The sequence below is a fragment of the Porites lutea genome, chromosome 6 (assembly GCF_958299795.1).
Source record: "Porites lutea chromosome 6, jaPorLute2.1, whole genome shotgun sequence".
NCBI classification, from domain to species: Eukaryota; Metazoa; Cnidaria; class Anthozoa; order Scleractinia; family Poritidae; genus Porites; species Porites lutea.
Genome location: NC_133206.1, coordinates 32,593,818 through 32,665,906, shown reverse-complemented (window position 1 = coordinate 32,665,906; position 72,089 = coordinate 32,593,818). Strand labels below are relative to the sequence as shown.

General features: G+C 38.2%; 1 long non-coding RNA gene across 1 annotated transcript; it reads left to right on the top strand.

The window, feature by feature from the left end:
• The first annotated feature begins 51,517 nt into the window (after positions 1–51,517).
• LOC140940535 (uncharacterized) lies at positions 51,518–53,154 on the top strand. Its single transcript, XR_012166357.1, has 2 exons — positions 51,518–51,722; positions 52,262–53,154. It is a non-coding gene; the product is annotated as an uncharacterized lncRNA (long non-coding RNA).
• The last annotated feature ends 18,935 nt before the right edge of the window (positions 53,155–72,089 follow it).

Here is a 72,089-nt window from a genome sequence, read left to right as displayed (position 1 = left end):
GACTAGGATGACTAGGGATGACTAGGGGTGACTGGGAGGACTGTGGTGACTATTGAGGACTAGGATGACTGGGATAACTATGATGCCTCGGATGACGAGGGATGATTGGGAGGACTATGGATGATTTGGAGGACTAGGGATGACTAGAGATAACTGGGATGACTTGGAAAAATGAGATAACTAGGGATGGTTGAAATGACTAGGATGACTGGGATGACTGGAATTACTAGGTTGACTGGGATGGCTAGGGATGCCTGGGATAGCTGTGATGACTCATTAAGCAGGCTTTAAGGATGGTTTTGAATAGCAATCTTGACTATGAAACTTTACTTAAAAAATAGGCTCTGTGAATCTTGAATCTTCTTGTGTTAAGAACATGCTAGTCACTACGAACAAGACTCTTTATGGAATTGCTCCACCATATCTCAGATCACTAATGGAACAACAAACAACAGCATACAACCTCAGAGGTACCCTAAAATTTGATCTACCAAGAGTTACTACAACCACCTATGGATTACAGTCATTCAGATACGCTGCTCCTCAAGTATGGAACACGTTGCCTGATAACATAAGAACTTCTGAATCTCTCATTGCTCTTAAATGCACTATTCAAAATATTATTGTGTAGATTTTTTTAAAGACAAGACTAATAATATGCCTATGTGTAGCAATTTTATACATTCATACTACATCAATTTTGTTGCATTTCTTAACTATTATTATACTCGGAGATACTAGCCCTCTTGAGCTATTCTAAATCCAAGTTTAAAATAATAATTAACAATTATTCTTTGAAATCGAGGTGAACAGTGGCTAAATATTTACCAAGCCGCGAAAGCGGCAAGGTAAATATTTCCAAAGCCACTATTCACCGAGATTGAAAAGAATAATTGTTTTAGTATATACACACAAAGTGATCTCAACAAAATCAGAGAGGAAACCATTAAAAGTACGATTTGATTGACAAATCAAATCACGCTCAAGTTTAAAAATAGATCTTTGCAGAATTTTCAAACATGCAATGGCACTTCACAAGTTTATCATTTCGCAAACAACAGCGTAATGGCTTAAATGGAACCGCTAAAAGTTTTAACTCTTTCCTTACCTGAGAAGAAAAGTAGAGTTTTGTTGTTTTCTGTTGACTTGCTAAGTTCACAGCCAAAAGAGTTTGTTGTGTCATTCTTCCCATGAAGTGCTGAGAAAAATGGCGGCTCAGTTGCTCGAGGTAAGACGTCATCTTCCTGTATCATTCTTTTTCCTGTTTACTTGAAACGTAGAATTTCTGCAAACATTTCCTTTTAAATTTGTTTTTTATAGATAAACTTCGATTTTTGAGCCAAACTTTTCTTGTTAGAAAACGCTGAGTTCACGAAACGGCTGCTTCTACGCGAATACACTAGAGTTGTAAATCGAGCACAAAACTCAGCTACAGTAAATTGAAAAATGCTGTATTGAATCCTTCCAAGTCTTTTCTTGCCTTAAAAAAAGTCAGCCCTAGGATTTTGTCGACTTTTAAAAGATCATTCTCTAAAAAAATGGGAAAAACAGCAAGCTCATACATTATCCACTCGCTAGGAGGTGAATATTGTTGAATAGTCCGAGATAGCAAACCAATCAGATTGTTTAAATCACCAAGATCACTGAGTGTGTATATACTAAAGTTATATGTACGTATGTATGTATGACTGGGATAATTAAGATGCCTGGGATGACTAGGGATGATTGGGATGACTAAAATAATTTTATTACGAGGTTGACTGGGATGACTAGGGATGCCCGGGATGGCTGTGATGACTAGGGATGATAAAGTTATATGTACATATTTATGGATAATTGGGATAATTAGGATGCCTGGGATGACTAGGGATGATTGGGAGGACTAGGGATGACTGGAGATAACTGGGATAACTTGGAAAAATGAGATAACTAGGGATGACTGAAATGACTGGAGAGACTAGGGATAACTGGGATGACTAGAATGACTGGGAATGAATAGGATGACTGGAAAACTAGAAATTATTGGGATGACTGGGATGAATGGCACGTCTGGTATGACTAGGAATGACTAGAATGAGAGAGATGACTGGGATGACTAACCAAGGGATGACTAGGAATAAGTAGGAATAACTGGAATGTCTGGGATGACTAGGGATAACCAAGATGACTAGGGATGACTAGATGCCTGGGATGACTAGAGATAACTGGGATGACTGAGAATGGATGGAATGACTAGAAATGCCTGAGATGACTACAGTAACTGGGATGGCTAGAAATAACTGAGATGACTGGTGTACCTTTGATGACTGGGATGACTAGACTAGGGATGACTAAGATGACTAGGGATCACTGGGATGACTGGGCAGGACTGGGATGACTAGAATGACTATAGATGACTGGGGTGACTGGGATGACTGGAATGACTATGATGCCGAGAGTACTCAGGCCACTTAAGGCATGAATAATCATATTTTGTAAAATGCTATTTAAACCAGTTTGCTTCCATCAGTGATCCTGAAAAGTGAACTACAAATGTGGCTCAATGAAAAAAGCATGTAAAATGAGATTAAATATTGCTGTCGAAAATGAGTAACAAACTTAAGGTTTTGTTGTCCTGAATACCTATCCCTCATTTTTGACTTATTTCAGTACGACAAAAAGAAAGTATCTTTTAGTGGAAGAAAAAGAATTTTTCTGTTCATGGAAATTCTCTACAGGCGACTTCATTTGCAAACGCGAGGAAAGTTGATGTAAGCAAATTTCAGGTTAAAAATTAAGGCAGTCTGAGACTACAACATCGAAAACCAATCTTCTAATTTTTGTCACAAAGAAAAGGCTTTTGGCGGGAACAATCTACATTAGATTTCTTATCTACCTAAAAGCTATCTATGGACAAAAATGAAAGAAATAATTGATTTTTCAACTCTTGCCACGAAATTAAGATTTTGGTCGATTTTCCTGACTGTCGCTCTTAAAACTTTTACAATGACAATAGAACATTTATGCGATAAAAATAACCATAATTAAAATCATACAAAATTCTGAAACTTAATTTTGAACAAAACAAACAAAACTGCAACTGTTATACATGTAGTATCTTAATGCTGTCCTCACTCATATTTAACATACATTGTCACACAAAGTCATTGCTCCTTTCATGAGTATCTAACAATTAACATTCTGACCAGATGGTGGAATTTCATATTGTACTCACTTTAATTTAGGGACAATTTATATTAAGCGACACTAAGTTTTGGTGCATTTTAATGTGGCGAGTTTTAGAAGAAATTCACTGACTTAACCAGAATTTCATGTAATAAGGTACATTTTTGACACTTTCAGCAAATTCAAATTAAAGGCAACATGGTTTGAAAAAAGAGGAACTATTTTTAAAAGTGAAGTCAAGTTGTTTCTGTCCATGTTGTCAATGTTAAAGCTCCCTAGTACCTGACAAGAGGGTAAGTTGGAGAAGGTCTTTGAACAGAGGCCACAGAAATCATACAATTAATAAACTTTATACTTACAGTCATTTTGGTCTTGTTTTCTGTTTTTTCTTTTTGTGGCTACTGCATGTTGCCTGTTGTACACTTGACTGTAAAATAAACATTAAAATGAATTCATTAGCTAACCAAGACTACCTAAAGCACTCCATCATCAGTTTTCTCGACAAGATACAGCTTTTAGGACAATAAAGACTAAAGGGACTTGATTTGAATGCTGGCAATAAGGAAGTCATGTCTGGGGTCAAACGGCAGCAGAGCTTATTCTAGGAATTGCCCACTTAGGTCATTTGGGTTATTTTTGTAGAGGGCCTTTTTTCTTTTCAAAAAAGAAGGCCCAAGGCCTTTGAACAATTTTGTACCATTTGCTTTAAAATTTATTATTATTACTGAGTTTTTTTTTTAATTAGGAAGGTGGAAAAAAACACTGATAGAAGCAGTTAGATCACAAAAGGGACTGTAGGGACTTTGGACCATAATTATCTCCTGGTCTCACGATTAAAGTATGAAATCTCCCAGATAATCACTGAAGTTGCCATTCCCTCAGTATACTTGACTTTCCCACAATGAAATTTTCACTCTTTTGCATTGTTTGAGCTATTTTAATGTTAAAATAGAACATCTCCTTATAAACCCCAGTATACCATCGTAATATTATAAACAATTATAGGCACATTAAATTATCAGTGTACATGTACGGTGCGAGCCCAGATAGCATGGTCTGGTTTTGATCCTATCTGGAAGAGCAACGACAGTTTGTGAAACTCGGGCATATAACATCTGCGCCAAAACCTGTCAGGCAAGGGGTACCGCAGGGATCAATCCTCGGTCCAGTTTTATTTCTCTTATTAGAGAATGATATGCCTTTACATTTGAACAACTCAACCACTGATATATATGCTGACGATACCACCCTGTCCTTGAGTGCAAACTGAAATAATATCACTTCTTTAACTCAGGCTCTTTCTAATGACTTGGAGAATATCGAGAAATGGTCAACTGAAAACAAAATGTACATTAATACCAAGAAGACTAAAGCGTTACTTGTTACGGGGAAAAGGTTACAACATAAGCTTTGTGAGGAAACAGTCACCTTAAAACTACAAATTGATGCCACAAATATCGACCAGTTGTCACATCACAAGTTACTGCGTTTAATCACTGATAAAGATCTTAGCTTTGAAGCACACATAGATGAATTATCGGTATGTAAGAAACTGTCAAAACGACTTGGACTTTTGAGGCATATTAGTCCTTATCTCAAGCAAAGACACAAGTTAACTTTCTATCTTGCCACTATAAAGCCAGTTATGCTGTACCTGAGTCCAAACTGGTCATCGCATAATAAAGAATTGCTGGAAAGAGTCTTACGGATGCAGAAGAGAGCTGCATGCACTATATTGGACACCGAAAGAACAACACGCACATTAACTATGTTTAATGAACTTAACTGTATTTTATTTTTTATCGAGGCATATATAAGTAGATGTTCTATAGCCTTTAAGAGAATAGAGGGTACCACTCCAGATTATATTAATTCTATATTAAAGACAAATTCTGAGATTCATAATCGATCCACATGTTTTGCAAATTTGAATTTTCACTGTCCTGTTTTTTAGAAAACACAGAGGGAGGCCAGACCTTTAGCGTGCGAACTATAAGAAATTGGAACAAACTGTCAATGGACGTAAAAAAGATGAAAAATGTGAAATCTTTTAAAAAGAAATTGTATACAAATTTGATCGCTAAGCAAAAAGAGACAGGTAATTTTGAATATCTTTTAAATACTTGTTACCGGTAAATAGTTTTGAATATATTTAAATATTAAGTCTGTAAAATAACTTGTTTTAGATAGCTAATAGTTTTTAAATAGTTAAAATTTCTGAACAAGACTCTAGATAGTTTTCTGAATACTATTTTTGCTTGTTTTTAAATTGCGTCTATTAATGTTAATTTTTATCTTTTTATAGTGATAGTGTAAAATTATTTTAAAATAAATTTTGTTTTTAGGTTTTATAGAGAGCCACAAGTTTATCAGTTTTTTCATAACTGTCACGTGTTTACCCTCCTTAAATAAAGGTGTTACCTTACCTTACCATACCTTACGTTTAACGTGCATGAGCTATTTTGAATGCTTCCGTGTGACTGTACCAAAAATGATGAATCTACCTTTTTCATCCTAAATATAGACTGCTTTTTTGTGCGAAATTGGGTATTGCTGTACATGAATGGAAATGCCAAACACTCAGCTGAGTCGATCCTCATGCTACACATTCACTTTCCGCTGTCTTTCACTAAGACATCTGGTGCAAGTTAAACAATTTTTTTACGTACAATAAATATCAACTCACCAAACGTTGATTAGAAGGAAAACTTGAAGGTTTCTTCAGAGTTTGTAAAGAAAATTTGGCTCATCAAATACTGAATAGTTACAAAATATCAGGATTTTTTCCAAAATGAAAGAGGTCTTCATACGTTCAAGTTACTCTCATTACTGTGAAAAGCCAATCTGCATAAGATGTACAGTCACACAGCTGGCACGTGAAAGTGTTGGACTTTGCCCCTTTTCGTGGTTGGTACATGAGGGAATTCGAGTTATCACACAGTAAGCTAACAAACTGGAGAGCGTGCAAAGAATGCAGTGTCCGATAGCCCGGGGCTAGTGGATTTTGCTATCGGGCTAGTGAATTCTGTTTTTAATTTGCCCGACGGGCAAGTGATGTTTTTTGAGGAATTCGAATAAAAGAAGAACTGTGAAATCAATTCTGCTAGTCAAAAAGTTTTTGGGGCTAGTTAAAATGACGTCTGGGCTAGTAAATGCTAGCTTCAGCTTGCCCGAATGGCAAGCTGTAAAAATGATGTTCTTTGCACCCTGCAGGATTATAAAAATAACTCGTGGACACAATTTGCACGTGAAGATGTTAGACTTTGCCCCTTTTACAATTTGTACGTGAAAGGACACATTTAAGAGATTACTTTGCTTAAACAATATTTTAACAAATCACTTCCTTTTCTAACATCTGCAATAAAAATATGCATCATTCAATGTTAAGAGTGATACCCTAACATCATTACTTTACTTCCAACAGAATTCATGTCAAATTGCCGGTCAATTGCCGAAATACTAATTTCTACTCATCTTATGTTATCAACTCAATTAAACAATCTCTAATTATTTCGGCAACTAGCTTCTTCCAAGTTTATTCGCTTATGCAAAAGTTAAGCATCTTAACTCAGCCACTGGGTAAATTAAATACTATGCTTTAATTACTTTTATGACAGCAAACATGTATCAGATATGGTTGCACTTAAGTTGCCAGAGTGTGAATTTAAAGGTCTGTTGAACTTTGTACGAGAGAGAATAAAGCATTTACTCGCTACAGCTTTAAAAAATCAGCTCATGTTCAAACTTCTAAAAACACAATTACACCTTATACTTCCAAGTTAAAGTCAATATCTAAAAACCAATTATTAACATTTCATTTGTAGACCTTTGAAAACTAAGATTATTTTTTTACACTTCACTTTGAAGCTGGTAAAACATAATTCACGTACGTTGTGCCATTCGCGATAGCCGAATAAGGTAATAAAATAAATGTCCTGAACAGCCATAATAAAAGACAACAAAATTGTGAAGAACCAAAATGGCGGTCTCAAAGTGTCCAAGTTGTTTGACCTTTAGTGCAGCAATGTCATGTTTAGATGCCAAAATCTCATTGGTTCTTAGCATCAACTCATATTACCTTCAACCTAATTGGCACCTGCAACACACATCCAAAGCCACAAAGCCACAAAGATACATATCCTTAGACCACTGACATGCGAGCTATTTTTTCAAAATAGCTTGATAATGGGATCGTTGGGAAGTAAATCAATCAAGTGAAATGTTACAAAGCCAACAACATTGCTTTTACACATATTGTGTCATCCCAAATTTGTGATAATTAATCTTGTGCCCAGATCTCTTGTTTTGCATAACAGACATCATGTACCATGCATTATGACATCATCTATCATCCCTTTCCTATCAATTCTCAATATATGAAGACATCGGGGATTGACAGCCCTTGAGGAGCAGGGGACAACACAGTGGTGAGAGTGCTTGCCTCCAACCAATGTGGCCCAGGTTCATATCCTGGCATCAATAGCATATGTGGGTTGAGTTTGTTGCTGGTTCCCTCTTTTGCTATGATAGGTTTTTCTCCGGTACCCGGGTACTCCAGTTTTCCGCTCTCCTCAAAAACCAACATTCTCAAATTCCAATTCGACCAGGAATCAGGTAGATGAAGAACCACTTTGTGGATGTGCTACCTCCAAATCATTATTTATTAATTTATTTATGTATTTACACTCAGGGCTGTCGACTGTCCCAAAATTAATTATCCAGGAGACTCCAGATTTTGGACCGTATATATACATACATACATACATTAATATTGTTCGGGGTTGTCAAAAGTAGCCAGCTGCCGGTGAAAATCACCGCGTACTTGGTTAGTATCGGCCAGCTACTCTGCTTGGCATTTCTTTACGGATGGCGTTTTTTAAATAAAATATCCCTAGACTGGCCGCTTACTTTGATAACTTAGCCTTCTACTTCAAAACTTTCTGACAACCCTGATTGTTGCTCCCTAACAAGGGCTTTTCAGCACCAATAATACGAGTAAAAAAGGGGAAAAAATCGTAAATATATAAATCATAAATGTATAATAATTAAAACTGTTTAAAAGTGGCTAGCGTTTCTCGCGGTCTCCAGATTAGAGTCTGAAATCTCAAGGCTAATTTCCAAAGTTTGTCATTTCTTTTAGGCTTGAATTTCCAACAATAAAATTTCAAATATTTTGCATTGTTTGAGCTGTTTAACTGTTAACATTAAACGTTTCCTCATAAACTCTGGTATCCCATTGTAATACAAGAGGCTCTAATTAGCCTATACTCATGTGCATCCTCGAAATTCCTTTGCCACCAATAAAATAAACAGAATGTAGACCAATGCATGCCTGTATTATTGTAAATTATTCCAAATTTTCACTTCCTTATACGTCTTACTGACAATAATAGTATTGCTAAGAACAGCTCAGATTGCTAGAAATTGTTTCAGTTTTCAAAGTTGCTTCAAGGTTCTCAAAGATCACTAGGGAGATGATGGGCTTGTTAATCGAGATCAGTTTGCCAGACGTTTGTGTCTATTCGATTCTACAACGAGTTTGTTTGTCTGCCCTTTGTGTTGATCCCTGCTCTCATGCAATGTGTTTGTTTGTAAAACAAATTGGATAAAAATATATTCATGTCTTTAAATGTCAACAACTGATCTTTGGCTCCACAATCGAAAGGAATTTTTTCTTATAATAACCCCGACATTTTGATGGATCAACATTCGACACGTGCAGTCAAGAGGTGATGATTAGGGGGTGACCATGCACATCTAAAGGGGCTTGAAACATGGGACGGATGGTTGATTTCTTCAAACACGCACTGTTTCTGTTTTTAGACAAAATAGACTGATATTCCATGCATATATACATTTTAAGACTCTAATATTTCTTTTCAAATCTTTCCATGAATTCTTCTGCCACAACAATACACTTTTCAGCAGCTATAATTTTTTTGGAATAATCGCCTATCTCCCACCCCACATAAAGTTACAGTCATGTGTGTAAATGTATGCAAGCACAAATTTACACGTACTAATATGACACCCCCCAAAAAAAAGAAATGGAGGGCGTTTTGTAATAAGCAATAATGTAAATGGTGGGAGGTAAACCAGTCAGGTCCAATGTCATAAGCCAACAACATCTTTTTCATGACTTTTGTGTCATTACAAATTCCTGATGATTGGAGTCAAGTATGTTATGCACGAATTATGTCATTTGTCGAACGTTATGACCTCATCTATCATCCCTTCCCTGTCAATTCTCAATATTTAAAGACGTTGGGGGTTGACAGCCCTACATGTATATACTGTATTTTCAAAACATCATTATTCCCTTTCATTAACTCCGATATTCAATATTTTGACCTTAGTGAATAGGAAAAACATGAAATACAGACGCACTATAAAATCAACGGCCTAAATAAAAACGATTTTATATTAGGATGGAATGGACCACATGTCTTCCACAAAACATCTGAGGGAAATATACCATTTTCGGCCGAAATTTGAGTGGTCGGCTATCGGGAGGTAGTCTCTTACATTAATCTATAAAATAACTGCGTTACAGTACTACATACCTTCAAGATATCGCTGAAACCACTGAAAAAACAACCATGCCTGAGGAAACCTTCGGTCGCCATGTTGTAAAATATTATTTGTTCCCAGGACCTCGTGTTTGCGTGGCACTCGCTCATTCACGACTGGGAAGGAGTGGAAAACTTGGGATCAAGGAAGGAGCCATAGGGAAAAAACTGTCCGAAATAGCAATTTATCTCAGGGAAGCCTGCGATCACCCCTTTCCTTTTTTAATGTTTGTTTCGTTCAGTCGGTTGTCCGTCCACCAAATTTCGCGCTCCCCCGAAAAAGGAAGAAAAAGAATGCCTGATTGTAAGTTAGATATCTACTCAATTACAAGGAGTTATTCTCACATTAGAATGGTACTCCGAGCAATCTGAGCTCATTCTTTCTTGGAGCACTCAACTTTTGCTCAAGGAACCTGTCAGTTCCCAACAAACAATATGAATTTTGCAGACGGAGATTTTCCCTGAATTCGCACAAGTAAGCCTGTGCGCAGGCTATAAACTATCTTGGGCCTAGGCCAAACGTCGAACATTTCACGAGACAAACCAAACTCTAATTTGGGTCAACCTAAATTAAGTTAAAATCGTCTGTTGGGTCAGATGTCGAACCCCCCGGGGGGGGGGAATCCGCATATGAAAGGCGTGGGGATGCTCGTCGAAAATTTTGATTTAAACCCCTAAAGGAGACCGATTTGGGCGTGGCCCAAGCTTTTTTTGATCCCTAAAAGAGATCATGTTAAAACACAGACAATATATATTTTTTCATATTTTTTCGCGATGCTCGTCGTCTCGCTTAGGGGTGTAAATTTCGGATTTTGGTCTCACTTTGGGTGTTCTGGGCAAAACGCTGTCATATTTAGCCGTGAAGGTCTCGTTTAGAGTTGCACGCGAAAAAATATGAAAAAATATATATTGTCTGTGTTTTAACATGGTCTCCTTTAGGGGTCAAAAAAAGCTTGGACCACGCCCAAATCGGTCTCCTTTAGGGGTTTAATTCAAAATTTCCGACGAGAATCCCCACTCCTTTCATATGCGGAGTCCCTCCCCCCCGGGTGTCGAACTTAGGACGCGTAGAACTAATCAACTGAATCAGATCAGTAACAAATTTTCTCCCGCACAAAGAAATACAAACTTTTAATTGGTCAGATTAGTTCGCCGTATTTGACGTCATGGGTCATGTGCAGATCGACGTTTGTTCTGGAGACCATCTTCAGACGTTCTATCCGTCTGAAGCAGACGGACTAAACGTGTTGGACGATCCAACATCATTCAGACGAACTTAACTGAGCCAGAGGTCGAACGTAACTTACTAAGTTTGGTCCGTCTAATGAAACGTTCGACGTTTGTCCTGGGCCTTAATTTAGAAATCATTTCTCTCGACTTCCCAGTTCCTCTCTCGGCTTTTTTTTTTTTTAAATTCTAGCTTCTGATGTCAAGATCATGATCTAAGCACTAACTAGGCTGATAAATTGAATTGAACGAAGGTAACTACTTAAGTTATGTTTAATACACTTTATTGCCAGTAGTTTGAACTTTTTTTCGGGCAGTTAAGTATGTGTTTCATCCTTCGCTATTGTAGAACATGATTTACACTAACGATAGCTAAAACTGATACTAAACCTAATTGTGGTGGTTAGTTCTGATAAGAATTCACTGATGTCAGAGATATTTCAAACTTTTCATCAAAAGGAATTTTAGCTTGCCGGTGTGTATTCACACAAGTTGGTAGGTACAGGAGCCCTGATAGGTACTGAAGTATCCGGACTAGGAAGCTAAATGACCTATTTTCCCGTGAATATGGTTTAACAGACATCTACAAACGTTTCCATTGGTATTTTCTTTAACAAGTCAATTTCTATATTCTCAAGAAACTGACATCCGAACCGACAACTGAACCTACAAAAGTGTGATCATCCGGAGATAAAAAACAAGTGACAGTGACAGAGGCCCACTGGTTTTATCGGGTTTGTTCCGATCTCTCTTTACTTTTTTGCCCTTTTGAGATGAAACATTTTTAAAAGGCTCTTACCGTAACTTCAAGTATACGATAAAGAAACTTAAAGCGAACTTGAGAAAGTCACCAGTATTGCCGCTTGGCTAAACTAGTTGAAAGAAATGTGTCAACTCAGTGAATCAAAGTCAGAAAACACTTCTTGCTTCCCGGACGCAAATTTTGCTTCCGAACTGAAATCATGTTTCCTGCCACATTCTGAGAAGTTAAGTTTCCGCAAGAGCGTTTTTTAGAAACAAGCGCTGATAGGAACTTATAGCAGGCAACGAAGAATCGTTTAAGCAGGGATCGGAATTCAGATAACATAGTGTGATAGTGACGTCATCTGATGGAATTGTCGGGAATCATTGTATCGCTCACTATTACAAGAAACTTCATCCTAGAATTATCAGAGACAACAAAATACTAAAATTCTGTGTTCATGCTAATATAAAAAATAATTTAGTAAATAAACAGCTAACAGGAGTATTTTGTGAAAATTCGGAGGCGCCAGCCGAGGTTGTCTTTGATGAAACAGGACAGCGTAAGCGTTATCAACAGCGACCATCCATTTTATTTGTCAACTTAAAAAAAAGTTTACAGAAAAAAAGAACAGAATGAATTAAAACAGATCAGGCAAAAAACTAGCTAGGTAGCAAAAAACTAAACGAGCTGAGTAAAAGAGTTTGTAGTATAAGCTAGTATTGAACGGCTTTAGGCGCTTAGACCTGACGATTTTTACAATCAAACTGAAATGATTCTTTCAGCTGGATCACAGCTATGAAATTATTTTTAAGGGCATGTACAACTCACGCACGTAAAATGCCACTGTTTTAAAAGCAACCCGGGGAGATATGGCTTATACCTGCTTTTCTTACTCTAAATTTAACTGCAACTTTTATTACTGACGACCCCACGTCCACCAAACTGGGTAAAAATTCAAAGTTCGTTATCACTGCAACCCCTCACACTGGTCCGCTTCCGTATTCAAATGACGTACTTTAAAGTGAAATACATGTAACAGCAATTAAGGCGTACCTTTAAGCCTGCTATTTATAAACACTGTGTTAAAACACTTCCGCAATTGTGACCTTCAAATTACGCGTATTAAGAATGCGCTTATTAATGCTTAACAATACCGACTGTAACTTTTTTTTATGTAACACCCAGCAGCTTAAACACATATGATCTCAGAAGAAGAATACCTTACGAATGTTATCAACGACAGCTGAATACACCGTCTCACCGAAGACAGGCTGAGGGTCGATTTAAAGTGACCTTCAAATTAAAAAAAACAAATCTTTCAGTTAACTATTGTTTATTCACGTATTCTTGAGTGAATGAAAACAGTGTTAAGTATATCTGGAATGATGTACATTGTTACTGAAATCAAAGCTTAAGCTTCCTTTGATAGATGCTTGAATGCATGGAACTATTGAATAGAATGACATAAGGGATTTATCTTGTCGTTTGTAAGCGTTCTTTAATTTTTTTGTAGCAGGGTTAACTTTTGTCTGTAGCAGAGATCACAGTGATCACAGGTCGGTGATCATTCCGTGGCTGTTCAGTCACGATTATGAAAACGTAACTTTCGTCTGGGTACCAAAGAGATCGAGGAAAGCCCCCTCGGCTTTCCTCCCACTCGCACGCGATTTTCCCCTACCCTCCTATACCTCCAAGCACCTGACACCCGGCCACAACCTTTAGAAGGGAAAACTGGAATGATCTGGAAGTAGGTAAAGACCTAGCCAACGAACCGCAGACGTATTTCCGGTCGTCGGTTCTCTCCCTCCGGTTTTTCTCGGCGGCTGAAACTAGATCCGAAAAAACCGGATGGTCTCGCAGGCTAGTAAAGACCGCTCGTCTTGAAATTTATTTTCATGTACACATCAGCTCTTAAAAGGTATAAAGAATAAATAATCTGATAAAGATTTTGCTGAGCTTCAGCAACATTGTTGAATCTGTGTAAAGGATACTTTAATGAAAAGTGTTACATCGGCTTAAATAAATAATTCCTTGCTTTGCTTTGCTTTACCCTTCAAAAATGAAATAATTGAAGAAAAAACATAAAAGTTGAAAAGACGAGACACTGAAAAAGAGCTTAATTTACAAGTTGTAATAATCGCCGGTAGGAACTGGTTATTTTTGAGGCATATGATATACCTTGACAGAAGGTTTTTTTTTGCTGTTGCGCGCTGATGCTGCTACAAACGTAAAAGGACGGAAAACAAAAATAAACTATGAAGAATTTTTGCAAAGTTTACAAAGGAAAATCCCTAGATTCAAAATGCCTTATATATATATAGCTATACCAGGGCTTCAAGACACTTTATTTTTGCAAAGAGAATCCAAAGAACGAAGAATTTCTAGAAGAATTGCGAGGGCTCAAGCAAAACAAAAATGACAGTAAGTTTTTAAGGTCATAACGCAACTTTAACTTTAAGGTATAGGATTATATTTCCCATTAATTAACGATTGACATTATTAATAGTGGTTCAAACTAAACGTCACTTTTTGCCGCTTTGGGTGGGCACCTTTTAAAAGAAGTGTTACTTCTGGTCGAGTCGGCTGTGTTCACGATTGCAGGCAGGAGGCTTGTTATGTTTAAAGCGTTGACAATTAATAATTCCTCTACTCTATTGGTAAATGAGAGAACTCAATTGGACAGTTAGAATCCTCAGACACCGAACAGTCCGCCATCGGACAATGGATGATCGGAAAGTCGGGCATTCGACATCGGGAGATCTGAGATTGAACATCGGAAAGTCGGACGGTAAGAGTCAGAAAACTTTTGAAATGCGCAATGTCATATTAAACAAAATTTGTTAATTGAAAAAGAGCGCCAACAAAGGTAGCTGTTTTTTCAACTTCATTGATCTTTCATTGAATCCCTGACCACGACAAATATACATCAGCCAGAAAACGTAAAATGTATTAACTGCATAAGGAAAGGACTTTCATGGAATCACATGCAACACTATACAAGATGTCCTATCCAAGTCAGTGGGAGATCCAGACCCTCAGATAAGTGGGGGGAGGGGGTGTGGTCATCCAGATCCAGAGATAAGGGGGGGGGGGGCAGTCTCCAAAAAGTTTTTTTCGGACGTTAGGGCCTCAGTTTGGTCTAAAAATAAGGGGGGCCCTCCTCTGTATCCGCCACTGCAGGCAGAGGCTTTTCTCGCTTTCAGGAGTAGCATCTCCTTGCACGATACTTATTTTTTAACCTGTTACCTACGTGTAACAATTTCCGAGACATGTGTCCCCTCTTTCGCTCAGATAAGTACAGAATTACTGACATCGGCAATCGGACGGGTGATCCACACGATCAGACACTGCCGGGGTATCGGAAATCGGACACTCGCGCCGGTACGCGTCGTCTCATGGAAACACCCCCAAAGTCTTAAATCCGAGATCTGACGTCTTGAGTCGGTAGTCTGAAGACTGAAGTCCGAGGTCGAGATCCGAGGTCTAAGAGTCTGAAGTGTGAAGTCCCCTCTCAGCTTTCGTAGGTAAACGGCACCTTATGAATTAAATGTCATGAATTTAGTTCCCCTTCAGAGTGAAAGTACCGTAGAAAGCTGATGTCAGATATCCCTAGGTAAGACCTTCGTAGGGCCTCGCCACGCGTTCCCTCAAATTAAACCTGAGGGATCAAATACAGTAGTATTGTAGTTGGCCTTGTCAGCTTCATAACACATCTAGTACATGGAACTCTTTCTGATTCGTCTAGAGAGATAGAGAGAGTGAGAGGGTAAAGATTATTACGTCACCCTTAGCTAATTACGGCCTCCCATTTAACTCTGATGAGATAAGCTCCCTTCATCCGAGCGGGAGGTTGCGGGTTTAAACCGCGCCCGTACTAACTAAGGAGAATGTGCTTCCTTTGTTCTGACTTCTACAAATGATTAGACATCAGTAGTCTTTTCGGTGAGGAACAGAAAACCGTAGGCCCCATCCCGCAGCCGTTTTACTGCTCTGAATCATGTGTGACGTGAATGACTGCTCTTGTCGACAGTGACAATCGCGCGAGGAGATCCATAAAAACTGACTTCACCAACGACAGAGCTGCAAATTGGGTACCAGAAAATGCGTTCAGTCCTTTTCGCGCGCTTTAACATATCATTTGACGTGTTTTTGTCGTGACTGATAACGTAACGGATAGTTGGATGTCTTGGATAAACGTTATCACCAGATTTTACCCTCAGTTCAATTCCGTACGTAATCGCGACCGTTCTTGCCCAATCCCTAACAGTGACTTCCTAAGAGAGAACCCTGGGAATGACTTCATATTCCGACAGTTAACAGAACCAGTGACAGATTGGACGGATGCGGAAAAAGTGCTACAATCTCAATAGGCGCATAACGGGGTCGAGAAAAGTATTGACAAATTGTTTGAAGTTAAATGCAAAGTTAAAGTTGTTATTGCTTTCAGCATATTTATAACGCAGCTAACTTTTCATCAAAAGTCTCCAAAATTCCACTCCGTAAGAATCGCGTCGCGTATTCCTAAATTCTCGAATCTCGCTCAATCGTGAATCGCGCCGTTCAAACAAGGGAAATATAGCATCTCCCCAAAAACTAATGGACCCTTCTGCCGGCCCCACATTTTATGTTACGTGGCTGTAAATTTGAGCTATGCAACTGTTTTGTGACCCGATGCAGTTCGTTGGCTGTCACACTACTCAAGTTTGGTTTCTACTTTGGAAATATGTTGTTAAAAACACTGACGTGAAAAAGTCTGCTACAGGTTGATGTCTATCTTAAATACAGTAAAACCCCGTAACTAAGAACCTGGATTTTTCCTGGTTAGCTTAAACAGGTTCTTATATAAAGCGTAGTTAACAGAACTTACAGAAGTTTAGCATATTTAGGTTCTTAAATAGGTCCTTATTTTCTGAAGATTATAGTACAATATAGCTAGTATTTAGTGGTTCAGCTTATTCCTCATATAAAATCTACATTGCAGTTCGAGTAATAATAATTTAAGGTTACCTATATCTCCAAAGAGGATTCTGAATGTTGACTTATCTTATTTTCCCAAGTGTATAGAATTTGTTCATAGATTTTAGAAAATAAGAACCTGTTTCAAATTTTACTTAGGTTAAACAAGTTATTATATAGAGGGGACTTAACTGGCAAATTTTAGCCTAACAGGTTCTTAAAATCAAGGTTCTTAATTGCGGAGTTTTACTGTACTGCAAGTATACTGCCAAGGGGAGATTTTCATAACAGTGGAGAAAACAATCCAAAAATGACAGTGTGTAGATTTTCGTTCGAGAATCATAGAACTACCTCTCCAGAAATAGAAAGCGTTATTCTAGTGGTATTTTCGGACACTTATTACAAAGCGGAATTAAAAGGAGTCTGTCATCGTAACTTTAGACTCGCCGATAAGGCACGGTAATGCACAACGGACGAAGTTGCACGTTCCTATGTCTGCCTTTAGGAAAGTATTACGTCAAATTCACCCGGAAGAAGGACACCGAGGTACCGCCGTCATATTAGTGTGAAGAAAAGAATTTCTCTAACACGTCGCTTCTTAGAGTTGTCCAAGGTCTATACATACTTGTAACTCAAAACAATTCAAGTAAAAAGAAGGAAAAGAGCAGGGAACCTGCCTCGCTGCTCAATAGGAATTAACTTCCGCTACAAGAATTATCTTCCTTTAAATCTGTGAACAGCATTAATAATTTCCGGTTTAAATCCTCATACTGACTTTATCAGTTATTTTTACATACGAATGTGCAGTTAATACGTTTATTGACTTTATTCAAACCACAGCCTACGCTGTAAATGTATTTCTAAAATTAAACACAGAGAATTGAAAATGCGTGCTTTCGCTCAAGACCGTGATAAGAATATTTAATTTATTTCTAAAATAACATGTTAAAACTTTCCTTGGTTATAATATTGATGTTGCTCTTTCTCAAGCTAAACTGCCTAAAAATATTCGAAAACTAAAATACTCTTTCAGCACAATAAACATAAAAATTTTTTCCGGAAGAGCAAAAGGGTAGTAGCAAGGAGAGTGGATTTTTTTCTATATTATGTTAGAATAAATCCGTCCTTTTGTCGGTAATTTAATCCTAAGAAACCAACCCGTCAGTCTAAGCACCTGTTCACGGTGTGTTACGAGTGTGTAACTGACTTGTAACAGTAAGTTTTATCGTTTCCTTTGTGCAAATTTCCCATTTAAAAAGGAAAAAAATTAAAATAAACTATGAAGAACTTCTTCTAAATATAACAGAAAAAAACTATGAAAATTTCGTATATAAAGGGGTGAGCTGGCCTAGGGTATCATAGCTTCACAGGACTTGAAAAAAGAAGAATCACTAAACTGAAAGTTTAAGAACTAAACACGCGATATACAATCATGAAGGTAGGTTAAGGTGTGAAAAAAGTTGTCATTAACAATTTTTCCACTTGTAGAACAAAGCTTTCTCAGAAAGCATTGTAGTGATGCTTTAAAGTTTACAATGGGCTGCCAGCTTTTCATTATCTGCCTTGAGGCGAAATTTCAAACTAAACTTGCTTGGACCATAGTGGGGATATGACTGCTTGACCCGCTAGTTTTCGGGAGAGTATTGATTAGTCTGAGCAAACTAAAGAGAGTCTTCACCAGAAAAGAACACATTTTTTTGCCCACAGAGTTTAAAATAGATATATAGAGCAAATTGGCAATACGAGAAGGCAAAGCAAAAAAATTACGTCTGTAACAATTGTTACAGAAATTGTTACAGTCTTAATACAGCATGTTCCTAGCAATTATTCCTATTCTTCTGTCCCAAAATTTTTTTGAGGATGAAAGTCCGATTAGAGCAAGTCACATACTGTTCTGTATTCTCTATGGAGAAGTGGTAGTATTTGATAATTGGCCTTCAAAGCTATAAAGCCACGTATGAAAAACATTATTTTAAATATATATCTCTCAGGAGATTTATACTGTTTCTAAAAACAGTCTAAATACTCCAGAAACCATGATGTGTTTTATCAAATACTAATGATCACATCTTTTTCGTTTACAGGAAATCAGCTTTTTATTGACAGTCATCATTCTTTATTGCCATTACTCCGTTCATGCTCGCCCTCAGTCACGTGACGAACAGATGGGTCAAGATCACAAAGCTACTGCGCAGACTCTTGGGAAAGTAATCAAGTTGTTTGGCAGGCAGAAAATCCTAAATTTCAGGAAAACATCAGCAGAAAAGAATCTTAGATTTCGGCGAGAAGCATTCAACCCTTGCATTAACTATAAAGAGGACAAAGCACTAATGATTAATGCAACCCATGTTGTGAAAGAACGTGTTTGCTATAACACAACAAATCTTGGATGCAAACCTGTCAATGGAAAATATTTATGTGAGAAGGTCTTGGACATGTATCTAGATCAGGCTGGTAAAACACAAGCTTATATTTCTGGCTGTCGATGTGTAAATCCATGACAGAAATCAAAATGTAAATTAAAGATTCTATTGAAGTCTATTTAACATGTAAAAAGTATTGAATTATTTATATTATTTTTGGAACTCATTAGGTTTGAGAATTCTATTAAAGTGAGATTATTTATTACTTATATTGACTTCTTGTGGTTTTGTGAAACTACTAAAACAATTTCTTTCTTAATACTCTCTACTAGACTACTTTGTTCTAATGCAGAGCCGAGTTGTTTTAAAGACTCTGATTAGCGTAGTTACTAAGACAACTCATGCGCCCGATTACTTGTTCCGTTAACCCAGGACAACTTAGTAAAGCAGCTGCTTAGAACAGTTCCAATTATAGGTGGATTTGGAGGTGAGACGAGTGGCCCGCCCTGAATTTACACCCAAGTACACACCCTTAATCATCATATATTCGACCACTTTCGAGGGTGGTCTAGTATAGACAGCAAACAGCTAGTAATACCTACACATTATTGACTATGCGTGAGGTCAACTGAGACGGCTGGATATTTGCCAAGTTATTTTTTGCGTTGAACTCTGACTGAGACAAGATCGAGGTCAAAAAAGCACAAAAAATAAATACTGTAAATAAATAAATAAAAACAAGAACGAGGCAGTAAAAACGCGTTCGATTTACCTTGCCTGCTTGCTGATTCAGTCATATAATATCATGATTTATAATTTTAATAGATTTGGTTTTGGATTCTTCTCCACTTAATGTCTTAAATAGTTACTCTTGAACCACGATTGAAGTTCGAAATTGTTCTTAAACTTCTTGGTTACTAAATTGTTCCATTGGTATACAATGTTAACTAATCATGGTCAGGAAACAAAAATGAAGTGAGATCGTTTTGAAAAGAAGAGGCCCCAAAATTGATTCTTGAGGAACAACGTGTTAAATAGTTTTTTTGTCTGAGTGGGAATTACCAATCTTGACACGTTGCAGTCTTTCACAGAGATATGATCCATTTCAATTCATTTCTCTAACAGCAAAGCCCTAAGCTTTTAACTTGAGCACAGGTGAATAGGTTATAATAAGTAACAGAGTCTTGATACCGGTCAACTACAATGGCGACACAATGCTCCTCATTGTCCACTGAAATCCGCTGTCATTTCAAGGAGAGCAGTTGCACATGAGTGAACCTTTAGAAAGTCAGATGGACTAATATTCAGCACTTCCTTTGTAAAGTCGAACATCTTGTCATACAGAACAATTGTATTTTTGTCTCGAGTGATGGAGGGAAACATTCTGAGGCCCCGAAGAGATTCGAATCTTAGAACACCCAATCACCAGGTGGAGACTCCATCCTCAAATGCGCTACAGAGAGACTCATAGAGAGCAAGACACCAGGTTTATTAGGGGGCACTTGCTAGCCTTACACTGACCGTGAGGAGTCTAAAAATGAGGTCCGTTCTCTCGCCATTCCCCCATCCGTTCTCCAAAAAAGGACAGTGATGCCTGAGCTACCCCGGTCAGACCAGTGTAGTCGCAAATAGAATTCAAGTAGGTGCGGATCTAGGATAAATACTGACCGACTTCCTAAATTGAAGGAGCGCCGAGGGCAAGCACAAGCTTGGGGATCTGGAGGTATTCTCTCCCTGGAGAATTTTTGAATTTAACTCCCTTAAAGTCCCCTTTCCTGTGTTTCTGCGACATTCAGACAGGATATTGGAAAGTTCCATTCGCTTTGGATGAAGCCTTGCAACTTGGAAAGTTTTTTCTTTATTAAAAATGTATTATGAAAAATCGGACCGATTCCCGTAAAACGGTGGAAACCGGTGTAGATCCACGCCTGACAATAAGTACTACCTAACCAGCTTAATCTATTCCTGAATAGTATGCAAGGCAGAGATGGGTTTCAACAAAACTTTTGAAAAAGGGAATATTTTTTTCAAAATGTCTGTCTTTTGGAAGCGCCCAAGGTTTATATGCAACATGTTTTTTATTATTTATATTTATTTTCACGCAAAAAGACTTGACGATAAAAGTTTATGGGTTGTGTTAGGTTAACCACATTACGATACAATGAATGTTTCATTGGTAGATTTCAATTTCTAAAGCTATACTAGAAATTCGTGTATCGCAGAACCTCGAAAAACTCCGGGGGGCGGGAGGAGGCCCATAAAATGTCAGGGGTAGAAGGGGGGAGAGCAATGGAGTAAATTGTGTAACTGGGGAGGGCGGGTTTCAATACTGCCTCTAATATTGGAAGGTGAGATGCAGTTAATCTCCTTTTGGTGGGAGTAAATTTAAAACCAGTGCTCTGGCGTTAAAAAGTATATTCTGGGATTTAAATGGGGTTGCTGTTGTTAAGGAAGGGTAGCTAAATGTTGCATAGGTCCCGTGTTCACCCCATTTGACCCTCCTACATGTGTAATTATTGTAAAAAGAAAATAGGTGTGATAGTGAACAACTACAGGCTAATATGCAGTTGCATTTGCTTAATAAAAGCTGACCCATGCCATCTCTAATGCTACAGAAGTGTAATTATATATAATTATTTGTGAAATGTGTCAGCAGTAGTAAGTGGATGGAATGATAGGAGATATTGCTGCAGTGAAAACAACAAGTAAATGCTGGTAATTGGAGGGAAAAATATTTATTGTTAAGTGAACTACAGGAATCAGAGTGTTTTCACCTGTTTTAGTGGATAATAACTTTTGACAACTAATTGTTTGTAACAGTAAAGGTGCAAACATAATCACTAAAGTAGAAATTACATGTAGCAATGTCATTAACGATGCAGTTCATGAGAATTATGAAAGTGATCATAACTTGTGATTATTGAATATACAGGCCTTCATTAGCAATGAATCCCTGTAAAAAAAGTACGAAATCAGTTATGAAGGTGTTCATTTTTACCTTTGTACATGCACGAGAAACAAATACCCATGCAAGAGTGAAATTATATGAAAAGTCCAGGTCGTGTTGTAGGTGATCAGTTTCCCAATTCTCAACATTCATGAGCTTGTTGAGACATGTTTGCCAGAGCCATAGTTTTTGAAGTTCCCAGGATGACAATCAAATGTACACTTTCCGTGACCAAATGAATTAACAATTTGTCCAGTGTACTGGACACAGATGGCGTAAAACAAAAGACATTTTTGATTTTTGTTCAGGGAAAATCTGCTTGGTATTGTTTCATAGTTTTTTCTTTTGTTTTCGTCATCTGTGTCTGGTACACGAAGTAAATGCCAGGACTCCCATCACAGCCATCCTCTTCACCCACTTTTTACATGAATTTATTGTGAATGTAAATTGCAGAATGGATTGATCTTATAGGAAGCCTTATATCTGCTTGTCGTTTAATTTCTTGAAACAAACGATTCTGCCAATGGAACATGTTTAACTCCAGACTTCTTTGAAAAAGGTGCAATTTCCCTCACTTATCACAAAATTCGTTTATTGACTTTGCTCAAACCACAGACTACGCTGTGAATGTATTTCTAAAATTAAACGCAGAGAATTGAAAATGCGTGCTTTCACTCAAGACCGTGATAAGAATATTTAATTTATTTCTAAAATAACATATTAAAGCTTTCCTTTGTCATAATGTTGATGTTGCTCTTTCTCAAACTAAACTCCCTAAAAATATTCGAAAACTAAAATGGTCTTTCAGCAGAATAATAACAAAAATTTTTTCTGGAAGAGAAAAAGGGTAGTGGCAAGAAGAGTGGATTTTGTTTCTATATTCTATTGGAATAAATCCAATTTTTTGTCGGTAATTTGATCCTAAGAAACGAACCCGTCTGTCTAAGCACCTGTTCACGGTATGTGACGAGTGTGCAACTAACTTGTAACAGTAAGTTTTTTCGTTTCCTTTGTGCAAATTTCCCATTTAAAAAAGAAAAAATTAAAATAAGCTATGAAGAACTTCTTCTAAATATAACAGAAAAAACTATGAAAATTTCGTATATAAAGGGGTGAGCTGGCCCTAGGGTATCATAACTTCACAGGACTTGAAAAAAGAAGAATCACTTAACTGAAAGTTTAAGAACTGAACACGCAACATACAATCATGAAGGTAGGTTAAGGTTTGAAAAAAGGTGTCATCAACATTTTTTCAATTGCAGAACAATGCTTTCTCACCATGCATTGTAGTCATGCTTTATAGTTTACAATGGCGTCACACCTTTTCATTGTTTGCCGTGAGGAGAAATTTCAAGCTAAAACTCTCTACCAGAGAAGAACATAGTTTGCTGCCCACAAAGATTAGAAAAGACAGAGCAAATTGACATAAGAAAAGTTTCTACAATAGTTTGACTAAAAATTGCAACGCAAAAAACAAAGCCTTCTTAGGCTTCTGTCTCAAAATATTCTTGAAGATAAGAAGATGACAGCGCATCACTATAAAGAGGTAGTAGTTCTTAACTTGCCTTGAAGCTATAAAGCCGCATAGTATGTGACACCTCCCCTTATAAAACTTTATTCTATTCTACGGGAGATTTATGCTTTTTGTAAAACTAAACCGTCTAAATACTCCAGAAACCATGGTGTATTTTATCAAATACTAATGATCACATCTTTTTCGTTTACAGGAAATCAGCTTTTTATTGACAGTCATCATTCTTTATTGCCATTACTCCGTTCATGCTCGCCCTCAGTCACGTGACGAACAGATGGGTCAAGATCACAAAGCTACTGCGCAGACTCTTGGGAAAGTAATCAAGTTGTTTGGCAGGCAGAAAATCATAAATTTCAAGAAAACATCAGGAGAAAAGAATCTTAGATTTCGGCGAGAACATGGCACTAGCTTCAACCCTTGTGTTAAAGAAGTCAAAGTACTACTGATTAATGCAACCCATGGTGTGAAAGAACATGTTTGCTATAACACAACAACTCTTGGATGCAAACCTGTCAATGGAAAATATTTATGTGAGAAGGTCTTGACAATGTATCAAGACCCGGCTGGTAAAATCCAAGCTTATACTTCTGACTGTAAATGTGTAAATCCATGACTGAAATTAAAATGTAAATTAAAGATTCTATTTAAGTCTATTTAACATGTAAAAAGTATTGAATTATTTATATTATTTTTGGAACTCATTAGGTTTGAGATTTCTATTAAAGTGAGATTATTTATTGCCTATATTGGCTTCTTGTGGTTTTGTGAAACTACTAAAACAATTTCTTTCTTAATACTCTCTACTAGACTACTTTGTTCTAATGCAGAGCCGAGTTGTTTTAAAGACTCTGATTAGCGTAATTACTATGACAACTCACTTGTTCCGTTAACCCAGGACAACTTAGTAAACCAGCTGCTTAGAACAGTCCCAATCATAGGTGGATTTGGAGGTGAGACGAGTGGCCCGCCCTGAATTTACACCCAAGTACACACCCTTAATCATCATATATTCGACCACTTTCGAGGGTGGTCTAGTATAGACAGCAAACAGCTAGTAATACCTACACATTATTGACTACGCGAGAGGACAACTGAGACGGCTGGATATTTGCCAAGTTATTTCTTGCGTTGAACTCTGACAAGATCGAGGTCAAAAAAGCACAAAAAATAAATACTGTAAATAAATAAATATAAACAAGAACGAGGTAGTAGAAACGCTTTGGATTTACCTTGCCTGCTTGCTGATTCAGTCATATAATATCATGATTTATAATTTTAATAGATTTGGTTTTGGATTCTTCTCCACTTAAATGTCTTAAATAGTTACTCTTGAACCACGATTGAAGTTCGAAATTGTTCTTAAACTTCTTGATTACTATATTGTTCCATCGGTATACAGTGTTAACTAATCATGGTCAGGAAACAAAAATGAAGTGAGATCGTTTTGAAAAGAAGAGGCCCCAAAATTGATTCTTGAGGAACAACGTGTTGGATAGTTTTTCTGTCTGAGTGGGAATTACCAATCTTGACACGTTGCAGTCTTTCACAGAGATATGATCCATTTCAGTTCATTTCTCTAACAGCAAAGCCCTAAGCTTTTAACTTGAGCACAGGTGAATAGGTTATGATAAGTAACAGAGTCTTCGTTCCTTTGATACCGGTCAACTACAATGGCGACACAATGCTCCTCATTGTCCACTGAAATCCGCTGTCATTTCAAGGAGAGCAGTTGCACATGAGTGAACCTTTAGAAAGTCAGATGGACTAATATTCAGCACTTCCTTTGTAAAGTCGAACATCTTATCTCACAGAACAATTGTATTTTTGTCTCGAGTGATGGAGGGAAACATTCTGAGGCCCCGAAGAGATTCGAATCTTAGAACACCCAATCACCAGGTGGAGACTCCATCCTCAAATGCGCTACAGAGAGACTCATAGAGAGCAAGACACCAGGTTTATTAGGGGGCACTTGCTAGCCTTACACTGACCGTGAGGAGTCTGAAAATGAGGTCCGTTCTCTCGCCATTCCCCCATCCGTTCTCCAAAAAAGGACAGTGATGCCTGAGCTACCCCGGTCAGACCAGTGTAGTCGCAAATAGAATTCAAGTAGGTGCGGATCTAGGATAAATACTGACCGACTTCCTAAATTGAAGGAGAGCCGAGGGCAAGCACAAGCTTGGGGATCTGGAGGTATTCTCTCCCTGGAGAATTTTTGAATTTAACTCCCTTAAAGTCCCCTTTCCTGTGTTTCTGCGACATTCAGACAGGATATTGGAAAGTTCCATTCGCTTTGGATGAAGCCTTGCAACTTGGAAAGTTTTTTCTTTATTAAAAATATATTATGAAAAATCTGACCGATTTCCTTAAAACGGTAGAAACCGGTGTAGATCCGCGCCTGACAATAAGTACTACCTAACCAGCTTAATCTATTCCTGAATAGTATGCAAGGCAGAGATGGGTTTTCAACAAAACTTTTGAAAAAGGGAATATTTTTTTCAAAATGTCTGTCTTTTGGAAGCGCCCAAGGTTTATATGCGACATGTTTTTGCTTATTTATATTTATTTTCACGCAAAAAGACTTGACGATAAAAATTTATGGGTTGTGTTAGGTTAACCACATTACGATACAATGGTTGTTTTATCGGTAGATTTCAATTTCTAAAGCTATACTAGAAATTCGTGTATCAAAGAACCTCGAAAAGCACAGGGGCGGGGGGAGGGAGGGAGGAGGCCTATAAAATGTCAGGGGTAGAAGCGGGGAGAGAACTGGAGTAAATTGTGTAACTGGGGAGGGCGGGTTTCAACACTGGCTCTAATATTGGAAGGTGAGATGTACTTAATCTCCTTTTGGTGGGAATAAATTTAAACCCAGTGGTCTGGCGTTAAAAATTATATTCTGGAATTTAAATGGGGTTATTGTCGTTTAAGAAGGGTAGCTAAATGTTGCATAGGTCCCGTGTTCACCCCATTTGACCCTCCTACATGTGTAATTATTGTAAAAAGAAAATAGGTGTGATAGTGAACAACTGCATTTAAGCATTTGCTTAATAAAAGCTGACCCATGCCATCTCTAATACTACAGAAGTGTAATTATATATAATTATTTGTGAAGTGTGTCGGCAGTAGTGAGTGGATGGAATGATAGGAGATATTGCTGCAGTGAAAACAACAAGTAAATGCTGGTAATTGGAGGAAAAAATATTTATTGTTAAGTGAACTACAGCAATGAGAGTGTTTTCACTTGTTTTAGTAGATAATCACTCTTGAAAACTAATTGTTTGTAACAGTAAAGGTGCAAACATAATCACTAAAGTAGAAATTACATGTAGCAATGTCGTTAACGATGCAGTTCATGAGAATTATGAAAGTGATCATAACTTGTGATTATTGAATATACAGGCCTTCATTAACACTGAATCCCTGTAAAAAAAGTACGAAATCAGTTATGAAGGTGTTCATATTTACTTTTGTACATGCACGAGAAACAAATACCCATGCAAGAGCGAAATTATATGAAATGTTCAGGTCGTGTTGAAGGTGATCAGTTTCTCAATTCTCAACATTCATGAGGTTTTCGAGACATGGTTGCCAGAGCCATACTTTTTGAAACTCCCAGGATGACAGTCAAATGTACACTTTCCGTGACCAAATGAATTAACAATTTGTCCAGTGTACTGGACACAGAAGGCGTGAAAGAAAAGACTTTTTTGATTTTTGTTTAGGGAAAATCTGCTTGGTATTGGTTCATGGTTTTTTCTTTTGTTTTCGTCACCTATGTCTGGTACACGAAGTAAATGCCAGGACTCCCATCACAGCCACCCTTTTCAGCCACTTTTTACATGAATTTATTGTGAATGTAAATTGCAGAATGGATTGATCTTATAGGAAGCCTTATATCTGCTTGTCGTTTAATTTCTTGAAACAAACGATTCTGCCAATGGAACATGTTTAACTCCAGACTTCTTTGAAAGAGATGCAATTTCTCTCACTTATACTGAAATTCGTTTATTGACTTTGCTCAAACCACAGACTACGCTGTAAAAGTATTTCTAAAATTAAATGCAGAAAATTGAAAATGCATGCTTTCACTCAAGACCGTGATAAGAATATTTAATTTATTTCTAAAATAACATATTAAAGCTTTCCTTTGTCATAATGTTGATGTTGCTCTTTCTCAAACTAAACTGCCTAAAAATATTCGAAAACTAAAATAGTCTTTCAGCAGAATAATAACAAAAATTTTTCCGGAAGAGAAAAAGAGTAGTGGTAAGAAGATTGGATTTTGTTTCTATATTCTATTTGAATAAATCCAATTTTTTGTCGGTAATTTGATCCTAAGAAACGAACCCGTCTGTATTAGCACCTGTTCACGGTATGTGACGAGTGTGCAACTAACTTGTAACAGTAAGTTTTATCGTTTCCTTTGGGCAAATTCCCATTTAAAAAAGAAAAAATTAAAATAAACTATGAAGAACTTCTTATAAATATAACAGAAAAAACTATGAAAATTTCGTATATAAAGGGGTGAGCTGGCCCTAGGGTATCATAGCTTCACAGGACTTGAAAAAAGAAGAATCACTTAACTGAAAGTATAAGAACTGAACACGCAATATACAATCATGAAGGTAGGTTAAGGTTTGAAAAAAGGTGTCATCAAAATTTTTTTAATTGCAAAACAATGCTTTCTCACAAAGCATTGTAGTCATGCTTTATAGTTAACAATGGCGTCCCACCTTTTCATTGTTTGCCGTGAGGAGAAATTTCAAGCTAAAACTCTCTACCAGAAAAGAACATAGTTTGTTGCCCACGAAGATTAGAAAAGACAGAGCAAATTGACATAAGAAAAGTTTCTACAATAGTTTGACTAAAAATTGCAACTCAAAAAACAATGTCTTCTTAGGCTTGTGCCTCAAAATATTCTTGAGGATAAGAACATGACAGCGGATCACTATAAAGAGGTAGTAGTTCTTAACTTGCCTTGAAGCTATAAAGCCGCATAGTACGTGACACCTCCCCTTATAAAACTTTATTCTATTCTACGGGAGATTTATGCTTTTTGTAAAAATTAAACCGTCTAAATACTCCAGCAACCATGGTGTATTTTATCAAATAGTAATGATTTTATCTTTTTTGTTTACAGGAAATCAGCTTTTTATTGACAGCCATCATTCTTTATTGCCATTACTCCGTTCATGCTCGCCCTCAGTCACGTGACGAACAGATGGGTCAAGATCAGAAAGCTACTGCGCAGACTCTTGGGAAAGTAATCAAGTTGTTTGGCAGGCAGAAAATCCTAAATTTCAGGAAAACATCAGCAGAAAAGAATCTTAGATTTCGGCGAGAAGCATTCAACCCTTGTGTTAAAGAAGTCAAAGTACTACTAATTAATGCAACCCATGGTGTGAAAGAACATGTTTGCTATAACACAACAAATCTTGGATGCAGCCCTGTCAATGGAAAATATTTCTGTGAGAAGGTCTTGACAATGTATCAAGATCCGGCTGGTAAAATCCAAGCTTATACTTCTGGCTGCCGATGTGTAAATCCATAAATGAAATCAAACTGTAAATTAAAGATTCTATTTAAGTCTATTTAACATGTAAAAAGTATTGAATTATTTATATTATTTTTTGAACTCATTAGGTTTGAGATTTCTATTAAAGTGAGATTATTTATTGCCTATATTGGCTTCTTGTGGTTTTGTGAAACTACTAAAACAATTTCTTACTTAATACTCTCTACTAGACTACTTTGTTCTAATACAGAGCCGAGTTGTTTTAAAGACTCTGATTAGCGTAGTTACTAAGACAACTTCGCCCGATCACTTGTTCGCCCGATCACTTGTTCCGTTAACCCAGGACAACTTAGTAAACCAGCTGTTTAGAACAGCTCCAATCATAGGCGGATTTGGAGGTGAGACGAGCGGCCCGCCCTGAATTTACACCCAAGTACACACCCTTAATCATCATATATTCGACCACTTTCGAGGGTTGTCTAGTAAAGACAGCAAACGGCTAGTAATACCTACGCGTTATTGACTACGCGTGAGGACAACTGAGACGGCTGGATATTTGCCAAGTTATTTTTTGCGTTGAACTCTGACTGAGACAAGATCGAGGTCAAAAAAGCACAAAAAATAAATACTGTAAATAAATAAATAAAAACAAGAACGAGGCAGTAGAAAGACGTTTGCTTTACCTTGCCTGCTTGCTGATTCAGTCATATAATATCATGATTTATAATTTTAATAGATTTGGTTTTGGATTCTTCTCCACTTAAATGTCTTAAATAGTTACTCTTGAACCACGATTGAAGTTCGAAATTGTTCTTAAACTTCTTGGTTACTATATTGTTCTATAGGTATACAGTGTTAACTAAGCATGATCAGGAAACAAAAATGAAGTGAGATCGTTTTGAAAAGAAAGGCCCCAAAATTGATTCTTGAGGAACAACGTGTTCGATAGTTTTCCTGTCTGAGTGGGAATTACCAATCTTGGCACGTTGCAGTCTTTCACAGAGATATGATCCATTTCAATTCATTTCACTAACAGCAAAGCCCTAAGCTTTTAACTTGAGCACAGGTGAATAGGTTATAATAAGTAACAGAGTCTTGGTTCCTTTGATACCGGTCAACTACAATAGCGACACAATGCTCCTCATTGTCCACTGAAATCCGCTGTCATTTCAAGGAGAGCAGTTGCACATGAGTGAACCTTTAGAAAGTCGGATAGACTAATATTCAGCACTTCCTTTGTAAAGTCGAACATCTTATCATACAGAACAATTGTATTTTTGTCTCGAGTGATGGAGGGAAACATTCTGAGGTCCCGAAGAGATTCGAATCTTAGAACACCCAATCACCAGGTGGAGACTCCATCCTCAAATGCACTGACCTACAGAGAGACTCATAGAGAGCAAGACACCAGGTTTATTAGGGGGCACTTGCTAGCCTTACACTGACCGTGAGGAGTCTAAAAATGAGGTCCGTTCTCTCGCCATTCCCCCATCCGTTCTCCAAAAAAGGACAGTGATGCCTGAGCTACCCCGGTCAGACCAGTGTAGTCGCAAATAGAATTCAAGTAGGTGCGGATCTAGGATAAATACTGACCGACTTCCTAAATTGAAGGAGCGCCGAGGGAAAGCACAAGCTTGGGGATCTGGAGGTATTCTCTCCCTGGAGAATTTTTGAATTTAACTCCCTTAAAGTCCCCTTTCCAGTAGTTATGCTTCAGCAAAGATAAGCCCCGTTGGTGGATTCCCTTTGGATTCCCTTGCCTTCCGTATGCCTTCCCTTAATTGATATGCATAAGCCTATGACGTCACCTCGGAAAGAAGTGTCTTCCTGCATACTAATTTGGATTAGGTTTACTAATGAGCGTCACTCTACTACAATAGGAACAATAGGCTTGCATAGACTTGCACCATTGTTTTCACAAAACCTTCGACACTGATTGGTTAATGAAGAATCTATTCTATCTTTCAAATGAAAGCGGGCTCTCCGTTCAGCATTTTATTATTGTCACAAACTCCAGTAAATAATATTTTTGAGCGGATAGCTTCCAAACATACTAGTCAACGGTCCGAAAACAGTACTTGACTTAAAACTATTCACTGTGACCGAAGATAAATATTTTTATTCTACAAAACCATTAATTCTGTTTTGTCAATATAATTCAACCTTCAAACGTTTCTAGACTGTGGTATGGAGCGTTAACCATTAACAGGTTGGCCTTTTTCCTTTTAGACCTGTATCATACGAAACAAAACGAACGCAAGCGAACTGTATTTTATTATTCATCGCAAACTAATTTAATATACACTGAGCCAACATGAACGCTTGTCGCATAAATTATCCACGGGAATCAACTCAATTATATATAAACAATAGTGGGATTAATACGCGCGTGCTACAACCAGACTACACCTTTGTTTCGGTTAAAAAATACATTTATTGTAGTAACTCAACAACTTTAGAAAAAGGATTACAATATGGTGAGCAAATGTTCAAAGCCTAGAAAGTGCCTCTCCCTCTAGCTCTTTCGATTGCTTTCGTTTCTTGAACAAATGCTTGGACACTTGGTTCGTCTTCGTGTATATAAAACCACTTTCTTTTGCCGTTGGAATAATGTTTTATTTTGACGGGCCAGTAATTTTCAGATGCAAACATGACTGTGGGGGTATAAGGGTTAACAGCATTTCGAGTACTCGTGTACATCTCGCAAAGGCCAAACCCTTCTGGAATAGCTTTGAGATAGGGCGCTCCATGTAAATAATTCTGCAAGGCGGGCCAGGTCATCCCACACCAATCCAGATCAAACGGTTTCGGTTTACGCGTAGATGATTTAGCTTCAGCATATTTCGGCGGCACAATAAGATCCTTTGGGGGGATCGATTCCACCTCTCCCTCTGGTTTTAAGGTTTTGTTGATACTTGGGTAAACTCGACAAGAGCCAAAGATGTCGCTCAACACTTGCTTATTTGCCGCCGTGTCCGGTTTATTATCTACAAAGATGTAACCGTAAGGCCTCTCTGTTTCCTGATAATAAGCTGTCATGAATCGTTGGCGATTCTTAAGGTAAGTCGACGCTTGTAGAAATATATTCTCTTTTTGATTCCCAAGAAACCTTAGCCTCTTTTAAGAGTCGTGTTCGTCTTAGCCCGGTTAAGTCATGGACAATTTCAAGATGAGAACTCAAGTTGGACACACCAGGTTTGCCACATAGCGGACAAATTCGAGGAAACGTTCGAGGCATGACTGCTTATGAAAAATGACTCACAGTTAACAGAATCATTTAATATATAGTTATTTTACAATGGTGGGGAGTACTTAAGAGAATTCAGGGGTACAGGCAGGGTACAGGAAGGGTACAGTAGGGGTACAGGAAGGGTACAGGAGGGGTACAGGAGGGTTACAATGAAAGTTCATAGAGTTCCGTTGTGCTTTGCAGCCGTGCCTCCATCGATAGCTATAAAAGAAGTAAGCCGCTGTTTCTGATTCAGTCAGTTCTTAAACCTCGTGCAGTTCGGATCACAATGTTCAGCAATTATAATCATTTCGTTCACAAAGGATATGGAAATTTTGAAGATGATGAGGACGATATTGAAAGCTCACAAGAAAGCGAACAATCATCTCAAAGTTCTCAATCTAGCGAAGAAATGGACTCTTCCGGAGAGGAGGAGGAGGAGCATGTAGATCCTTGGTCACGCGTTCAAAATGAAGTTTGTAATCGCCACGAAGCCCAGCTCGAAGCTCTGATCAACGAGTATGAACAAAACGGAGACTCGCCTGAAGTGGCCCGCATTAAAGCTGAAAATGCTTTGCTTCCAGTATATAGAAAGGAATTGAGAAAAGTGTTCTTAGAGTTTTTACAGTGGATGCATGCAATGAAGAAAGATCCGACATTCCGAAAAGTGATGGAAACCCGCCAAGATCTCAAAGACACAGAAGGATATGACTGGCTGGAATCGACAGAACTAGCGATCGATAAGCGAAAATTCTTACTCAATCGATTGTGCGAAAAGTAGCCCATTCCACTAGATGAAGACTAGACATTACTATGAATGTTACAGAATTTTTTATTTCCTGGATCTTTGTATTGTTGCACTTCAATAAAAACTGTAAACAACCAAACTTTGAGTGTGTTTTACTGATGACTTAATCCTAGAAAAGAACCAAACGAATGTTCGATAGACCAATAACAAATTAATTAAACGGTTGTCGATGCACTTTGCAGTGGAATATTTTATTTTTCAATAGACCTAACAATTGTGTATGAAACGGTACCTTATCTTTTTGTTAGAAGACTTAAGCATGATTGTTTAATTGGTGAGAACACAAAAGAGGCATGAGTCAGATGCAAATTACTACTGGTTAACAGAGCGTGTAACAAGACATCAAGATAAAGTAATTTTATAGAGAGAGCACTGTTTGCAATAGATTGAAATAAAGAGTTTGAGCTCCATTTTTTGCGTCTGAGTTTTGTTTATAACCGAATTTTTAGTTAGGCAAGCGAACTTGTTTCCTTAACAAAGCGATTGCAAGAATAAAATGCTGAACGGAGAGCGCGCTTTTATGTTGAACATATAATAGATTGTTCACTATCCAATCAGGGTTAAAAGATCCCGGGCAAGTTTGGGCCGGCCTATTGTTCCTATTGTAGTAGAGTGACGCTCATTAGTAAACCTATCCACTTCATTATATATGGAGGAAGACACTTAATTAGTATGGAGGAACCCATTTTTTCCCTAGGTTATCACAATAGATGACGTCATTGACTCGACCCATATGCCTATTAATTAAGGGAATCCACTTTCTGCGAGGGAATCCAAAGGGAACGCACCAAAACGGTTAAGTTTGACCCTAGTATACTACTCTTTCCTGTGTTTCTGCGACATTCAGACAGGATATTGGAAAGTTCCATTCGCTTTGGATGAAGCCTTGCAACTTGGAAAGTTTTTTCTTTATTAAAAATATATTATGAAAAATCTGACCGATTTCCTTAAAACGGTGGAAACCGGTGTAGATCCGCGCCTGACAATAAGTACTACCTAACCAGCTTAGTCTATTCCTGAATAGTATGCAAGGCAGAGATGGGTTTCAACAAAACTTTTGAAAAAGGGAATATTTTTTTCAAAATGTCTGTCTTTGGGAAGCGCCCAAGGTTTATATGCGACATGTTTTTTATTATTTATATTTATTTTCACGCAAAAAGACTTGACGATACAATGAATGTTTTATTGGTAGATTTCAATTTCTAAAGCTATACTAGAAATTCGTGTATCGCAGAACCTTGAAAAACTCCGGGGGGCGGGAGGAGGCTCATAAAATGTCAGGGGTAGAAGGGGAGAGAGCAATGGAGTAAATTGTGTAACTGGGGAGGGCGGGTTTCAACACTGGCTCTAATATTGGAAGGTGTGATGCAGTTAATCTCCTTTTGGTGGGAGTAAATTTAAAACCAGTGCTCTGGCGTTAAAAAGTATATTCTGGGATTTAAATGGGGTTGCTGTTGTTAAGGAAGGGTAGCTAAATGTTGCATAGGTCCCGTGTTCACCCCATTTGACCCTCCTACATGTGTAATTATTGTAAAAAGAAAATAGGTGTGATAGTGAACAACTGCAGGCTAATATTCAGTTGCATTTGCTTAATAAAAGCTGACCCATGCCATCTCTAATGCTACAGAAGTGTAATTATATATAATTATTTGTGAAGTGTGTCAGCAGTAGTGAGTGGATGGAATGATAGGAGATATTGCTGTAGTGAAAACAACAAGTAAATGCTGGTAATTGGAGGAAAAAAATATTTATTGTTAAGTGAACTACAGCAATGAGAGTGTTTTCACTTGTTTTAGTAGATAATCACTCTTGAAAACTAATTGTTTGCAACAGTAAAGGTGCAAACATAATCACTAAAGTAGAAATTACATGTAGCAATGTCATTAACGATGCAGTTCATGAGAATTATGAAAGTTATCATAACTTGTGATTATTGAATATACAGGCCTTCATTAGCACTGAATCCCTGTAAAAAAAGTACGAAATCAGTTATGAAGGTGTTCATATTTATTTGTGTACATGCATGAGAAACAAACACCCTTGCAAGACTGAAATTGTATGAAATGTCCAGGTCGTGTTGTAGGTGATCAGTTTCCCAATTCTCAACATTCATGAGCTTGTCGAGACATGGTTGCCAGAGCCATAGTTTTTGAAATTCCCAGGATGACAGTCAAATGTACACTTTCCGCGACCAAATGAATTGACAATTTGTCCAGTGCACTGGACACAGAAGGCGTGAAAGAAAAGACTTCTCTGATTTTTTTTTCAGGGAAAATCTGCTTGGTATTGTTTCATGGTTTTTTTCTTTTGTTTTCGTCATCTGTGTTCGGTGCACGAAGTAAATGCCAAGACTCCCATCACAGCCATCCTCTTCAGCCACTTATAACATGAATTTATTGTGAGTGTAAATTGCAGATTGGATTGATCTTATAGGAATCATTATATCTGCTTGTCGTTTAATTTCTTGAAACAAAGGATTCTGCCAATGGAACATGTTTAACTTCTGACTTCTTTGAAAGAGATGAAATTTCCCTGACTTATACTAAAATTCGTTTATTGACTTTGCTCAAACCACAGACTACGCTGTAAATGTATTTCTAAAATTAAACACAGAGAATTGATAATGCTTGCTTTCACTCAAGACCGTGATAAGAATATTTAATTTATTTCTAAAATAACATATTAAAGCTTTCCTTTGTCATAATGTTGATGTTGCTCTTTCTCAAACTAAACTGCCTAAAAATATTCGAAAACTAAAATAGTCTTTCAGCAGAATAATCACAAAAATTTTTCCGGAAGAGAAAAAGAGTAGTGGTAAGAAGAGTGGGTTTTGTTTCTATATTCCATTAGAATAAATCCAGTTTTTTGTCGGTAATTTGATCCTAAGAAACGAACCCGTCTGTCTAAGCACCTGTTCACGGTATGTGACGAGTGTGCAACTAACTTGTAACAGTAAGTTTTATCGTTTCCTTTGTGCAAATTTCCCATTTAAAAAGGAAAAAATTAAAATAAACTATGAAGATCTTCTTCTAAATATAACAGAAAAAAACTATGAAAATTTCGTATATAAAGGGGTGAGCTGGCCCTAGGGTATCATAACTTCACAGGACTTGAAAAAAGAAGAATCACTTAACTGAAAGTTTAAGAACTGAACACGCAATATACAATCATGAAGGTAGGTTAAGGTTTGAAAAAAGGTGTCATTAACAATTTTATCACTTGCAGAACAAAGCTTTCTTACAAAGCATTGTAGTCAGGCTTTATAGTTTACAATGGCTTCCCACCTTTTTATTGTCTGCCGTGAGGAGAAATTTCAAGCTAAAACTCTCTACCAGAGAAGAACATAGTTTGTTGCCCACAAAGATTAGAAAAGATAGAGCAAATTGACATAAGAAACGTTTCTACAATAGTTTGACTAAAAATTGCAACCCAAAAAACAAAGTCTTCTTAGGCTTTTGTCTCAAAATATTCTTGAGGATAAGAACATGACAGCGGATCACTATAAAGAGGTAGTAGTTCTTAACTTGCCTTGAAGCTCTAAAGCCGCATAGTACGTGACACCTCCCCTTATAAAACTTTATTCTATTCTACGGGAGATTTATGCTTTTTGTAAAAATTAAACCGTCTAAATACTCCAGCAACCATGGTGTATTTTATCAAATAGTAATGATTTTATCTTTTTTGTTTACAGGAAATCAGCTTTTTATTGACAGTCATCATTCTTTATTGCCATTACTCCGTTCATGCTCGCCCTCAGTCACGTGACGAACAGATGGGTCAAGATCACAAAGCTACTGCGCAGACTCTTGGGAAAGTAATCAAGTTGTTTGGCAGGCAGAAAATCCTAAATTTCAGGAAAACATCAGCAGAAGAGAATCTTAGATTTCGGCGAGACCATGGCACTAGCTTCAACCCTTGTGTTAAAGAAGTCAAAATACTAGTGATTAATGCAACCCATGGTGTGAAAGAACATGTTTGCTATAACACAACAAATCTTGGATGCAACCCTGTCAATGGCAAATATTTATGTGAGAAGTTCTTGACAATGTATCAAGATCCGGCTGGTAAAATCCAAGCTTATACTTCTGGCTGTCGATGTGTAAATCCATGAATGAAATCAAACTGTAAATTAAAGATTCTATTTAAGTCTATTTAACATGTAAAAAGTATTGAATTATTTATATTATTTTTTGAACTCATTAGGTTTGAGATTTCTATTAAAGTGAGATTATTTATTGCCTATATTGGCTTCTTGTGGTTTTGTGAAACTACTAAAACAATTTCTTACTTAATACTCTATCTAGACTACTTTGTTCTAATACAGATCCGAGTTGTTTTAAAGACTCTGATTAGCGTAGTTACTAAGACAACTTATGCGCCCGATCACTTGTTTCGTTAACCCAGGACAACTTAGTAAACCAGCTGTTTAGAACAGTTCCAATCATAGGCGGATTTGGAGGTGAGACGAGTGGCCCGCCCACACCCAAGTACACACCCTTAATCATCATATATTCGACCACTTTCGAGGGTGGTCTAGTATAGACAGCAAACAGCTAGTAATACCTACGCGTTATTGACTACACGTGAGGACAACTGAGACGGCTGGATATTTGCCAAGTTATTTTTTGCGTTGAACTCTGACTGAGACAAGATCGAGGTCAAAAAAGCACAAAAAAATAAATGCTGTAAATAAATAAATAAATAAAAACAAGAACAAGGCAGTAGAAAGACGTTCGCTTTACCTTGCCTGCTTGCTGATTCAGTCATATAATATCATGATTTATAATTTTAATAGATTTGGTTTTGGATTCTTCTCCACTTAAATGTCTTAAATAGTTACTCTTGAACCACGATTGAAGTTCGAAATTGTTCTTAAACTTCTTGGTTACTATATTGTTCTAGAGGTATACAGTGTTAACTAAGCATGATCAGGAAACAAAAATGAAGTGAGATCGTTTTGAAAAGAAAGGCCCCAAAATTGATTCTTGAGGAACAACGTGTTCGATAGTTTTCCTGTCTGAGTGGGAATTACCAATCTTGACACGTTGCAGTCTTTCACAGAGATATGATCCATTTCAATTATTTCACTAACAGCGAAGCCCTAAGCTTTTAACTTGAGCACAGGTGAATAGGTTATAACAAGTAACAGAGTCTTGGTTCCTTTGATACCGGTCAACTACAATGGCGACACAATGCTCCTCATTGTCCACTGAAATCCGCTGTCATTTCAAGGAGAGCAGTTGCACATGAGTGAACCTTTAGAAAGTCAGATAGACTAATATTCAGCACTTACTTTGTAAAGTCGAACATCTCATCATACAGAACAATTGAATTCGAATCCTAGAACACCCAATCACTACGTGGAGACTCCATCCTCAAATGTGCTGAGCTACAGAGAGACTCATAGAGAGCAAGACACATGGTTTATTAGGGGGCGCTTGCTAGCCTTACACTGACCGTGAGGAGTCTAAAAATGAGGTGCGTTCTCTCCCCATTGCCCTATCCGTTCTCAAAAAGAGGACAGTGATGCCTGAGCTACCCATGTCAAAAAAATGGCCGGTCAGATCAGTCTAGTCGCAAATAGAATTCAAGCAGGTGCGGATCTAGGATAAATACTGACCGATTTCCTAAAATGAACGAGCGTCGAAGGCGCAAGCTTTCTTGGGGATCCGGAGGTATGCTCTCCCAGGAGAATTTTTGAAATTAACTCCCTTACAATCTCCTTTTCTGTGTTTCTGAGACATTGAGACCGAATATAGCCAGTTCCATTCGCTTTGGATGAAGCCTTGCAACTTGGAAAGTTTTTTCTCTATTAAAAATGTATTATGAAAAATCTGACCGATTTCGGTAAAACGGTGCAAACCGGTGTGGATCCGCGCCTGTGACAATTGCAATAAGTACTACCTAACCAGGTTAATCTATTCCTGAATAGTATGACAGAGATGGGCTTCAACAAAACTTTTGAAAAAGGGAATATTTTTTTCAAAATGTCTGTCTTTTGGAAGCGCCCAAGGTTTATATGCGACATGTTTTTGCTTATTTATATTTATTTTCACGCAAAAAGACTTGACGATAAAAGCTTATGGGTTGTGTTAGGTTAACTACATTATGATACAATGAATGTTTTATCGGTAGATTTTAATTTCTAAAGCTATACTAGAAATTCGTGTATCGCAGAACCTCGAAAAACTCCGGGGGGGGGGAAGGAGGCCCATAAAATGTCAGGGGTAGAAGGGGTGAGAGAACTGGAATAAATTGTGTAACTGGAGAGGGCGGGTTTCAACACTGGCTCTAATATTGGAAGGTAAGATGTAGTTAATCCGTTGGTGGGAGTAAATTTAAACCCAGTGCTCTGGCGTTAAAAAGTATATTCTGGGATTTAAATGGGGTTATTGTCGTTAAAGAAGGGTAGCTAAATGTTGCATAGGTCCCGTGTTCACCCCATTTGACCCTTCTACATGTGTAATTATTGTAAAAAGAAAATAGGTGTGATAGTGAACAACTGCAGGCTAATATTCAGTTGCATTTGCTTAATAAAAGCTGACCCATGCCATCTCTAATACTACAGAAGTGTAATTATATATAATCATTTGTGAAGTGTGTCAGCAGTAGTGAGTGGATGGAATGATAGGAGATATTGCTGTAGTGAAAACAACAAGTAAATGCTGGTAATTGGAGGAAAAAATATTTATTGTTAAGTGAACTACAGCAATGAGAGTGTTTTCACTTGTTTTAGTAGATAATCACTCTTGAAAACTAATTGTTTGCAACAGTAAAGGTGCAAACATAATCACTAAAGTAGAAATTACATGTAGCAATGTCATTAACGATGCAGTTCATGAGAATTATGACAGTGATCATAACTTGTGATTATTGAATATACAGGCCTTCATTAGCACTGAATCCCTGTAAAAAGTACCAAATCATTTATGAAAGTGTTCATATTTATTTGTGTACATGCATGAGAAACAAATACCCTTGCAAGAGTGAAATTGTATAAAATGTCCAGGTCGTGTTGAAGGTGATCAGTTTCTCAATTCTCAACATTCATGAGGTTTTCGAGACATGGTTGCCAGAGCCATACTTTTTGAAATTCCCAGGATGACAATCAAATGTACACTTTCCGTGACCAAATGAATTAACAATTTGTCCAGTGTACTGGACACAGATAGCGTAAAACAAAAGACTTTTTTGAGTTTTGTTCAGGGTAAATTTGCTTGGTATTGTTTCATGGTTTTTTCTTTTGTTTTCGTCATCTGTGTCTGGTACACGAAGTAAATGCCAGGACTCCCATCACAGCCATCCTCTTCAGCCACTTATAACATGAATTTATTGCGAATGTAAATTGCAGAATGGATTGATCTTATAGGAAGCCTTATATCTGCTTGTCGTTTAAGTTCTTGAAACAAACGATTCTGCCAATGGAACATGTTTAACTCCAGACTTCTTTGAAAAAGGTGCAATTTCCCTCACATATACTAAAATTCGTTTATTGACTTTGCTCAAACCATAGACTACGCTGTAAATGTAGTTCTAAAATTAAACGCAGAACATTGAAAATACGTGCTTTCACTCAAGACCGTGATAAGAATATTTAATTTATTTCTAAAATAACATATTAAAGCTTTCCTTTTTCATAATGTTGATGTTTCCCTTTCTCAAACTAAACTGCCTAAAAATATTCGAAAACTAAAATAGTCTTTCAGCAAAATAGTTATAAAAATTTTTCCGGAAGAGAAAAAGAGTAGTGGTAAGAAGAGTGGATTTTTTTCTATATCCTATTAGAATAAATCCAATTTTTTGTCGGTAATTTGATCCTAAGAAACGAACCCGTCAGTCTAAGCACCTGTTCACGGTGTGTGACGAGTGTGTAACTGACTTGTAACAGTAAGTTTTATCGTTTCCTTTGTGCCAATTTCCCATTTAAAAAGGAAAAAATTAAAATAAACTATGAAGAATTTTTTCTAAATATAACCGAAAAAAACTATGAAAATTTCGTATATAAAGGGGTGAGCTGGCCCTAGGGTATCATAACTTCACAGGACTTGAAAAAAGAAGAATTACTTAACTGAAAGTTTAAGAACTGAACACGCAATATACAATCATGAAGGTAGGTTGAGGTTTGAAAAAAGGTGTCATCAACATTTTTTCAATTGCAGAACAATGTTTTCTCACAAAGCATTGTAGTGATGCTTTATAGTTGACAATGGCGTCCTACCATTTCATTGTTTGCCGTGAGGAGAAATTTCAAACTAAAACTCTCCACCAGAAAAGAACACAGTTTGTTGCCCACAAAGATTAGAAAAGATAGAGCAATTTGACATAAGAAAAGTTTCTACAACAGCTTGACTAAAAATTGCAACGCAAAAAAACTTTGGCTTCTGTCTCAAAATATTCTTGAGGATAAGAAGATGACGGCGGATCACCATAAAAATTTCAAAGTTGTTAACTTGACTTGCCTTGAAGCTATAAAGCCACATAGTACGTGACACCTCCACTTATAAAACGTTCTTCTATTCCACGGGAGATTTATGCTTTTTGTAAAAATTAAACCGTCTAAATACTCCAGCAACCATGGTGTATTTTATCAAATACTAATGATCACACCTTTTTCTTTTACAGGAAATCAGCTTTTTATTGACAGCCATCATTCTTTATTGCCATTACTCCGTTCATGCTCGCCCTCAGTCACGTGACGAACAGATGGGTCAAGATCAGAAAGCTACTGCGCAGACTCTTGGGAAAGTAATCAAGTTGTTTGGCAGGCAGAAAATCCTAAATTTCAAGAAAACATCAGCAGAAGAGAATCTTAGATTTCGGCGAGACCATGGCACTAGCTTCAACCCTTGTGTTAAAGAAGTCAAAGTACTACTGATTAATGCAACCCATGGTGTGAAAGAACATGTTTGCTATAACACAACAATTCTTGGATGCAACCCTGTTAATGGAAAATATTTATGTGAGAAGAGGTTGTCAATGTATCGAGATTCGGCTGGTAAAATACAAGCTTATATTTCCGGCTGTCGATGTGTAAATCCATGAATGAAATCAAACTGTAAATTAAAGATTATATTTAAGTCTATTTAACATGTAAAAAGTATTGAATTATTTATATTGTTATTTAGGTTTGAGATTTCTATTAAAGTGAGAGTATTTATTACTTATATTGACTTTTTGAGGTTTTGTGATCTATGATCGAATACAATTCAACGCAATATCAGCAAAGCCCGAAGCTTTTAACTTGAGCACAGGTGAACAGAGTCTTGGTTCCTTTGATACCGGTCCACTACAATGGCGACACAATGCTCCTCATCATTGTCCACTGAAATCCTCTGTCATTTCAAGAACAGCGGTTGCTCTTGAGTGAACCTTCAGAAAGCCAGATAGACTATCATTTAGCACTGACTAACATCTAATCACACTGAACAATTGAATTTTTGTCTCGAGTGATGGACAGGGAAACATTCTGAGGTCCCGAAGAGATTCGAATCTAAGAACACCCAATCACCAGGTGGAGACTCCATCCTCAAATGCGCTACAGAGAAACTCAGAGAGAGCAAGACACCAGGTTTACCAGGGGGCTCTTGCCAGTCTTACACTTACCGTGAGGGGTCTAATAACGGGTTCCGATCTCTCCCCATTCCCCCATCCGTTATCCAAAATAAGACAGTGTGCCTGAGCTTTCCATGGGAGAAAAATGGCCGGCTAGACCAGTCTAGTCGCAAATAGAATTCAAGGCCTACGTTAGTCTATTCCTGCAAAGTGTGCAAGGCAAGGCAAAGATGGGTTTTAACAAAACTTTTGAGAAAGGGGTAAAGGAATATTTTTTTTCAAAATTAACTTTCCGGTCGGCCAGTTCTGACTTTTTTAAGTGTACTAGGTTTATACGCGAGACGTTTTTGCTTGTTCACATTTATTTTGACGCGATAAGACTTGACGATAAACGATTATGGGCTGTGTTAGACTAACTTCATTACATTACAATAAAAGTGTAGATATAAAGCATTCAATACGATACTATTAACAAGATCTATTATCTGCGGAATTCAATTTCTGGGACTATATTCTTTCTTACGGACCGTAAGCCGTTTTAAAATTACAGGTTAATGTTAACTCGTCAAAGGCCCTTAAAATCTCCCCCCCCCTCCCCCCCAAAAAAGACCATTATTCTGTACAAACATCTTGGCAAAATTACACTATTATTGTGACAATTTCCTATGCCGAAATTGTTTTTCTTGCAAGTCTCGAAAAGACAGGGCAATTTAAAGTGATAACCGGAAAAACCCCAGTTTTACTGTGAGTTACATAACTTCCGTTCCTGTAATCACGTAATCTAGTTTTGAAACTGAATTAACATTCTGCTTCTCAATTATTGAAATGTTTAAAACTGGATATAAAACGTCCAGTGCGTTCATTTTTTCAGAGTAAATGCTTTTGTTAAAATTACATTATTTTGGTTTTTAAGCATTTTTTGTCATTACTGACGTTGTATGAACATTAGTTCTTGTTGATTTTCTTCTACTATTACATCCTATTCTATAAATGTACTTCTATAATTAAAATCAAAGTCTAGACACGTGCCCTCGATACTTGACCGTGATAAGAATATTTAAATTTTTTCTAAAATAACCAAACAATCATTACCATTTTTTTGCCTTTTTAACAGAGGCTGCCACTAACAAAGATGGAGTCGCAAGATTTTTCCTGCAAAAAAATCTTTTAAAAATTTTCCAAAGAAAAAAATGAGAAGGCAGAAGACTTTATTTTTTATTTTTTGTGATTTTTTCTTTGTTATTAATATGGATTTCTGATTTCGGAAATTTAATTCTGTTTTTAAAGTGGCCCCTTTCGTACCATCTGCTACCAGGTTGTTACGTATGCATGTAACAAACTTATAGCAGTGCGTTTTATCATTTCCTCCATGTCTATTTTCCGTCTTAAAAGTACAGACTGAATAAAATAAACTATGACGGACGTCTTCTAAATATAAGACAGGCGACAGACAAAATCGAGTGAAATTTAGTATATATAAGGTTCGTCTAGCCATACGTTCTCATACTGAATGAAAGGAAAAAATTTTGGCGTTTAAAAACAGTTAAAATACGTAGAAGATACAGCTATAGTTAAAGAGCTAGAAAACGCCAATCAATATAATGAAGGTGGGTTATGGTTAAAAATTATTAGGTTCATTGTCCTCCACATGTGACCATTTTAAAGGCAATAAGTTTAAAGAGGAATGCTATTTTGTAGTGTTTAGCAACTCCTTCCCTTTCAAAAAATTTGACTCAACTGGAAATTTTAAAAACCATTTTCTGTTGGAATACGGGTAATAGGATAGTTGCAATTATTCCGAGTCCGATAGGCTTTGATAGATTGCGTAATATGCTACTAGTAGTGCTACTCATTTTAGCAAAAAATGCAGAAATTATGGTTCTACTTTTTTCGTTAAATTTGGTAAGAAATCCTCAATAACTATGCAAAAAACAAGTAAATGGCAAACACATTTGCCCTATTTACATCTAGGGACAACTTTAAAAACTCCAAAAAATATACGTATACAACCAGCACGCGGACGCCATCTTGGGTAACCGAGCTTGTTAAGCACATGCGTTGAATCCTGTGGAGAGAGTCCTGGGTCACTTACAGTGGGACACGGTTCCCAAAAGCAGACAAAAAATAAAATTTGCCAAAAAAATTGGTTGCACGATCAATAAATGACAATTTTGTGCTGCAAAAATGACCAAAAGGGGAAATTATGCTAGGATTGCTTTTTCTGACAGGTGGAAATTATCCTCGTAATGACGAATTATGCCAAAAAATATGCTAGCTTAATCTATCATAGTTTGCTACTCAGCCGTTTTTAGTGTCGTCATGCAACGCTCCTGGAGGAGCGTTGCGTGACGACACTAAGAACGGCTGCCGAGCAGACTAAATCTTTAAAAGCCTAGAGTCGGATGGCATAAATACAGGCCGAGTCCAAAATGAAGACAACATTTCAAATGTCGTGTCCTTTAAGGAAAGCCATAAAACGTACTTTTGTCGTTTCATTTATAATTATATATTTTTTCAAGCATGAGGCTGATTTTCGATTTAGAAACTTTATTTCATTCGCTGCAGCCTCACCCTCGTCCCAAGGGGAAAGAGAAAACCATCCGGTGAAAGCTGTTACATAATTCTAGAAACAATGTGCATTTTATTCAATTTTAACGCACTTTGTTTTCATTTACAGGAATTCAGCTTTTTATTGACAGTCATTATCGTTTTTTTCCATTACTCTGTTTATGCTCGCCCTAAGTCGCGTGAAGATTGGATGGGTCAAGATAACGACGATCAAGCTACTTCGCAAACTCTTGGGAAAGAGATGAAGTTGTTTAGCAGACAGAAATTCCTAAACGCTAACAAAATAACCGAAGAAAGGAGTCTTAGATTTCGACGAAACCACAACACTACCTCCAACCCTTGCGTTAAAGCAGTTAAGCTAGAAATGGTTGCGATAGGCCTTGCTGTGAAAGTACATGAGTGCTTTACCACTACAAATCTTGGATGCCAGCCTGTCAATGGAAAATTTTTATGTGAGAAGATCAAAACAGTAGACCAGGATTCGGCTGGTAACACATACGCTTATACCTCTGGCTGTAAATGCCATACAACGTGATTGCAATCAAACTAACAATGTACCTTTAAGATTCTATTTAAGTCTATTTAATGTGTAAAAAGGTGATAGACCAATTCGGCTAACTCAATGTTGTACCCAATTCAAACCCTTTGGGAATAAAACGTTTTGTTTCAGGAATTTCCATATCATTTTTAAAATGTGAATGCCACCTTCTAATGCAAATACAGTGCACAAAGAATCTTAACCCCGAGAGATCTGAATTGGGTACAACATTGCGTTAGCCGAATAGGTCTATTGAATTATTTATACTTCGTTATATTAATTTTTGAACTCCTTTACGCTTGAGACTGGTATTAAAGAGAGTATTTTATACATATCTTTGATGATTTCTAATGGCTATGCCTAGAAGTAAAATGTTTTCTCTGTTCCAAAACCTGTACAACGCACTACACCAATGGTTAAATGCGCACGCGTATGGTTAATTCGTCACTTTAGAAACTAGAAAGAAGCTGGTTCGAGTTAACTTTTGCAAAGTCTTTTGGGACGTTTACTGGGGGCAGAGAAAAAGATTGGCCAATAGCTGACCTGCATGTGTCCAATAACGATCTCAAAAGTCTTTGCGAAAGTTACTTCAGCCCACTGCCCTTCTCGTCTCTATAACTAATATAAAGTGGCGAATTTGGATAGGTGTTTCAATTCCGCTGGCTTGCTCAAGTAGTCGTTTTTTTAAACTTTAATCGTGGTCGAGACTCAAAGTAGTCAATCAAAGACTCTCTTCGCTTACCTCGTAAATATTCAACAAATGTACCGCTCAACCGCGCCCGAGTCGGCCTACTGAGTGGATCCCCAATTCGCAACTTTAGAAACGAGAAGGGAACTGGGCCGAATTAACTTTCGCAAAGACTTCTGGGCATGTTACTGGGGAAAGGGAAAAAACGGCTCCAGTTCCCTGCTCGTTTTTAAAGTACAACTGAGGAACTACGTCCCTTGTAACAACTGTAACCCAATTGCTGCCTCCCATCTGGCCGGTCATCTTAAAGAAGTTTAGCCTGCAAGGAAGCTCTGTGAGGGAGCGAGCGGGGGCGAGAGAAAACTCTTTCCCCTCCCACGCCCACAGAGCCCCACAGAGAGCTTGATCGCGGGCTAAAAAAGCCATACCCAGGAGCCTGCCATACCAGAATCGCACCATTTGATAAGTGTCTTAATCTTGTCAATCACTAGTTCTCCCTTGCACTGCGATTAGCATTATAATTATCAGTCAGAGTACTGATTTGAATTTGGCTGGGCTAGCTCGCAGGGAAAATTCCTTGACTTTGCACTTTCTAACTTTGAAACCTAATTAAAGTTTAAAAGGCCCTCAAATCTCCCCTCTCTACCCTCTACTTTTGACGGCAACAGCCTTCTACACTGTTACAGCAAATAACTTCCGTTGCTGTTTTCACGTCATTCTTGTTTTGAAAACCATTTTGCGAATTCAAATTTCCTAAAATTATTAAAAAATACAAATAAAAGGATAACTGCGCTTTTTTTTCTTGACAAAGTAAACACTGAAGTTATTGCCGATGTTAAGCTTTTAGGAAGTGTTTTATCTTATTGTTGTTGATTCTCTTTTACAACCACGTTCTTAACGTATTTTATAATTAAATGCACAGCTGAATGCAGATTTTAAACACGTGCTCTCGGTAGTTAACCGAGATTACTCCCGTCTGAAATAGCCGTTCAATCCTTCCTTTTTTCTTACTAACTCTGCTGTAAACAAAGAAACTCAAAAAATGAGGTCGACCTCGGCCAGCATACGGCAAAAAAAAGAAAAAAGAAAAAGTAACAGGTGAAAGGACATTGTTGGGAATGTTCCTTTATTCTGTGTTATTCATAGCAATTTCTCACATCCTGTCGGTAATTTGACTCTGTTAGTGAGGCATTCCTTTCGCACCTGTTCTAGGTATGTTACAAGTGTAACGAATTTGTATCAGTACCATTTATCGTTTCTTTACTGACTATTTCCCAGCTAAAAAGAGTAAAAAATTGAATACACTATGACTCACGGACGTCGATCTGCTAAATATGATACGAAAAAAAAATTGTCAGATTTGGTATATAAATATATATAGGGCAGAACTGGGCGCAAGTTCTCACACTATAAGAAAGGGAAAAAAACTAACATGAAGTAAGGAGCCGTTTAAATAAATAGAAACAACAACTGAACTTAAAGAACAAGAGCACGCAAAACCACTATCATGAAATTTTGTGTAAGGTTAATAAACTGTGAGAGTTGAAATCTTATAGCTCCAGATATGACACTATCAAAATATTGCAAGAAGTGTACAAAGTGATGGAAATGATTTTTTTATTAGCTTTCAATAGGCAGCTCCTGCCCGTAGATAAAACTATCCGAGACAGAAGTGGAAATTTTTAACTAACTTTTTATTGGATCAAGGGTAAAAGGAGATGTTGATCCTTATGGGGAATTAGATAGTTTGGCTTAAATGAAACGTGTCTCTGTCCAAAATGAAAACAAAATATTTGTATTTTGGTCTCGTACGTTAAAAAACTGAAAGACATTTTAATGTAACAAAAGATCGGCTGGAAATGCCTGTGATCTGAAATCTTTGATGCCTCCTGCACTACATCACGTTTTTTCCAACTGTTGATGCGAAAAATTACTTCCTATAGACGCTGTAATCACCAATACGCTCCCTAAAGCAGCTTAAAGAGTTTAAGATGATGCCATCTCTATTTTAAGGAACCGCTGCTCCACCGACGCGGAGAGTTTATCGATTAGAGGACGTGCTTTCAAGAAGTCCTAGAACTTCATAGCGCTATATATGCTTCGCATTTTGATGAATAAAGGACGGTACGATGGTAGATCTTCAGTGAATAAAAGAGAGATTGACTATGTCGCGAACAAGAATCAAACTAAAACCTAAGACTGCACGAACTCAGGGCTCACAGTGGAGACTCATAGAGAGGGTGTCCATCATCATTCGTTCGATTCTTCAATCGACGTTAGATTTTTCCGCGCCACCCGTGCCCAGAAGTGTTTTAAATTATACGCTGAGTACTTACAGTAATAGCTATCTGATCATAAAGTCAGTGCATTTTAAAGCAACCATGTCTTAGTCAAAATAAGTTTTAGTATACGTTGCTGAAGGAATGACAAACAATGCTATATGATTTTACAAGTAAGTTGGCTCTTAACAAATGACTTAAACACTCTAAACGAAAAATTTAACAATACTGTACAGTATTAAAGGGTAACTCACGGCTTGACTACTATGTATCGAAGAAGACATTAAAAAGAAAAACAAGGTCAAACATCATCTAAGGCGCTTACATGAAGAGTGACGTTGGGAGGCTTTGGGATTTTTATCCTTACGAAAGTTCAAACGTACTAACCGGTAAAAACAAATGTCGAAGGAAAACCTAGCTAGCTTGCGAGTTGGTGTAGATGCCTAAAGAACTGTTGACGAGATAACTCTAGTACCATTAATGACGTGCTTATACGCACGTGTAAACGCAGTGAGGATAAGGGACCACAAGAGACTGACGCTTGGCGGGTTGACTGACGTAAGGCGACTGAATAAAACCACGTGGAGAATGGTCATGCAACAAGGAAGTAAATAAAGAGAATTGTTAACTAGTTACTAAGTGCTTTGTATAATATAATTTTAAAAGTTTGTATCTCAAGAAAAACGATTGTCGTAGAGAAAATTCGTTTTTCAATCCTTCTCCACCGGCGTTTCTCAAATAATATAATAATCGGAAGGTAATTAATGACATAAGCAGGCTATCCAGACCTCGATGGTTTATGACGTCTCGACACGCAACTTGATGACTGTTTAGTAAACGTGTTTTGATTATTTTATACTGGTTTGGTTTTGTAACCCTTAACAAAGTGATTGCTGCCAATTATCTAATAAGTTTGTTTAACTTAAACAGCAGTGACTATTTATATCCGAAATCTGTCTGGTACACTCTAATAATGTTAAGGTGGCTCCGTAATCAGTACAAGAGCATTTAGCTGTGAGAAATTTTCCGTCATAACTTTTTCGATTTCAACGCGATGGCTGCGAAACTTTGCAAAAAGCAACAGATATCATTCGGCAATAATACAAAATATTCCGATTTCGTTGCTGGTAAATATTTCTTGAGAAATTAGCGCTTAAAAGGACCCTACTGTTCAAAGAAAATCGCGTCTAGTAAAAAAATTTCGCTTCGTAGTTCATAGCCGCCGCCTCTTCAGCTGTTAGTTCCCTTGCATTTCAGTGTTGCCGGACCTTCCACCAAGATATTTGCTTTTCGTTGTCCTGGTTTCGGTGGGTGAATATGTACCTTTTTACGCTGCTAGGCTGTTATCCCGACGGCAACACCCAAGGGACGGAGGGAAGGAAAGCTTAGAGGTGCGGTCACACGTGCTCACGCTGAAGCGGGAAGAAGTCGCTGTAATTCAGCTCCTGTGCACGGGCTGCGTTTTCACAAACTTATTCTTTACAAATAACACTGACAAAATCCAAGTATATGAAGTCCTTCCTTCCGCCGTCGTTACGCCAAACTAAGGGCTGATTTAAAGCACGTAAAATTTCCATGCGTAAATGAAATAGACGCAAGTATGAAATTAAAGGCCACGCGTAAACGTAAAAGTTGTGCGAGGTTCAAATTTTACGTTACGCGTGACCTTTCATTCATTGCCTCTATTTTCTTTACGCGCGTGCATACGGAAAAGTAACACGACAGTGGAAATCCACCTTAAGGCTTATAACTCCCGAGTTCAGTTCATTTGTAAGTTTTTTACTTCGTAGAGAAAAAAACGAAAAGCTTTTCGGCATAGCATGAAATCGAACAGAAACGGGCCAGAGCGGCACAAGTTGTTCACACACATCGGAGATCGTGCCGTGGCGCTGGCCAAGAGAGTTTGGCGCACTAATTAATCCTAGTCCTTATTCATGAATATTTACTTCCGTGTCAGTGGGTTCAATTCTTCGCTCATGATTATTTACTTCCGTATGTCACAAAATCTAGCGATCCGATATGTCACGCTCCACTTTCGAGATCGGCGTGGCACAACTTCGCTCCGTCACAGAAATCGCGCAGAAAACAACTTTCTTATGTGCGAACAGAAGCCCCAACCGGTATGATTTTCAAGGTGGCGCAAAACCTATCCGGTATAATGTGAACATAGCGTTAGTGACTGTTCCCACACACAACGTTATTTTCCGCTGCAAAGACCTTAGCTTGGAAGGCGGTCGGAAACCCACCGAATCCCCGGGACCGAATTCCGCCAACTGTGTTCAACAGGGGCAGGAGTCCAGCAGTCCTTAATGTCGTGTCTCACAACTAGAGAATAGGACGGCAAAAAATAGAAACAAAATGAAATAGCTAGTGTTAGAAAAATGATCATGGGGAAAAATGCTAAAGTGTCAAACATTTGATCTCGGTAATTCTAACGGTTTTTATTAGTATGCATACAGGAAGTGATTTGGAATACGTGCACGTACAGACTTGTTTTGGAAATTTCAGCTGAAACCGGGGCAAAAGGTCGTGAAAGAAAAAAACCAATGTAAAAAAAAAATACTAAATAACAAGGCTATTGCAAACAAAGAGAAAAATGTTAACATGTATTTTTATTAACATGGAGGGAGAGTATTTGGAAAAATAGCTATTTAACACTCCTGGAGTAAACCAGTCTTCTTCTTTAAATCGGTGAAATTAACAAGCAGCAAATGAAGTTAATTCCTTGAAGGATCAAAAATCACTTACGTCATGTACAACAGGTGTCGTTTTAACATGTCGACTTAAAAGGTGGGAATAAGTAGACCGAAAATCATTTCTGTAACTGAGGAAGAGGAGACGGCCCCAAATCCCGGTTCGGTCGTTGAATCGCAAACGTCTTCATTCGCTGATTGTGTAGTAGCAGCTTTTGCAAGTGGAGGACTACAGATCGGCATTTCTCTGGCGTTTTTACTAAGTAAACTATTGACGATAAAAAAGTAAGTTGGCTGGACGTAACGCACTCAGGCTGAGGATTCTGCAATGAAGCATCGACTACAGGCAAGGCTTCTTTCCTTTCTTTTCTTACCCATTTCATATTTATCAATCCCTTTTTTCCCGAAATGCGCAGTGTTTCCCTAGCCTAGCTGCAAATTATACTGAGCCGCCCGTCCAACTCGGTCCGCAGTCCGAATGACCCCCTGTCGCTGGAGACGTTTTGAGGCGGCTGAATTCGTCAAGCTAGTGATTTCCATTTTTAGAAGGAAAAGGTCCCAACTCTTCTGTTTGGCCAGTTATTCTAAAACTAGCCACTTTTTTCGTTATTGAATCGAAGAAATTAAAAGTGAATTGGTTTCACGGATATTCCTTACCGAGCGTTGGGCTTTTCTACTTATGTCTTTAAGAAAGAAGATTACGTAGGTTAGCCAACGGGGTCCATTGATCTGACTACGAGGTTGGTATACAAACAAGTATGGACACGTGCTCTGGATAAACAAATAGTATATTCCTTAAACAACTTAACAAGATTACGATTGACCATCCATATATAGCTAATCCCAGTGTTATGCAATTTATAACCTGTTTATCTTGTTTTACAGGAAATCGCCTTGTGCATCACAATCGCTGTATGTTGCCATTGGTCCGTGCGTGCTGGCCCAAGGCCACGTAACGCACGAGAAGATACTCTTGGGAATGCGATTTATAAGGTGTTTCGCAGGCAGGCCAACCCTGGTGTGAAGCAAGTATCAGTAGAAAGAAGCCTACTCAAGAAAACATCAGCAGAAGAGAATCTTAGATTTCGGCGAGACCATGCTACTAGCTTCAACCCTTGTGTTAAAGAAGTCAAAATACTAATGATTACTGCAACCCATGGTGTGAAAGAACATGTTTGTTATGAAACAACAAATCTTGGATGCAACCCTGTCGATGGAAGATATTTATGTGAGGGGATCTTGGCAGCGTATCTAGATGCGGCTAATAAAACACAAGCTTATACTTCTGGCTGTAAATGTGTAAATCCATGACTGAAATCAAACTGTAAATTAAAGATTCGGCTGGAAAAAGGCTCGCTTATACTTCTGGCTGTCGATGCGTAAACCCATAATGAGATTGACGTACATAATGTATTGTAAATTGATCTAGTTAGAATGTCATAAGACTCTTGAAAAACGACCGTTTGTATAACTCTCGCTGACTAAAGGAAATGAAATGTGATAAGTGTTGATCGTGCTTGTTAAAGGAACATAGTTTTCTCAGTGGTCTCGTCACGCAACACATTCCCAATAAAATGAGGAGGAGGAGGAGCGATGTGTGACGAGTCAAAAATGGCTGGAACTGTCAGCTGGTGTGCAAACACACTAGATACCATTTCTTAGCTGATTTGCATATCACACTCGTATGTCTCGTATTTTCAGTCATAAGATGTTTCTTTAAGATGTTTCTTATAACAATGCAAAAATACCGGTAATAGCAATAAAGCTCTTACTCTTAATTGCAGGTCTCATACATTTCTCTTGCTTCACGCTTACCGCTAGAAAATTAACCGACCACGGAAAACAACTTCTACCGCGCGCGCTGATTTCAAATGTAATACATGTAGTGTTTTATGAAACAGAGACAATTATGGGAAATGATAGGTGGAGAGAAAGGGGCGGGGGGTGGGGAAAGATGTAAGCAGCATCACAAACATATGTTTGTTCGTCTACTGCAGCTTGTTAGGAATTTTTTGTAATGAAAACATCATAAGCAAAAAAAATGGTCAAGTACTGAACAAGCCTCAAATAAAAGTGTTGCTAAACTGGTCTATTGCTGCCCAAGACCTCTGAACAGACTGGCCTGAAACTAAGCGTTTGGGACCTATAGAGCGTTTTCATTCACATGACCACATGATCAGCACCTATGTTAATCTATAATTACAAAAGAAAACGTTTACGTGAGAAGAGAGCTCTCCCTAGTCTTTTCAGGGAAAGAAAGTTAATACGCCTCCTCTCCCTCTCTCCCTTATTATCATTCACTAGTAAATGATAGACTGTATTAATCAATAACGACTGTAAAACTTCGTGTGGACTGATCTGGGATGGTCTATTCACCAGCTGGATGTTCGGATTTAGTTTTGAACCCTCACCTACATGACGTCCAACTTCTTGCGATCATTACATGCTTCTGGGAAACTTCCCTCCCAATAAGGAAGTAAAATGACTAGTTCGTGATTTTTAGCTATCTTAGTGTGAGTGTGTGTTTTAATTTTTATTATTTGCCAAATAACACCTATCTTTGAAGATGAAAAGTCCACTCACCAGGATGATGTACTGAAGGACTGAAGGAGTCAGTCAAAATCCTCCACTAGTGATTGAAATCGTTTCAAGGAAAGGATATGCCATTGAGATCCCTGAGCTAACCGGAAATATCTAATTTCATTCAAAGACATAATCAAATTACTTATTATGTGACAAAACTGAGAATGAAGTTGAGTCACGCACCCGAGCGCGTAAGAAAAATCAACTTGACAATTTGAACAGTTTTTATCAGACGCCTCGTCCATATTTCAGTCGGAGTCGGCGGGGAGGGGGTGGAGAGGTAAAAGGGGGGTGGGGGGCGGAGGTTGCTGTGTGTTGTTGCCAAAGGTTTACACTTTCACGGGAGCTGAGGCACCTATAATGACCTGAAGAAAAGGAATTATGTCCATGAAATTTGAAAAAATGTTTTAAAAAACCACGTTATCAAATTTAGTCTCTAGTTTGATCGTACAATTACAAATACATATTCCCTGTAAATTTTGCGTAACAAAGTGCCTTGCAGAATACACAGTAAATCTCAAAATCTGAGTTAATTAAACAGCTGCAAAACCCTTCTTTTTGATCTATTCATTTATTGAATAGTCCTTGTGTTTATCTTAAATACACTTTTAAGAAAATAGGAACAAAACTCGTTTTGTCTTTGCTGTCTCCAGTGATTATTAATAAGCAAATTTCACCCTTGTTTTATCATATCTGAGGAAGATTATGAAGCATTCATTTTCTATGGATCTTCTTCGTGAATTATTAATTAGTAAGTTATCAAGGAACTTATCCTGTCATTCCAATATACGTGTTTCGGCAATAACCACTGTATGAGATACTGAATAAGGATTATTATATCAGAGTTGGCATACCAGCATGTGGTATTAACAGTTTAACCTAGCCCCTAACTAAGACAAACAAATCACCCCTCCCACCCTCTCTTCATGCTAAGTGAGTGATGCAGGGTGGAAGGATTAACAAGCAGCAAATGAAGTTATTCCCTCTTGAAAGATGAAGGATCAAAAATCACTTACGTCATGTACAACAGGCGGGTGTCGTTTTACCATATCGACTAAAAAGGTTGGTATAAGCAGACCAAAAAACATTTCAGTAGCTGAGGAAGACTAATCCTTCTAAAGAAGAGCGTCCCGGCTCGGTCGTTGAATCGCAAACGTCTTCATTCGCTGATTGTGTAGTAGCAGCTCCTCCAAGGTAGGTCAAGGACTACAGATCGGCATTTCTCTGGCGCTTTTGCTAGGAAACCTATTGACGATAAAAATCGTAAGTTGACTGGATGCACTCAGGCTGAGGATTCGGCAATGAAGCATCGACTACAGGCGAGGCTTCTTTTTTTCTTTTCTTACCCACCTCATCTTTATCCACTCCATTCCCCCGAAATGAGCAGTGTTTCCCTAGCTTAGCTGCAAAATATACTGAGCCGCCTGTCCGACTCGGTCCGCAGTCCGCATGACCCCCTGTCGCTGGAGACGTTTCGAGGTGGCTGAATTCGTCAGGCTAGTGTATTTCCCTTTTTAAAAGAAAAAGGTCCCAACTCTTCTGTTCGGGCAGCTATTCTAAAACTAACCACTTTTTTTTTCGCTATTGAATCGAAGAAATGAAAACTGGGTTGGTTTTACGGATATTCCTTACGGAGCGTTGGGCTTTTCCACTGATGTTTTCAAGAAAGACTGATTACGTAGGCTGGCCAGCGGGGTCCATTGATCTGACTACGAGATCGGTAACAACTTTTAGAACAATGGACACGTGCCTCATGGAGATAAACAGTTGTAACACCAATCATATCCCTTACTTTTCTTTTCTAATACTAGTTCTTACTCAGGAGCAACAGGAATGGGTGACGGGGAAAGAAAATGTGTCTCAAATTTCCAAAGTCGTACTCGTGGTTTTAAGGGTATTTTGCTCTGAAATATGCCAAAAGGTGGCAGAAACCGACATATAATTTGTTAGCCAGATTACACTCGATAAGCAAAAGAGGGCAAATAATATATCCCTAAAACAAGTTTTATAAATCAACTGACAAATGTTGCCCAAAGATGACGTTTGACCCTCTATTATAGATCATCCCAGTGTTATACAATATACGACCTTTCAGTTTTAAGGCTAGCATTCTGTTTTTCTTGTCTCCCAGGAAATCGCATTTTGGACGACAATCGCTTTTTGTTTCCACTGGTACGTGTGCGCGGTACCAGGGTCACGTGACGCACGAGAACACACTCTTGGCAATGCGATTAAAGTGTTTCGCAGACAAGGAAACCCGGATGTGAAGCAAATATAAGTAAGAAGGAGTCTTAGATTTCGGCGAGATCACGATATCTTCTTCAATCCATGCCTAAGTAGAGTAGAAACACTTCAGGTAGCAGGCGGCCTTGCTGTGAACATACACATTTGCTTGATCACCTCAAATCTTGGATGCCAGCCTGTCAATGGTAAATTTATTTGTGAGAAGATCAAGTCAGTGGTAAAAAAATCGGCTGGTAACTTATATGCTTATACTTCTGGCTGTAGATGCGCAAAGCTATGATTGAAAATCACACTGTTTAATAAACGCGTTTTGATTATTTTATACAGGTTTGGTTTTGTAACCCTAAACAACGTGATTGCTGCCAATTATCTATAAATGAATTTGTTAAACTTAAACAGCAGTGATTATTTATATCCGAAATCTGCCTGGTAAACTCTACTGGTGTCAACAAACTTATGACAATAATTTCTGGGGCGTACAGTGCCCCTTTAAAAGTCATGCACAAGCAATCCGGTCGTTGTAACATAACATAACATAAAACTTTATTTATACTCGAATTTTAGAGTAGCTAACAAGCTAATATCTTCGAGCTGACATTAAATGAAAATAATATAGAAATATATATATGCATTAAATGCATTATAAGAAATAATAATAAAATAATATTAATAATAATAAACACATAAAAAAATATTATTTACAATTCACAATTTTAAGTTTAAGTATGTCAGGCAAAAAAGAATCTACATGAAGGTAACATCCTGTATTTTATTCTTAAAGTCTGCAAAAAAACCGGTACGAAAAAAGTCCGGCAGTGCATTCCACTGCTTAGCTGAAAAGTAAGAAAAGGAGTTAAGACCATAGGTAGTTGTTTTAGGTTTACTTAGTGAAAGAATGTAGTTGCCACGAAGATCATAGGAAGAGGGCCGGAGTGAAAACATATTCTTCATACAAGTAGGAAAATGAGTGAAAAACAAACTCTTATATAACAGATTGAGGAAATTTTGAATGCGTTTGTTACACAGCGAAGTAGAGCTGACTTTTGAGAGAAGAGTGTTGAATGGAGACGATTAATCTCCAAGTATAAATCTAAGTATTCTTTTATTTAAAACTTCAAGCTTATCCGCATCGCGCGCTCCACAAAAGTGCCAGACAGAGGAGCAATAATAAAAGTGAGGTAAAATATACGCTTTGTAAAGTTTGATTAAGATTTCCCTACGTATGAGTTTTCGAAAGCGCAACATAACATTTAATTGATTATTAATCTTTTTGCATACATTTGATATTTGATATATGTTTAGAAAAATTCAGTTTATTATCTATTTCCATTCGTAGTTCATAGCCGCCGCCTCTTCAGCTGTTAGTTCCCATGCATTTCAGTGTTGCCGGACCTTCCACCAAGATATTCGCTTTTCGTTGTCCTGGTTTCGGTGGCTGAATATGTACCTTTTTACGGTCCTAGGTTATTATCCCGACGGCCACACCTAAGGGACGGAGGGAAGGGAGGCTTAGTGGTGCAGTCACGCGATGGAAGAAGTCTCCGTAATTCTCCTGTGCACGTGCTGCGTCTTCACAAACTTATGCTTTACACTGAATAACACTGAGAAAACCTAAGTATGTAAATTCCTTCCTTCCGCCGTCGTTACCCCAAACTGACTAAGGGTTGACTTCTAAGGTCGCGTAATATTTCCGTGTGAACGCTCGTAAAATTTCCATGCGTAAATGAAATAGAGGCTATGTATGAAAGGCCACACGTAAACGTAAAAGTTGAGCGAGGTTCAACTTTTACGTTACACGTGACCTTTCATACATTGCCTCTATTTTATTTACGCGAATTCATACGGGAAAATAACGCGACAGTGGAAATCCATCTCAATACTTACAACTCCCACGTTCAGTTCATTTTTAAGTTTTTTACTACGTAGAAAAAAAAAACGAAAAGCTATTTGGTGTAGCATGAACAGGAACGGCTTGGAGCGGCACAAGTTGCTCACACACATCGGAGATCGTGCTGGCACGTTGGCCGAGAGAGTTTGTCGCACTAAATTCTAGTCCTCATTCCTAAATATTTACTTCCGTGTCAATGGGTTCGAGTGTTTGCTCCTGATTATTTACTTCCGTATGTCACAAAACGTTATATTCCGCTGCAAAGACCTTAGCTTAGAAGCCGGTTGGAAACCCACCGAATCCCGCCAACTGTGTTCAACAGGGACAAGAGTCCAACAGTCCTTGATGTCGTGTCTCACAACTAGAGAATAGGACGGCAAAAAATGGAAACAAAATGAAAATAGCCAGTGTTAAAAAAACATGGGGAAAAATGCTTAAGTGTCAAACATTTGATCTCGGTATTTATAATGGTTTTTATTAGTATGCATACAGGAAGTGATTTGGAATACTTGCACGCGTACAGACTTGTTTTGAAAATTTCAGCTGAAACCGGGGCAAAAGGTCGTGAAAGAAAAAACCAATGTAAAAAAAAAAAAATTAAATAACAAGACTATTGCTAACAAAGAGAAAAATGGTAACATTTATTTTTATGAACATGGAGTGGGGGGTAGCTATTTAATTCTCCTGGAGTAAACTAGTCTTCTTCTTTATATCGGTGATGCAGGGAGGAAAGATTAACAAGCAGCAAATGAAGTTAATTCCCTCTTAAAAGAGGAAGGATCAAAAATCACTTTATTTACAACAATTACAACAGGAGGTGTCGTTTTACCATATCGACTTAAAAGGTGGGTATATGCAGACCAAAAATCATTTCTGTAACTGAGGAAGAGGACACGGCCCCAAATCCCGGTTCGGTCGTTGAATCGCAAACGTCTTCATTCGCTGATTGTGTAGTAGCAGCTTTTGAAAGGTGGGTCAGGAGGACTACAGATCGGCATTTCTCTGGCGTTTTTACTAGGTAAACTATTGACGATAAACATCGGAAGTTGACTGGACGTAAAGCACTCAGGTTGAGGATTCTGCAATGAAGCATCGACTACAGGCGAGACTTCTTTTCTTTCTATTCTTACCCACCTCATCTTTATCGATCCCTTTTTCCCGAAATGCGCAGTGTTTTCCTAGCTTGGCTGCAAAATATACTGAGCTGCCCGTCCGACTCGGGACTCGGTCCGCAGTCCGCATGACGCCCTGACGCTGGAGACGTTCACTGAGGCAGCTAAAATTCGTCAGGCTAGTGATTTCCATTTTTAGAAGGAAAAGGTCCCAACTCCCCTTTTCGCCCAGTTATTCTAAAACTTACCGCTTTTTTCGTTATTGAGTCAAAGAAATGAAAACTGAATTTGTTTCACGGATGTTCCTTACGGAGCGTTGGGCTTTTCTACTGATGTTTTCAAGAAAGAAGATTACGTAGGCTAGCCAGCGGGGTACACTGACTACGAGGAAGGTATCTAAACAAGTATGGACACGTGCCCCGGATAAACAAATAGTTGCCCCCGCAGGGATTTCGCCCAGAGGCGAAATCCCGAGGAGGCACCCTAGTAAAGGACAGTACTTACAGTTCAAATATACAGTCAGTATACTAGAAAAAATCTCGATTTGCTCGAACAGGGGCCGCGAGGAATCGGTAGGTAATGATGACGTTTCTATTGTTTGCGCCCGCAAGTACGAAATGGTTAGGATGACGTAAAGACAGAAAATCCCGAAGGGACCGCCCAGGTAGATTTTGTGACATTTATTGTGCAGTCATACTTCGATACTCTATTGCGTTACACAGTGACATTCTGTGGAGCAGTTGTTTTGAAAGTTATGGACCAAAAGACACTCGTTAAGCGCAGATGGGGTTATAAGGTGCGTTTAACTGTGTATATATGAACACTTGGAGAGCTTGCCAGACACGAGTTCACAAATCTTTGATTTATATTGGAAACCTTGCCAGACACGCTTTCTCTCTCTTTGACCGGAATAAGACTCAGCCCCAAACAAGCAAGACGAGTGAACAACGGCTAGCTTAACACTAGCAGATTGATGGACAATTACAGAAATTCGCCGACAATCGAATTCTGTGCCGACTTTTTTCCTGCTCACAGATTTCCTTCCGTTATAAAGTTTCAAATAAGACTAGAATGCGCGAGCGTGAATCGATCAAACGTCCTTTTAATTTGGCTTACTTTCCGGCAAATAAAATGAACCGAATGTAAAAAGTGAACGAGAAATAACGAAAAATTCAACTTCTAATTAAATCTTTTCTTATGCTTTAGAATAAACTATTCTCGAAACTGAGAATGTTTTGATCAAAGCTGTGTAAATCGAGCTAAAACTGTGTATTAAAACCTTGCGTTTCCTGTATTTATCTCACCTATTGTATGGAATATGTGTGAAAATCTTCATTATGAATCGGTATATTTCAAAGAGCTACACAACCAGCAAGAATACTATTGACCGACAATATAGAGAACGGGGGCAGCTGTAGTGTCAACTATTACTGGTATATTCCTAAAACAACTGAACAAGATTACGATTGACCATCCATATATAGCTAATCCCAGTGTTATACAATTTATAACCTGTTTATCTTGTTTTATAGGAAATCGCCTTTTGCATCACATTCGCTGTATGTTTCCATTGGTCCGTGCGTGCTGGCCCAAGGCCACGTAACGCACGAGAAGATACTCTTGGTAATGCGATTTATAAGGTGTTTCGCAGGCAGGCCAACCTGGGTGTGAAGCAAGTATCAGTAGAAAGAAGCCTACTCAAGAAAACATCAGCAGAAAAGAATCTTAGATTTCGTCGAGACCGTGGCACTAGCTTCAACCCTTGCCTAAAAGAAGAAAAACTTCTTCGGGTTAATCAAACCCATGGTGTGAAAGAACACGTTTGCTATAACACAACAACTTTTGGATGCAGCCCTGTCAATGGAAAATATTTATGTGAGAAGATGTTGTCAATGTATCGAGATTCGGCTGGTAAAATACAAGCTTATATTTCCGGCTGTCGATGCGTAAACCCATAATGAAATTGACGTACATAATGTATTGTAAATTGATCTAGTTAGAATGTCATAAGACTCTTGAAAAACGACCGTTTGTATAACTCTCGCTAACTAAATTAAATGAACTTGTGTAAGGAACTACGTAGTTTTCTCAGTGGTCGAGTCACGCAACACCTTCCCAATAAAATAAGTATGAGGAGGAGAAGGAGGAGGAGGAGCGATGTGTGACGAGTCAAAAATGGCTGGAACTGTCAGCTGCTGCGCAAACACACTAGATACCATTCCTTAGCTGATTTGCATATCACACTCGTATACTAGACTTATACTCAGTTATAAGATGTTTCTTTAAGCCAAATATGATAACATGATCTCTGTCTAGGATGAGTAAAAGCATACTAAGAAACAGGTCTGCAGTAAATGATGGAAAATCGAATAAAATATTGGAGGAGATTGAAGCCGATTCGTTAATGGTAGTCGACGTTTATCTGATCTTCCGTTGAGGTAGTAGCTTTTCAAACTGGCATTCAATAGATGAGGATGGTTGTCCAAAAACTGACAATTTTAATCATCTAATTTAAGTTTTATAAAGCATTTAAGACAATCTTCTCGAACAGTAACGCGAGGCGCCACTTTTTCATTGAGATGTTGCGTGTGATTTTGATGTATATTTTTGAAACCACTTTGCTTTAGAATAGTTTTTCTAGATATCAATGATTTAAGATGGCCCGCCTCACAAATTCAAATCGGCCAAATGGTTAGGTCATATGTGACTAAGTAATCGTATAAAGCCATTCTTCTCTATTTTTTAAACTGGCATTCCTTATAAGAATGCGAAAATACCGGTAATAGCAATAAAGCTCTAAAAGTTATAGAATTGCAGGTTCCCCTCTCTCTTATTATCATTCACTAGTAAATGATAGACTGTATAAATCAATAACGACCGTAAAACTTTGTATGGACTTATCTGGGATGGTTTATTCACCAGCTGGAGGTTCGGATTTAGTTTTTAATCTACGGCTGCGTGACGTCAGCTGACGTCCAACTTCTTGGGATCATTATACGCTTCTGGGAAACTGCCCACCAAATAAGGAAGTAAAATGACTAGAGCATGATTTTAAGCTATTTTAGTGTGAGCGTGTGTTTTAATTTTTATTATTTGCGAAATAACACCATCCTTTGAAGATGAAAAGTCCGCTCACCCGGATGACGTACTGAATAAATCAAAACGAGCCAGTCACAATCGTCCAATTTGATTGAAATCGTTTCAAGGAAAGGCTATGCCATTGAGATCCCTGAGCTAACCGGAAGTTATTTAATTTCATTGAAAGACAATAATTTTACTGATTATGTGACAAAACTGAGAATGAAGTTGACTCACGCACTCGAGCGCGTAAGAAAAATTAACCCGACAATTTGAACAGGTTTTATTAGACGCCCCGCTATATTTTGGTCGGAGGGCGTGGAGGTGGTGGAGAGGTAAAGGGGGGGGGGGGGGGGGGCGGGGGGTGGGAACAGAGGTTGCTGTGTGTTGTTGCCAAAGGTTTACACTTTCACGGGAGCTGAGGCACCTATAATGATCTGAAGAAAAGGAATTATGTCCATGAAATTTGAAAAAAAATATTTTAAAAAACCACAATATCAAATTTAGTTCCTGGTTTGATTGTACAATTACAAATACATATTCCCTGTAAATTTTGCGTAACAAAGTGCCTTGCAGAATACACAGTAAATCTCAAAATCTGAGTTAATTAAACAGCTGCAAAACCCTTCTTTTTGATCTATTCATTTATTGAATAGTCCTTGTGTTTATCTTAAATACACTTTTAAGAAAATAGGAACAAAACTCGTTTTGTCTTTGCTGTCTCCAGTGATTATTAATAAGCAAATTTCACCCTTGTTTTATCATATCTGAGGAAGATTATGAAGCATTCATTTTCTATAGATCTTCTTCGTGAATTATTAATTAGTAAGTTATCAAGGAACTTATCCTGTCATTCCAATATACGTGTTTCGGCCATAACCACTGTACGAGATACTGAATAAGGATTATTATATCAGAGTTGGCATACCAGCATGTGTTATTAACAGTTTAACCTAGCCCCTAACTAAGACAAACAAATCACCCCTTCCACCCTCTCTTCATGCCAAGTGAGTGATGTAGGTTGGAAGGATTAACAAGCAGCAAATGAAGATATTCCCATTTAAAAGCTGAAGGATCAAAAATCACTTACGTCATGTACAACAGAACGTGTCGTTTTACCATATCGACTAAAAACGTGGGTATAAGCAGACCAAAAAACATTTCAGTAGCTGAGGAAGACTTATCCTTCTAAAGAGGAGCGTCCTGGTTCGGTCGTTGAATCGTTAACGTCTTCATTCGCTGATTGTGTAGTAGCAGCTCCTGCAAGGCGGGTGGAGGACTACAGATCGGCATTTCTCTGACGTTTTTGCTAGGCACCTATTGACGATAAAAATCGTTAGTTGACTGGATGCACTCAGGCTGAGGATTCGGCAATGAAGCACCGACGACAGGCGAGGCTTCTTTTTTTTCTTTTCTTACCCACCTCATCTTTATCCATCCCTTTTTCCCGAAATGCGCAGTGTTTCCCTAGCTTAGCTGCAAAATATACTGAGCCGCCTGTCCGACTCAGTCCGCAGTCCGCTGACCCCCTGTCGCTGAAGACGTTTCGAGGCGGCTGAATTCGTCAGGCTAGTGCATTTCCATTTTTAGAAGAAAAAGGTCCCAACTGTTCCGTTCGGCCAGCTGGTCTAAAACTAGCCACTTTTTTTCGCCATTGAATCGAAGAAATGAAAACGGGGTTGGTTTTACGGATATTCCTTACGTAGCGTTGGGCTTTTCTACTGATGATTTTAAGAAAGAAGATTATCTTGGCTAGCCGGCGGGGTCCATTGATCTGACTAGGAGGTCGGTAACAAGTTTTAGAACCATGGAGACGTGTCCCATGCAGATAAACAGTTGTAACACCAATCATATCCCTTACTTTTCTTTTTTAATACTAGTTCTTACTCAGGAGCAACATGAATGAGTGACGGGGAACGAAAATGTGTCTCGAATTTTCAAAGTCGTGCTCGTGTTAAAGGGTTTTTTTACTGTGAAATATACCAAAAGGTGGCAGAAACCGACATATAATTTGTTAGCCAGTTTACACTTAGATAAGTAAAAGAGGGCAAATAATCTAAAACAAATTTTATAAATCAACTGAAAAATGTTGTCCAAAGATTACGTTTGACCCTCTATTATAGATCATCCCAGTGTTATACAATATACGACCTTTCAGTTTTAAGGCTAGCATTCTGTTTATCTAGTTTTCCAGGAAATCGCGTTTGGACGACAATCGCTGTTTGCTTCCATTGGTACGTGTGGGCGGTACCAGGATCACGTGACGCACGAGAACACGCTCTTGGCAATGCGATTAAAGTGTTTCGCAACCAAGCAAACCCGGATGTGAAGCAAGTATCAGTAAGAAGGAGTCTTAGATTTCGGCGAAATCATGATATCTTCTCCAATCCATGCCTAAGTAGAGTAGAAACACTTCAGGTAGCAGGCGACCTTGCTGTGAACGTACACGTCTGCTTGATCACCTCAAATATTGGATGCCAGCCTGTCAATGGTAAATTTTTATGTGAGAAGATAAAGTCAGCGGTAGATGCGCAAAGCCATGATTGAAAATCACACTGTTTAATAAACGCGTTTTGATTATTTTTTACTGGTTTGGTTTGTTAACCCTAAACAAAGTGACTGCAGCCAATTATCTATAAATAAATTTCTTAAATTAAACGGCAGTGATTATTTATATCAGAAACCTGCTTGGTAAACTCTAATGACTTTAACAAACTTATGACAATAATTTCTGAGGCGTACAGTGCCCCTTTAAAAGTTATGCACAAGCAATCCGGTCGTCATGAGTCTTCGTACTTCATAGCCGCTGCCTCTTCAGCTGTTAGTTCCCATGCATTTCAGTGTTGCCGAACCTTCCACAAAGATATTCGCTTTTCGTTGTCCTTGTTTCGGTGGCTGAATATCTTTTCACGGTGCTAGGTTGTTATCCCGAAGGCCACACCTAAAGGACGGAGGGAAGGGAGGCTTAGTGGTGCGGTCACGCTTGCTCAGGCTGGATATGGAAGAAGTCTCCGTAATTCTCCTGTGCACGTGCTGCGTCTTCATAAACTTATGCTTTATAAATAACACTGACAAAACCTAAGTATGTAAAGTCCTTCCTTCCGCCGTCCTTACCCCAAACTGACTAAGGGTTGATTCTAAGGTCGCGTAATATTTCCGTGCGAACGCGCGTAAAATTTCCATGCGTAAATGAAATAGAGGCTATATGTATGAAAGGCCACGCGTAAACGTAAACGTTGAGCGAGGTTCAACTTTTACGTTACACGTGACCTTTCATACATTGCCTCTATTTTATTTACGCGAATTCATACGGGAAAATAACGCGACAGTGGCCATCCACCTCAATACTTACAACTCCCACGTTCAGTTCATTTTTAAGTTTTTTACTACGTAGAAAAAAAAACGAAAAGCTATTTGGTGTAGCATGAACAGGAACGGCTTGGAGCGGCACAAGTTGTTCACACACATCGGAGACCGTGCTGGGACGTTGGCCGAGAGAGTTTGTCGCACTAAATTCTAGTCCTCATTCCTAACTATTTACTTCCGTGTTAATGGGTTGGAGTGTTTGCTCCTGATTATTTACTTGCGTATGACACAAAACCTAGTATCCGATACGTGACGCTCCACTTTCGAGATCGGCGCGGCACAGCTTTGCTACGTCACAGAAATCGCGCCAAAATCACCGTTTTTATGTGTGAACAGAAGCCCTAACCGGTATGATTTTCGTGGCGGCGCAAAAACTATCCGGCATAATGTGAACATAGCGTTAGTGACTGTTCCCACACACAACGTTATTTTCCGCTGCAAAGACCTTAGCTTGGAAGCCGGTTGGAAACCCACCGAATCCCGCCAACTGTGTTCAACAGGGGAAACTGAGTCCAACAGTCCTTGATCTCGTGTCTCACTAGAGAATGGGACGGCAAAAAATAGAAACAAAATGAAAATAGCCAGTGTTAAAAAAACATGGGGAAAAATGCTAAAGTGTCAAACATTTGATCTCGGTATTTATAATGGTCTTTATTAGTATGCATACAGGAAGTGATTTGGAATACTTGCACGCCTACAAACTTGTTTTGAAAATTTCAGCTGAAACCGGGGCAAAAGGTCGTGAAAGAAAAAACCAATGAAAAAAAAAAATTAAATAACAAGAAAAATCACTTTATTTACAACAATTACAACAGGAGGTGTCGTTTTACCATATCGACTTAAAAGGTGGGTATAAGCAGACCAAAAATCATTTCTGTAACTGAGGAAGAGGACACGGCCCCAAATCCCGGTTCGGTCGTTGAATCGCAAACGTCTTCATTCGCTGATTGTGTAGTAGCAGCTTTTGAAAGGTGGGTCAGGAGGACATTTCTCTGGCGTTTTTACTAGGTAAACTATTGACGATAAAAATCGGAAGTTGGCTGGACGTAACGCACTCAGGCTGAGGATTCTGCAATTATGAAGCATCGACTACAGGCGAGGCTTCTTTTCTTTCTTTTCTTACCCACCTCATCTTTATCAATTCCTTTTTCCCGAAATGCGCAGTGTTTTCCTAGCTTAGCTGCAAAATGTACTGAGCTGCCCGTCCGACTCGGTCCGCAGTCTGCATGACCCCCTGTCGCTGGAGACGTTCAGTGAGGCGGCTAAATTCGTCAAGCTAGAGATTTCCATTTTTAGAAGGAAAAGGTCACAACTCCCCTGTTCGCCCAGTTATTCTAAAACTTACCGCTTTTTTCGTTATTGAGTCGAAGAAATGAAAACTGAATTGGTTTCGCGGATGTTCCTTACGGAGCGTTGGGCTTTTCTACTGATGTTTTCTAGAAAGAAGATTACGTAGGCTAGCCAGCGGGGTACACTGACTACGAGGATGGTATATAAACAAGTATGGACACGTGCCCCGGATAAAAAAACAGTATATTCCTAAAACAACTTAACAAGTTTACGATTGACCATCCATATATAGCTAATCCCATTGTTATACAATTTATAACCTGTTTATCTTGTTTTATAGGAAATCGCCTTTTGCATCACAATCGCTGTATGTTTCCATTGGTCCGTGCGTGCTGGCCCAAGGCCACGTAACGCACGAGAAGATACTCTTGGGAATGCGATATATAAGGTGTTTCGCAGGCAGGCCAACCCGGGTGTGAAGCAAGTATCGGTAGAAAGAAGCCTGCTCAAGAAAACATCAGCAGAAAAGAATCTTAGATTTCGTCGGGACCATGGCACTAGCTTCAACCCTTGCTTAAAAGAAGAAAAATTCCTTCGGATTAATCAAACCCATGGTGTGAAAGAACATGTTTGCTATAAGACAACAAATCTTGGATGCAACCCTGTCAATGGAAAATATTTATGTGAGAAGATGTTGTCAATGTATCTAGATTCAGCTAAAAAAATACAAGCTTTTACTTCTGGCTGTCGATGCGTAAACTTATAATGAAATTGACGTACATAATGTATTGTAAATTGATCTAGTTAGAATGTCATAAGACTCTTGAAAAACGACCGTTTGTATAACTCTCGCTAACTAAATTAAATGAACTTGTGAAAGGAACTACGTAGTTTTCTCAGTGGTCGAGTCACGCAACACCTTCCCAATAAAATAAGTATGAGGAGGAGAAGGAGGAGGAAGAGCGATGTGTGACGAGTCAAAAATGGCTGGAACTGTCAGCTGGTGCGCAAACACTAGATACCATTCCTTAGCTGATTTGCATATCACACTCGTATACTAGACTTATACTCAGTTATAAGATGTTTCTTTAAGCCAAATATGATAACATGATCTCTGTCTAGGATGAGTAAAAGCATACTAAGAAACAGGTCTGCAGTAGATGATGGAAAAGCGAATAAAATATTGGAGGAGATTGAAGCCGATTCGTTGATGGTAGTCGACGTTTATCTGATTTTCCGTTGAGGTAGTAGCTTTTCAAACTGGCATTCAATAGATGAGGATGATTGTTCAAAAACTGACAATTTTAATCATCTAATTTAAGTTTTGTAAAGCATTTAAGACAATCTTCTCGAACAGTAACGCGAGGCGCCACTTTTTCATTGAGATGTTGCGTGTAGTTTTGATGTATATTTTTAAAACCACTTTGCTTTGCTTTAGAATAGTTTTTCTAGATATCAATGATTTAAGATGGCCCGCCTCACAAATTCAAATCGGCCGAATGGTGAGGTCATATGTGACTAAGCAATCGCTAATAAAGCCATTCTTCTCCATTTTTTAAACTGGCATTCCTTATAAGAATGCGAAAATACCGGTAATAGCAATAAAGCTCTTCAAAGTTATAGAATTGCAGGTCTCTTACTTTTCTCTTGCTTCACGCTTACCACTAGAAAATTAACTGACCACGGAAAACAACTTCTACCGCGCGCGCTGATTTCAAATGTAATACATGTAGTGTTTTATGAAACGGAGACAATTAATTATGGGAAATAATAGGTGGGGAGAAAGGGGGGGGGGGGGTGGGGGAAAGATGTAAACAGCATTATAAACACATGTTTGTTTGTCTACTGCAGCTTGTTAGGAATTTTTTGTACTGAAAACATCATAAGCACAAAAAAAATGGTCAAGTAGTGAACAAGCCTCAAATAAGGCTGTTGCTAAAACGGTTTGCTGCTTCCCAAGACCTCTGAGGAGACTAGTCTGAAATTAAGCGTTAATTTGTAAGTACAAAAGAAAACGTTTTCGTGAGAAGAGAGCCCTCCCTAGCCTTTTCAGGGAAAGAAAGTTAATAAGCCCCGTCCCCCCCTCTCCCTTATTATCATTCACTAGTAAATGATAGACTGTATTAATCAATAACGACTGTAAAACTTCGTGTGGACTTATCTGGGATGGTTTATTCACCAGCAGGATGTTCGGATTTAGTTTTTAATCTACGGCTGCGTGACGTCAGCTGACGTCCAACTTCTTGGGATCATTATACGCTTCTGGGAAACTGCCCACCAAATAAGGAAGTAAAATGACTAGAGCGTGATTTTTAGCTATTTTAGTGTGAGCGTGTGTTTTAATTTTTATTATCTGCAAAATAACACCATCCTTTGAAGATGAAAAGTCCACTCACCCGGATGATGTACTGAATAAATCAAAACGAGTCAGTCAAAATCGTCCAATTTGATTGAAATCGCTTCAAGGAAAGGCTATGCCATTGAGATCCCTGAGCTAACCGGAAGTTATTTAACTTCATTGAAAGACAGAATAATTTTACTGATTATGTGACAAAACTGAGAATGAAGTTGACTCACGCACTCGAGCGCATAAGAAAAATTAACCCGACAATTTGAACAGGTTTTATGAGACACCTCGTCCATATTTTGGTCGGAGGGCGGGGAGGGGGTGAAGAGGTAAAGGGGGGCGGGGGTGGGGACAGAGGTTGCTGTGCATTGTTGCCAAAGGTTTACACTTTCACGGGAGCTGAGGCACCTATAATGATCTGAAGAAAAGGAATTATGTCCATGAAATTTGAAAAAAAATATTTTAAAAAACCACAATATCAAATTTAGTTCCTAGTTTCATTGTACAATTACAAATACATATTCCCTGTAAATTTTGCGTAACAAAGTGCCTTGCAGAATACACAGTAAATCTCAAAATCTGAGTTAATTAAACAGCTGCATAAATCTTCTTTTAGATCTATTCATTTATTACATAGTCCTTGTGTTTATCTTAAATACACTTTTAAGAAAATGGGAACAAAACTCGTTTTGTCTTTGCTGTCTCCAGTGATTATTAATGAGCAAATTTCACCCTTGTTTTATCATATCTGAGGAAGCTTATGAAGCATTCATTTTCTATAGATCTTCGTCGTGAATTATTAATTAATAAGTTCTCAAGGAACTTATCCTGTCATTCCAATATACGTGTTTCAGCAATAACCACTGTATGAGATACTGAATAAGGATTATTATATCAGAGTTGGCAAACCAGCATGTGTTATTAACAGTTTAACCTAGCCCCTAACTAAGACAAACAAATCACCCCTCCCACCCTCTCTTCATGCCAAGTGAGTGATGCAGGTTGGAAGGATTAACAAGCAGCAAATGAAGTTGTTCCCTCTTAAAAGATGAAGGATCAAAAATCACTTACGTCATGTACAACAGGCGGGTGTCGTTTTACCATATCGACTAACAAGGTTGGTATAAGCAGACCAAAAAACATTTCAGTAGCTGAGGAAGACTAATCCTTCTAAAGAGGAGCGTCCCGGTTTGGTCGTTGAATCGCAAACGTCTTCATTCGCTGATTGTGTAGTAGCAGCTCCTCCAAGGTAGGTGGAGGACCACAGATCGGCATTTCTCTGGCGCTTTTGCTAGGCAACCTATTGACGATAAAAATCGTAAGTTGACTGGATGCACTCAGGCTGAGGATTCGGCAATGAAGCATCGACTACAGGCGAGGCTTCTTTTTTTTCTTTTCTTACCCACCTCATCTTTATCCATTCCATTCCCCCGAAATGTGCAGTGTTTCCCTAGCTTAGCTGCAAAATATACTGAGCCGCCTGTCCGACTGGGTCCGCAGTCTGCATGACCCCCTGTCGCTGGAGACGTTTCGAGGTGGCTGAATTCGTCAGGCTAGTTTATTTCCCTTTTTAAAAGAAAAAGGTCCCAACTCTTCTGTTCGGGCAGCTATTCTAAAACTAACCACTTTTTTTCGCTATTGAATCGAAGAAATGAAAACTGGGTTGGTTTTACGGATATTCCTTACGGAGCGTTGGGCTTTTCTACTGATGTTTTCAAGAAAGACTGATTACGTAGGCTGGCCAGCGGGGTCCATTGATCTGACTACGAGATCGGTAACAACTTTTAGAACAATGGACACGTGCCTCATGAAGATAAACAGTTGTAACACCAATCATATCCTTTACTTTTCTTTTCTAATACTAGTTCTTACTCAGGAGCAACAGGAATGGGTGACGGGGAAAGAAAATGTGTCTCGAATTTCCAAAGTCGTACTCGTGGTTTTAAGGGTATTTTGCTCTGAAATATGCCAAAAGGTGGCAGAAACCGACTTATAATTTGTTAGCCAGATTACACTCAGATAAGCAAAAGAGGGCAAATAATATATTCCTAAAACAAGTTTTATAAATCAACTGACAAATGTTGCCCAAAGATTACGTTTGACCCTCTATTATAGATCATCCCAGTGTTATACAATATACGACCTTTCAGTTTCAAGGCTAGCATTCTGTTTTTCTTGTTTCCCAGGAAATCGCATTTTGGACGACAATCGCTTTTTGTTTCCATTGGTACCTTTTCGGGGTACCAGGGTCACGTGACGCACGAGAACACACTCTTGGCAATGCGATTATTGTGTTTCGCAGACAAGGAAACCCGGATGTGAAGCAAATATCAGTAAGAAGGAGTCTTAGATTTCGGCGAGTTCACGATATTTTTTCTCCAATCCATGCCTAAGTAGAGTAGAAACACTTCAGGTAGCAGGCGGCCTTGCTGTGAACGTACACATTTGCTTGATCACCTCAAATCTTGGATGCCAGCCTGTCAATGGTAAATTTATTTGTGAGAAGATCAAGTGAGTGGTAACTTATATGCTTATACTTCTGGCTGTAGATGCGCAAAGCCATGATTGAAAATCACACTGTTTAATAAACGCGTTTTGATTATTTTATACTGGTTTGGTTTTGTATCCCTTAACAACGTGATTGCTGCCAATTATCTATAAATGAATTTGTTAAACTTAAACAGCAGTGATTATTATGTCCGAAATCTGCCTGGTAAACTCTAATGGTGTCAACAAACTTATGACAATAATTTCTGGGGCGTACAGTGCCCCTTTAAAAGTCATGCACAAGCAATCCGGTCGTTA